Source organism: Diceros bicornis, chromosome 34 (assembly GCF_020826845.1).
Source record: "Diceros bicornis minor isolate mBicDic1 chromosome 34, mDicBic1.mat.cur, whole genome shotgun sequence".
Taxonomy (NCBI): Eukaryota; Metazoa; Chordata; class Mammalia; order Perissodactyla; family Rhinocerotidae; genus Diceros; species Diceros bicornis.
The window spans coordinates 18,293,129-18,361,630 of NC_080773.1; the positions used below are offsets into that span (position 1 = coordinate 18,293,129).

Genomic DNA, 68,502 nt, shown 5'->3' on the forward strand with positions numbered 1-68,502 from the left:
GACTCACATCGAGGGACCAGCACAGGGACCGGCCTAAGGTCAGGTCTAAACATTTGTGGAATGACGAAATAACTGAGTGAATTATTGGGGAAATGAAATCTCTCTCTCAACTCATGGTCTTGGCACCAGCTGGTCCCTTGGCCCGGGATGCAACTCACTAGCAGGCCATTTGGCTCACTCTTACTCGTCCTTCAGATCTCAGCTCAGGTGTCGCCTCCTCCAGGAAGCCCTCCCTGACCCCTAGGCTGGGTTAGTGGCCCCTTTGTGCTCCCACAGCCCTCTGGGGTCCCCCATCTCAGTTCTGCCCGCTCTGGGTCGTCACTGTCTGGGGATGGATCTGACTCCTCCACTGGACTCTGAGTCCTGTGGGGGCAGAACCCGGGGCTGTCTTGGTCATTACTGTGTTCCCAGCACCCAGCCCAGGAGTGGCCTGGAGAGGTGCTGAATGTTTGATGAATGAGGAGGGAAGTGGAGGCTTGGGAGACAGGCAAGGGTGCAGCCTCTCTCCAGTTGGTGCTCAGGAGCTGGGAGAAGCACCCTTGGCACATGCCAGCCTGCATCAGATGCACTGGTGCAGGTGCCCTGCAGCCATCTTGGCCCACAGTCACCCTGGGCTGCAACTGTTTCCCTTTCCTACGACCTGGAGCCCCCAAAGGCAGAGCCTGGGCTGGAGGCACTTCTGGGGCCCACGGCTCAGGAGCTGGAGCAGAATGACTGAGGGCCATGAACGGATGCGGTGGGTTTCAGGGGACGCGGTCTGTGTGTTGTCTGCGTGCAATGGTGTCTCTCCTGATCTGTCACTGGTGTGTGCCTGAGCCACTGCTGTTTGCCAGGCCGGCGTGTCTGTAGTTTGTCTGAGTCTGCTTTTCTGTAATGACCCTGCATTTGAGGGTCTGTGTCCTTCCTTTCCCTCTTGGGCCAGGTGTGCGTGTCTGTGGACTGGGGGGGAGTCTTGCTCTGTGTGTTTAGTGTCTGGGAATGTCTGGGAAAATCTTTTAATCTTCGTCTCTGTGCGTTCGTGTCGGCGATGAGGGTGTGTGTGAGTCTGTGTGGCTGCCGGCAGGCATTTCTCTCTTGCCTGTGGCTTAAGATTCTGCACTATGTGGTCAGCAGACCACTCTCTCCCCAGCTCTTGGGGTGGCCGTGAGCTAGTCTATTCCCTTTCGGGCCTACACCTCCTTCTCAGTTGTTTCCAGAGGCTTCTTTCCAGAACCACCTTCAGATTGTCAGGAAAATCCTTTGAGTATCAGGGGCCTCCAGCTACATCCCAGGAAATGGGGGTGGGGGAAGGCCCAGCGCCTGGCCTGGACAGAGAGGAGGCCAGGAGGGGAGACAAGGTGGAGACAATACAAAAGGAGAGATGGGGGCTGGAGTTGGGGGGAGCCGGGTGTCCCCCAGTGGGCTGGGGTTCCGGGTGTCTTGGTCTCTAGACCTTCAGCTCCCTCTCTGTGTGTGCCCAAGTCCCCACCCCTCGACTCCCATCTCGCAGGCTCTGTCTCTCTTCACTGTCTCTCTAACTGGTGCCTCTGACGTGCTTCTCTCTGACTTGGTCTCTCGTCCACTCTCTCTTCCTGCCTGACTCTCCCTGTTTTTTCTTGAGGAGTCTCTTTGCCCGTCCCAACTCTCCCTCTTTTCTCATTCACATCTCTGCCTGCTTCCATCTCCCTCTGTCACACTGATGCCATTTTAAGTGCTCGTGGGGGAGGAGAGGAGGGAGACAGCGGAAGGGAGAGAGGCGTTACAGAGTTGGCACTGAGCTGGGGTTTGAAGAGTGGGCTGGGGGCTGGGTAGGAGCGGACGTTGCTCATGTGCCATGAGTCCTGGCCAGGGAGGGTGGTGCTGGCGGTGACCACGTTGGTGGTTCCAGACCCTGCCCCTCCGGTGTTTCCTCTCCTCCGGCCAGCGCCGGCTGAGCTGGATCACTACCCTCAGAGCAAGTGCAACACATCGTGAGAGGGGTAGAGAAGGGAAAGTGAATGACTTGTTAGGGAAACTGAGACCCCCTGATGGAGGAGAAATGGGGGGGGGTAGTGAGCAGGGCCAGGCCTTCAGATGCCAGGCCACAGAGCTGGGACTTTGCCCTGGGGACACTGGAGACCATGGATGGGTTTTGAATAGGTCTTGGTGTTAGAAAGATCTCTCTGGGTCGCTGGTGGGGGACTGAGGGCCCAGTGTGACAGAGTGGTGGCCCCACGAGCAGCTGGGAGGTGGGGTCCCTGCCCCACGTGGGACCCCGCCCCCTGACATCACTGTCCCATTATTGCGCTAGGGCTGGCTGACCAATAAGCTGCCACTTGTCATTATAATGGGTCCTAGCGACGGGGTCTGACCTCAGGCTAACAGGGGAGGAGACCCCACCAGTGGGGAGAGTGTGAGGGGAGAGGGAGAGCCTGCCGGGCAGGTGAGTCCCCTGAGGGCAGTGCTCTCCAGCTGGGCCCCGAGGGGCTGAGGCAGGGCCTTCCAGTCCCAATCCCAGCTCCCTCAGCCCTAATTCCACCCCAGGGCCACTGAGCGGTCTGCCCCTTGCTGCTGGGGCCTGTCCCAGGCTCCCACTCTCCTCTACCTGGGCCATACCCTGAGATGGGCTAGGGGGACAGGGCGCAAGAGGGACTGGGGATAGCTCAGGGGAAATGCCCCCACCCAGGATGGGGGTCAGACCTGGTGGGAACAATGTCATAAGGACAAATTTCTGTGGAGGGTGGGGGTGGGGGTGAGGACAGGGGCAGCCAAGGAGACGGGGGGCGGGGGATGGTGCAGGAAGGGAGGCAAAGACGTGTGGCTGAAGGGCAGTGGCTCTTCAGAGGGCGAAGGAGCCCAGGGACCTGGGTTTGAGCCCTGGCTGTGCCTCTGAGCAGACACGTCATTTGTCTGAGCCTCAGTCCCTGTCCGTCTGATGGGGACAGTGATCCCTGACGTGAGGGTCTCTCCCAGGGTTCTTAGACTCTTAGTTAGGGAGGAAGTGTATTTTAGAGGTGAGGGATGAGAAGAGAGTGTGACTGGGAAAAGGGAAGGCCAGGCAGGCTCCAAGGTGAGGAGGACAGGGCCTGAGGAGACACCACTGTGATGGTCTCCAGGAGGTGGGAGGGGACCCTGCCTAGCAAGGCCTGCCACGGTGGGGCTGGGTGTTGAATGAGAAGGACTCCCCCACTGGCTGGACCCAAGAATGTCTTCAAAGTTGGCCTAGGGACAGATAGGCGGGGCTCAGGATCGTCACAGCAGCCCTGAGAGGTGGGCAGGGTTATCGTCCATGCAGATGAGGCAGCTGGGGCTCAGAGAGGGCAGGGACTTGCTCAAAGTCACACAGCTGGGAATATTCAGAATGATAATGATGATGATGATGATGACATAGACCACCTGCTCTGTGCCAGGCACTATTTCAGAGCTTTCTATGTATTAACTCACTTAATTCTCAACAACCTAGGAGGTGGTTTGCTATTATCATAGCTCTTATCCTCAAGACGAGGATAGCGAGGCAGAGAGTGACATAACTTGCCCCAGATCACTCAGCGAGTGTGTGGTAGAGCCAGGATCTGATCCCAGGGGCTGGGGCCCGGTTACCGTCACTTCATGCTGCCCCCAATAAGAGCAGCAGCAAGTGCACAGCTTCTCACTCTGCTCAGGCCCAGGAGCTGGGCCCACGCCCTCTCCTTTGCAGGGCTGGCTACATCATTTGTGCGTCAGTATAGAACAAAAATGCAGGGCCGCTGGTTCAAATATTATTAAGAATTTCAGTCAGGGGCCTGCCCCGTGGCTTAGCGGTTAAGTGCGCGCGCTCCGCTACTGGCGGCCCGAGTTCGGATCCCGGGCGCGCACCGACGCACCCCTTCTCTGGCCATGCTGAGGCAGCGTCTCACATACAGCAACTAGAAGGATGTACAGCTATGACATACAACTATCTACTGGGGCTTTGGGGAAGGAAAAAAAGGAGGAGGATTGGCAATAGATGTTAGCTCAGAGCCGGTCTTCCTCAGCAAAAAGAGGAGGATTAGCATGGATGTTACCTCAGGGCTGATCTTCCTCACACACACACAAAAATTAAACAAAAAGAATTTCAGTCAGTGTAAGCAGATCAGCATTTAATCAAGAGCTGGGCCTTTTTTTTTTTTTTGTGAGGAAGATCAGCCCTGAGCTAACATCTGCCTATCTTCCACTTTTTGCTGAGGAAGACTGGCCCTGGGCTAACATCTGTGCCCATCTTCCTCCACTTTATATGGGACGCCGCCACAGCATGGCCTGACAAGTGGTGCGTCAGTGTGCGTCCAGGATCCAAACCCAGGCCGCCAGCAGCGGAGCACGCGCATTTAACCCCTATGCCATGGGGCCAGCCCTAGAGCTGCGCTTTCTAAATGTGGGTCACAGCTGCCCACGAACCGGGTACTATTCCTAGGTTATCCCGAAGACTCCTCAGCGCCTCAGGAGGCAGGTCAGTCACTATGCCCATTACCCAGAAGAGCAAAGAGGCTCAGAGAGGTGCCTCATTTTGCCCCAGGTCACACAGTAAGTTAGTAGCAGAGCTGGGATGTGAACCTGGGCCTGTCAGACTCCAAAGACCCCAACGCGTGTCAAAAATGTACCCCAGGGGGCCGGCCTGGTGGCATAGTGGTTAAGTTTGGTGTGCTCTGCTTTGGCGGCCTGGGGTTAGCAGGTTTGGATCCCAGGCACGGACCTACACACCACTCATCAAACCATGCTGTGGCAGCGTCCCATATATAAAATAGAGGAAGATTGGCACAGATGTTGCCTCAGGGACGATCTTCCTCACCAAAAAAAAAAAAAAAAAAAAAAGTACCCCAGGTTTTCGAGATGGAGAGGGCTGTGGGGTTCCAGAGCGACCTCCTTTACATCCTTGGTTTCTCTCTTTCCCTGCCCCACGCCAAGGCCCAGGAGGCGTGGACGGCTCCTTTCTCCCCCGGCAGACACCGAGGATCACGCATCCGGTGACTCTCCCCATCCCCAGCGCCCTCTGAACGGCTGGTCACCATGGCTACTTCGAAGTTGCCAGCCGTGCCCGGGGAGGAGGAGACCACCATCCTCATGGCCAAGGAAGAGCTGGAGGCCCTGCGCACGGCCTTCGAGTCGGGCGACATCCCCCAGGCTGCCTCTCGCCTCCGGGAGCTGCTGGCCTCCTCGGAGTGCACCCGCCTGGAGGTGGGCGTCACAGGCGAGTCGGGCGCTGGCAAGTCGTCCCTCATCAACGCCCTGCGCGGCCTGGGGGCTGAGGACCCCGGCGCGGCTCTCACAGGCGTCGTGGAGACCACAATGCACCCCTCGCCCTACCCGCACCCACAGTTCCCCGACGTGACCCTGTGGGACCTGCCAGGGGCCGGCTCTCCGGGCTGCCCGGCCGACAAGTACCTGAAGCAGGTGGACTTCGGCCACTATGACTTCTTCCTGCTGGTGTCCCCCCGCCGCTGCGGGGCCGTGGAGGCCCGCCTGGCCTCCGAGATCCTGCGCCAGGGCAAGAAGTTCTACTTCGTGCGCACCAAGGTGGACGAGGACCTGGCGGCCACCCGCACCCAGCGGCCCTCCGGCTTCAGCGAGGCCAGCGTCCTGCAGGAGATCCGCGACCACTGTGCCGAGCGGCTGCGGGCGGCCGGGGTGACCGACCCCCGCATCTTCCTCGTGTCCAACCTCTCGCCGGTCCGCTACGACTTCCCGCTGCTAGTGTCCACCTGGGAGCACGACCTGCCTGCCCACCGGCGCCACGCCGGCCTGCTGTCGCTGCCCGACATCTCGCTGGAGGCCCTGCAGAAGAAGAAGGACATGCTCCAGGAGCAGGTGCTCAAGACGGCCCTGGTGTCGGGCGTCATCCAAGCCCTGCCCGTGCCAGGGCTGGCGGCCGCCTACGACGACGCCCTGCTCATCCGCTCGCTGCGCGGCTACCACCGCAGCTTCGGCCTGGACGACGACTCGCTGGCCAAGCTGGCCGAGCAGGTGGGCAAACAGGCCGGCGACCTGCGTTCGGTCATCCGCTCCCCGCTGGCCAACGAGGTCTCGCCTGAGACGGTCCTGCGGCTCTACTCACAGTCGTCCGATGGTGCCATGCGGGTGGCCCGTGCCTTTGAGAGGGGCATCCCCGTGTTTGGTACGCTGGTGGCCGGTGGCATCAGCTTCGGCACCGTCTACACCATGCTCCAGGGCTGCCTCAACGAGATGGCCGAGGATGCCCAGCGGGTCCGCATCAAGGCCCTGGAGGAGGACGAGCCCCAGTCTGAGGTCAGCTTGGAGGCGGCGGGTGACAACGGCGTGGAAAAGCGGGGATCCGGGGAAGGAGGTGGCGAGGAAGCCCCGCTCTCCACCCGCCGGAAGCTCGGCCTCCTCCTCAAGTACATTCTCGAAAGCTGGAAGAAGCGTGACTTGTCGGAAGAGAAGTGAAAGTGCAGCCCCCACCCCCGCCCCACCCACAAACCAAGCCTTAACAAAAGCAAACAAAAAAGGCCAGTGTGGTGACAATGAGAGCTGCAGTTTCACGGGTCGGGGCTGTGGAGGGGTCTGAGGGCGTGACAAGAGCGTGCCTCTTGGCAGGGCGGGGGGAGGGGAGTGTGTGGGGGTCTGAGGGAGGCAGGTGGGCCCAAGCGGAAGAGGGATATACCGACCTGGGTAGGGATTGACCTTGGGGAGAGAGGTTCAAGGTACGGATGGTGCGCCAAGAGCTCCTTGGTGGCATCTCTCTCCCTGGTCCCCAAATGACCAAGGGGCGTTTGTGGGGCGACACGACAGCCCAGCCTGGATCCAAGACAGGAGCCAACTGTCAACCTATGTGGGTGGCTCAGTGGAGATTGCGGCCTGCTAAGGTACTTATTTTAGTTGCAATGTCATGCCCCTTTCTGAGAACCTCAGTGTCCCCAAGGCCTCCTCTGGAGGCGGAAGGGGCAGCCAGTCGGTGCCCAGGATCAGCACAATGGTGCCTAGCAACAGGGTTAAACAGAGCGGGGGAGACTGGGCATCGTAGGCTGGCCCTGCTGCCAGTGAGTGATGGTGGGGTGGGTGGCAGGGATGCGGGAGGCCAGATGGCCACTGGGCTGGCCTGCGTGCGGAGCCCGGGGAAGACAGAATGAGAGGGGAAGCGGTGAGAGGGCGGCTGGGCGGTTTCCCTAAGCATCACAGGAGAGAAGAGGCAGAGGGAGCAACTCTGCCACCTAGCACGGGTCATTTCAGAAAGACGGCGGGTGGGTCTGAGTGTGAATGTGTGGCGGTGAGCTTGCTGGTGCTTCTGACTGGGAGGAATCTTGGTAAGTCTCATGATTTCGATGCTGTGAGTCTAAGGTTGGGAGTAGTTTGCTGAGACGGGGCTTACCCGTCTGTCTCTGCATGGCTGTGTGTGTATGTGTGTGTGTGTGGGTGGGTGTGGATGTTGGGATTGTACTGACAGACCGTGGGTCCAACAGTGAGGGTGACTGCCGGGATTTCTGAAAGCTGCGTGAGGCTGCGAGTGACAGCAGGGTATGTGCAACACACTGGGGGAGGGAGGGCATCTGTGTCTGGCCCAGGCGCCCCGTGAAACCAAACTCCTTGGCACTTCCTCTGGCTCTGTGCTTGGCTCATCGGTGGGAACACAAAAGCGAAGGTGACACCCTCATATCTGCCCAGGCCTAAACTCACGTGCTCAGTCAAGGTCACGTGTTTAAAAAATTAAAGAAATACGAGACTGGGGGGTTTGGGCAGGACAGAGCTTGCCCCAAGGGCTTCTGTGGGCTGGGACAAGGGTCAGGGAAGGGTCGGATTTAGGTGAAGGGAAGGGTGAGTTTCCAGGAATTCACAAAAAGGCTCTGGAGGCTGTGTGCAAGGCCGGTGCACAGGAGGCGGCCTCACCCCCAGATGCTCACAAACACTCCCTGTGGATTTTCCAGGATCGGGTGATGGTTCTAGCCTCATTTTGGGGCCTCAAATTGCCCCTGACCCTAGGAAACAGTTCCAGACTCAGAGGGTCCGCTTCTACCTGGAAGGTTAAAGGGGGTGCAGATTCTCCTGGCTGAAGAGCTCTATGCTTTGCAAAAGGCTTCCTCTCTTCCCGGAAGCCCGCCCCGTTGGCTCTGTCAGGACTATTGGGGTTCACATGGATCTTTCTGCACCAAAGGCGGTGCAGGAGATCATGGTAGAGAAGTCCCAGTCCCAGATCCCAGATGCACAAGACAGATGGTCCCTTCCAAATGCATCCTCAGGAACTCAGCCCACATCCCCATACCTGTGGACTCGCAGACATCATCCTAAATGCAGGACTCACTAACCCCGAGGAGCTGGGATGGAAAGGTCAGGCATGAACAGCGCATGCTCTCACGACACTAGGCCTAAAGCTGAGGTGGAATGGGTTACTTTCGTCTCCTCCCTCCAACTGGTCGCCTTGTCCTGTCTCTTCTGCCTCCTCCTCTCCATTCCCCACCCCCCATCTTGACCCCCTCTGCCGGTTCCAGCTCCGGCCTCGCTGTCTCCACCTAGTTCCTCCCCCGGCCCCTTGCCTCATCTCGCAGGCTCCAGTCTCCTTCCCCATAAGGCCACAGAGGGCTCCTTCTAATGTCCACAGCAGACCTCTCCCTTCGCTGCTCAAAACCCTTCCATGACTGCCCACAGATGAAGATTAAGCTCAGCCCGACGTTCCAAGCCCCTCCCAAGCCGGCCTCTGCCTGAACCTCACCAACAGTAAGAACCTGAATCCTCATAAAACAGCAGAGCTGGGAGGCGCTGAGGAGTCACCTCTCCACTTCACAGGGGAGGCAGCTGACGCCCCCACCCCTCACAGAAGGGGGAAATCAAGGCTGCAGAGGGGACGTGACTAGCCCCGTGTCACCCTGCAAGTCCCTGGCATGGCTGAGACCTACCGGGTCTCTCTTCCTGGTGCTAGAACTGCAGCACCCACAGAAGTCTTGGCACATAGTGGGTGCTCAATTGTGCAAGGATCAGGGGGTTTACACGGCAGAGGGATCTGAGGGAGCCGGTCCACATCCTGGCTCTGGTGCAGGCTGTAAGACATTTAGCAAGTGACTTGTACCTCCCTGAGCCTCAGTTTCCTCCTCTGCAAAATGGGGACTTAATGAAATGATGCATGTGGTTAGAACAGTGGCTGGCCCAGAGTAAACCTCAAATAAACATTAAATACTATCAGCGATGGTGAGCGTTCCAGCTCTTAATCACTGTATTGTTGACCACAGTGTTTGGTGCATGGTGCATGCCCAGAAAAAGTTATTTAAGAATTTGAATTGTAGGGCCGGCCCAGTGGCGTAGTGGTTAAGTTTGCACGCTCTGCTTTGGTGGCCCGGGGTTTGCAGATTTGGATCCCGGGCGTGGACCTATGCACCTGCTGTGGCAGGTGTTCCACATATAAAGTAGAGGCAGATGGGCACAGATGTTAGCCCAGGGCCCATCTTCCTCAGCAAAAAGAGGATTGGCAACAGATGTTAGCTCAGGGCTAATCTTCCTCACACACACAAAAAAAGAATTTGAATTCTAGGATCAGAAAACCTCAGCCCCATTCCCAACTCCCCATGCACTAGCTGGAGGCCTTGGGCGGTGACTTATCCTCTCAGTGCCAAATGGAGAGTAAGAATATCTTTTTCTGGGCTGTTACGAGGATTTTGTGAGATACTCCAGTGATGAATATGTGTTGACTAAGATAAAGCATTTAGCATAAGCCTGGCATATTGTTACGCTTCTGTGCTGAGGGGTGCAGAGAAGAGAGGGCAACTCAGAATGAAAATACTTCCTTCTCTGTCCTGCCGAAGGTCATCAAGCCTGAGACGGAGAACCAGGGGTCAGGCAGCCCATGGCCAGCAGAATCTTCCAGTCAAGCCTCAGCCAGGCCAAGGTATCGGAGCTGCTGAGGGACACTAGGGCTCTGAAGGAGGCCTTTGAGGCAGGGAACCTGCCAGCAATAGCCTCCAAGTTGCAGGCGACACTTGATTTGCTGGAGAATGTCAGGCTGGACATTGGCATTACCGGTGGGACAGGTTCAGGCAAGTCGACCTTTGTCAATGCCATCCAGGGGCTGGGAGATGAGGACCCCAACTCGGCCTGCACGGGTGTGGTGGAAATGACTGTGGACCCCATGCCGTACCCAGACCCCAAGTACCCCAACGTCATCATCTGGGACCTGCTGGGCATAGGCACACCCACCTTCTGGGCTGACAGATACCTCAAGCGGGTGCTGCTGGACCATTACAACTTCTTCATCATCATGACGTCAGAGCGCTTCACTGCCAACCACGCCCGGCTGGCCCGCGAGATCCTGCGGCGGGGCAAGCGCTCCTACTTCATCGGCTCCAAGGTGGACGTGGACGTTGCCGCCTCGCGCAGCCGCCGCCCCAGCACCTTCTCCGAGGAGAGTGCGCTCAGCCAGACGCGGGGCGACTGCGGGCAGCGGCTGGCGGGTGAGGCGCAGGCTCTGGGGGGCTGGGGTGGGTAGGTCCTTGACGGATTGCCCCCCCTTCCCCTTCATTTTCCAGCTGAGGCCCAGAGTGGGAAAAGGGGTCACCCAAGGTCACCTTCCATGAGTGAACTAGGCCCTACAGTGACATAGTGCTTACAGCTGCCATTTCTTGAGAATAGGCACTTCTCATTCACAAGTGACAGAGACCAGGCACTTGCATTAAGGGAAAAGAGGGTATGTATCGGCTTGTGTATTGGCCTGGTCGCTGATGGCAGCTAACATTTATTGAGAGCTCACCACGGGCCAGGCACCGTTTCCATGAACTCAGGTCACCACCCAACATCCCTAGGAGGTGGGTACAATGATCACCTTAGCTTATAGATGAGAGAATGGGAGCCCAGAGAGGTTTGGTAACTTGTCCAAGGCCACACAGGTGATGGGTAGCAAGGCTGGGATCTGAACTCAGGCAGCCTGGCTCCAGGGCTGCCACTCTATACACTGTGCAGACCCCTGGCCAGTGCCTGAGCCCAGGTGGCCATCAGGACACCTGGGCCTGCCTGTGTAGAAAGCGACTGAACGGTGCTCCTGTGTCCCGCAGCGGGGGGCCTGAGGGATCCCCAGTTCTTCCTGCTCTCCATGTTTGAGCTGGGCAGTACGACTTCCACCTGCTGGGGGAGGCGACGGTGAAGGATCTGGAGAGCCACAAGCGGCACACGTTCCTGATGGCCCTGCCCAACACCTCGAAGCCCATCCTAGAGAGGAAGGCGGCCTCGCTGCGGCGGCACATCTGGCTGGTGGCCACGGTGGCCCGCGGTGTCAACTTGGGTCCCGTGCTCGGCGTACAGGATGTGGCGTGCGGCCTGTACGCGCTCATGCACTCCCTGGAAGACTACCGCCTCAGCTTCGGCCTGGACAAGGATGCCCTGGCCTAGCTGGCCAAGCAGGCGGGCTGGCCCCGCACAAAACCCTCGAGGTGGTGTGGGGCCTGAAGACCCAGGTCAGCGAGGCGCTGCTGGCGGAGCTGCTGGGCCAGGCCTCCGGGGGCGCCTCTGCTTTCACCCAGGAGCTCCTAGACGTGCCCATCCTGGGCACCCTGGCTGCCTGCAGTACCTCCTTCGCCGCCGTTGACCAGATGCTCAGCACGTCCCTGGGCGTGGCAGTCAAGCATGCCCAGGGCGTGCTGACTCAGGCCCTTCTCCACAACTCTGACCACAAGCTTCCAGAGAAATGCAATCAATAATCCCAGCCCTGAGCCGAGGCCAGCTGGAGGTGGCGGCGGACGGCTGGGCGGATACAGGCTCTACCTGTCCCCAGGTTGGGTGGTGTCGGGGGATGGGAAGAAAGAAACCAAGCGCCAGCTGTCCTGGCCTGAGACTGTGTGCTGTCTCCTTTTTTGTGCTCTGGGTCTCATGCCCTCTCTGGCATTGCCCCCACCTTCCTTACTCTGGCGAACCCCCACATCAACCAGCAGTCCCTTGGGAAGCAGGGAGAGGGGGCAGGACACGGGAGGCAGAAGTTTTGACAAGGTAGCGAAGAGCTCAGTTGTCTAGCTGGAGAGGGCAGTTCGCAGGCTGTCTGTGCAGGTCAGGGCAGTGGGGCACAGGATTCAGAAGCCTTTCCCTAAGAGGCCAGTGGCTGTCACAGCTCTGAAGGGCCCTGAGGATCATTGAGGGAGGTTCCTGCCTGAGGTCCCAGTCAGAGACTCAGACCCACAGCCTGCCCTGGCTCTCGTACCTCCCAGACCTCAGCCCCTCTCTTCAGAGATCTGTGCGGACTCCCCAGTTCTGGCCAGACCTTCTCTTCACTGGCCCCACCACCAGCGGCATGGGGGGTGGGGTTGGTGGGTCATGGACAGATGAGACTCAGCTGATTGGACCGGAACTGACTACTTTACTGGAGGGTAGAGTGGCATGATGTGACAGTCAGGACTAATTTGGGATGGGTGAGGAGGCCAGAGCAATTTGGCGACATACTTTGAGAAACACTAAACTACGATTATGTACTGTACTTAACCATGCAGGTGAGAGTAGGTACTATATTGAACTGTTTGGTGTATTTAACTTAGGGTAGGTACTGGATTTAAAGGTACAGACAATTTTTAAGCAAGAGTAGATGAAGTTTATAGAGGAAGCAAGCCACCATGCTTAATCGACAGTAGGCGTGGTGTGTAAGGTAAGGTATGAGTATCTGAACAAGGGTCGGACCCTTGAAGGGGGAGTACCATATTTAACTAACATCTCTAACTCGGCATGTGTTCTATGTTTTAACCATGTACTGAATTAGGCATTTTATCTAACCAAGCATTCCACCAAAGGTGGGCACTGTCTTCAAGCGAGAGCAGATGACACGAGGGTACTCACTGCATTTGGCCAAAAGAGGGCACGCATTTTCCCATCCATAACACATAGATAGAGGCTTGCTGTCACCCCAGGGAACAGAACACTGTTTCTAAGGGCTTCCTCCTTAGCAGAGACTGGTCTTCATCTGCTCCCGACAACTCTATCACCTACAGCGGATACGCCCCTGCAGGAAGTTCATTCAGGCTCCAGTGGTGGCCCCTAAGGGCTTGGACCCAAATTTGTCCTGCTTCCCAGGACAGCACGTTGGGGAGAGGGCAGAGGAACACCAGACAGGCTCGCCTGACTGTTTTTATTCGAACCACCAGATCTGCCCCAATAAGGAGCTCCCCAGACCCTGCCTCACCTGACAGGAAAGGGCCTGGAGTCAGGGGAGAGGGACCTGCTGCTCTCAACCCTGCAGAGGGAGGTCAGATGGAGCTGGGGCTTCCTGGGGACCCTTCAGACTCCTCCCTCTGCCTGTCCCTGGGGGGCACTGAGGATGGGCTTCCCCGCCCCAGGATGGGGGTGGGATCTCAGTCAACCCCTGACCAACACTCCATGCAGGGTTGGGGGCCTGGCCCTGGACACATGTCTCCAGGCGAGGAAGTTGTGGTCCCTCGTCCATCAGGCCTGCTGCCACTCTCTACCCCACTGAGGGGGAGGACATACGTGATCCTTCGTCATCCACTGGGGACCCAGAAGGGGGTTCCCTGCATGACATTCCTCCCCTCAGCCTCAGGCCAGCAGGCGGCTGTACTCTGCCAGGGCAGAGGACTTCTTCACCCCGTCCCAGATCCGGGCAGCGTAGTGAAACCTGAGAGAGAAGATCAACAGTCAGAGCGGCCCTGGCTGGGGCCCACCATCCCGGCACAAGCCCTGGCCAGGTGGGAAGACTGAGGCCTCATGTACGATCTGAGGTGTGACTGAGCCTCTCAGAGCCCAGTCTCCTCGACTGGGATCCAGGGAAGATGCTAACGCTGATGGGAGGTGGCCCTGATTCTCCTACCTCCCTGGGGTAAGAGAAGGTGAAGGGCCTTCGCTTGGACTAAGACCTCAGACCCCCATCTCCGAGTCCAGACTTCTTCCCACTCCACTCAGTGTTGGCCTTGGTGGGGTCACGGTTCTCTCTCTACCCGCTTCCAGTCTTGTGAGGATCAGATACGTCTAACAGCTGCAGAACCTTTGACCTCCCACATCCTCTCGCCGTCTCCACTGGGCCTGGGTTCAGACCAAGCAGAGAAGCAGAGTTCTAGCCTCCCTCGCCCTGCACTCACGTGAGTGGCTTTCTGGTGCTGGGTTTGCCCTCCCTGCCCCTTCTAGCCACAGCCGACTACAAAAGACCCCGGGGAACCAAGCCAAAGGCTGCCCCAAGCCAAGCTATTTCTCCTTCAAATTTGTTTCTCTTGGAAATTAGAGGAGGCAGACCTGGATCTGTGGCAGACGTGCTGTGGGCTCTGGACACAGCAAGTCATGGAAAGCTAGGGCTAGGGAGTGGTGCCGGGCCCTGTGAGGGCAGGGTGGAGAAAGCCAGCTGGCAGAGGAGGAGAACAAACGGACGGGGACAATCAGGCTGCTATCAGTGAGTGCTGGAGAATGCAGCTCCTGTGGTTCCTGATGGCTTTCCAGTTTCCTCTGCTGGGAGGCTACGCTTTCTGCACTCAGGGCCTTAGAATAAATCTTTAAGCTTAACAGGGCTCACTGGTCCTACTCCTCGCAACCAAGTGACACCTAACCACAGGTGTGTGACCTCGTTACGTGACACTTCCTCTCTTAGCCTCAACTTCCCCACTAGTCAAGTCGGTGGTAAGAAATACATCCCACTAGCTAATCAGGAGGATTCAAAATCACATGAAAGAGCACATTGCCTGACATGGAAGAGGCGCTTACAAGATGGTAGCAACCATCAATGTTCCAGAGAGGAAACAGATCTGGTGAGAAGGGGCTTAATGAGGTCACACAGATCCCTCAGGAGTGCCTTCTGTGTGCACCAGGTTGGGGCACCTCACCTTGACCCCGTCTGCCAAAGCTCTTACCAGTTCTTCTCAGTGAGGATTGTGTGTGACAGCTGTGGCCGGGCCATGGACATGACTTGGCTCCGGAGCTTGCTCACCAAGGACTGGAAACTGGGGTGGCCCCGGTACCCCGGAAGCAGGGAGAAGAGTGGGCTGGAACCAGGTCCTGGAAAGTAGAGGCAGGGAGGATAAGGCGGACAGCCTGCCGAGAGAGGGCCTTCCTCCTGGTGCACCAGCGTCCTGAGCTTCCAGGAGCACCTCCGAGTGTGGCCCTGGCCCAGCTCTTCCTGTACTTCCACGACTCTGAAATGCACTCCTAAGAAAGGGTCCAAGCATCTCAGCGACAGGCCAGAGACTACCCTCAGAGGTGGATCTCCCAGCACAGGGCACCGGTGTGTCAGTCACCCCCTAACCAGGCTGGGCCTGTCTCTCCCTCCAGACCAAGGAAGGACCTGTCTCCCTGTGGACCAGACTCCCTTGAGGGGGAACCACACCTGCTCGGGGTGGGGTTTCACTCTCCGCTTCACTGTCCATGAAGGGCACCAGGAACAAGTTGACCTCAGAGTCCAGGAAGTCCGGGGGGAGCCCAGGGAAGACGTTGCACTGTAACATGGAGAGAGTACCTGGAGGAGAGAACCCATCAGCCTGCAGGTACCATGTGCAGGGCAGGGGGAGGTATGCACATGATGGTCGGGCTAGGGCCAGGAGACCTGTCTGGGGTCTGGGCCGCGGACTGGATCAGAAGTTAGGAGACCACTGGGCAGCTTGGGGGTGGTTCGGGGACCCTCACCCTTGTAGCGCAAGTGGGAGTGGGCCATGAGCTGGTCGATCATCAGGTGCATCTGCCGCAGCTTTCGGGGACAGAAGTCTTCTCGGCGAGCTTTGTTCTGCAGGAAGACTGGGCAGGGGGAAGGGATGGGGCCCTGTCAGGCAGTTTGTGCTCAGCCACGTGCACTCCCCCTTGTCACCCTAAAGATCTGCCCTAACCCCTGAGTTCAGATCATGGTAAATATTTGTGTGACATGTAACTGCACTTTAGCACCAGGCCCTGTGCTGGGCGATGCTGGGACCCAGAGATGAGTCAGATCTGGTTTCTGCCCTCAAGGAGCCCACAGTATGATGGAAAAGACAAAAGAGGAAGATGGCTGTGTGATCAGGAGTATGACAGAAAGAGGCACCAGGGGCTTGGCGGGCCCAGAGGAAGCAGGGAAGACCTGCTGGGGGTGCATAAATGAACCAGATCTTTGCTGAAGAGCAGTGCGTCAGTAGGGCAGAGCAAGGACAGAGCAGGCCAAGGCCTGGCATGTGCAAGGGCCGAAAGAGGGAGCACAGGGTACATGGGCCAGCGGGTTGATTCAACACATCCTGAGCCCCATGCTGGGAGATGCCAGCAACAACAGGCAGACTTGGATCCCCAAGAGGCTTCCATTTTGATCAAGGAGCCAGACCCAGACTCAGGGGTCATGCCCTCACTGGACAGGGTGGGACTGAGGCAGAGGACCCTTAGAGGAAGCAGCTAATCCTTTTTAACTTCCCTCCTTACAATTCTCAAAAGTGCTCCTCCCAGCTCCCCACTTCTCTGGAGCACTCCTGGTTTTCACCCCTCATTCTTCCCCCTGCCCCCACCCCCTGGCCCCTAGAAAGCCTCTCACCCAGGTGGGGGTAGTACTCAGTGCCTTCATCGGAGCCTGAGGAGCTGCTGGACTCGTGGCTGGGGGATGGGGTGGAGGGCTTCACCATCTCTGCCGTCTGGAGGAACCTTGGGGTTTGGGGTGAGAGGTTGGTGCTGTGGCACTGGCACCCCATATCTCACAGCATGGGGGAGGGGGCTCCTTTTGCAGATCTGATGAAAGCAACAGCCACACGCAGAAAAATGCCACACACACAACAGATTTCTCAGACAATTTCAGGGAGTTCAGAGACAATCTTCTCAGACACCAATCCATGGACCCATGTCAACTGTATGCATTCTTTTTTTTTTTTTTTTTGAGGAAGATCAGCCCTGAGCTAACATCCATGCTAATCCTCCTCTTTTTGCTGAGGAAGACCGGCTCTGAGCTAACATCTGTTGCCAATCCTCCTCTTTTTTTTTCCCCCCAAAGCCCCAGGAGATAGCTGTATGTCATAGTTGCACACCCTTCTAGTTGCTGTGTGTGGGACGCGGCCTCAGCGTGGCCGGAGAAGCGGTGCGTCGGTGTGCACCCGGGATCCGAACCTGGGCCGCCAGTAGCGGAGCGCACGCACTTAACCGCTAAGCCACGGGGCCGGCCCAACTGTATGCATTTTTTAATGAGCTTATGCTACTAAAAAGAAAAAAACTTTATTTTTTAGAGCAGTTTTAAGCTCATAGCAAAACTGAACGGAGATTTCCCATAGACCCCCCTGCCCCACACTTGAGGACCCTCCCCCACTATCAATATGCCCCAGCCGAGTGGGACATCTGCTACAACTGATGAACCTGTCACACATCACTGTCACCCACAGCCCATAGTTACCATCTGGGTTCACTCCAAGTGTTGTGTATTCCATGGGTTTTGACAACAACGACATGTATCCACCATACAGAATCACACTGAGTAGTTTCACTGCCCTAAAAATCCTCTGTGCTCCACTCACTCACCCTCTCCACTCCTCGTCTTTTTACAGTCTCCATACTTTTGCCTTTTCCAGAATGCCATATAGTTGGAATCATACAGTACAGTAGCCTTTTCAGATTGGCTTCCTTCATTCAGTAATATGTTTTTAAGGTTCCTCCACGTCTTTTCATGGCCTGATAGCTCATTTCTTTTTAGCACTGAATAGTATCACATTGTCTGGATGTACCAGTTTATTTATCCATGCACCTATCAAAGGACACCTTGGTTGCTTCCTAGTTTGGGCAATTATGAATAAAGCTGCTACAGACATCTGCAGGTTTTTGTGTGGACCTAAGTTTTCAGTTTATGCTATTTTTAAAATTTTTTTATTTATTTATTTTTTCCCCCGAAAGTCCCAGTAGATAGTTGTATGTCATAGCTGCACATCTTTCTAGTTGCTGTATGTGGGACGCGGCCTCAGCATGGCCGGAGAAGCTGTGTGTCAGTGCGCGCCCGGATGTGAACCCGGGCCGCCAGCAGCAGAGCGCGAGCACTCAACCGCTAAGCCACGGGACCAGCCCAAGTTTATGCTATTTTTAAATAATTTTTCCAAATACGTAAAAGTCAAAAAAATTAACCTGTTATCTGAGGAAAGGGATAATAGGATCTGATAAAAGCTATAGACACATTCTCCTCATGCAGACACACAGACAAACATGCTGTCCACAGTTTCAAGGGGCTCACCTGCTCTGAGAAGCCCACCTGTAGGCTCTGGCTTAAAAAGAAGGCTCTGCCACATGCCAGCCCGAGCCCATAACCCCACCCAAACATGCTCCACAGTGCAGTCTGTTTTATCTGTTTTCTTCACACCTGTGTCCCCAGCGCCCAAACAGCGAATGGCGTATATAAATGTTCAACATTATCTGTCATGTGAATGAATTCCAACAGACAATGGTGGTAGGAGGGGAGGTTTCAGAATTAAGTCACCGAGATCTGGTCACGACAGTGGCTCCCCCAGCAAGTCATCGTTAACTTGTCGGCCAGCCCCAAAACTCACCCCGTCCCCAGGGTTACTAACACGAACAGTAAGCTCCCACTGATCAAGTGCTTACTGTGTACTGGAAGCTTTAAATTCTTTAACTCACTTAATCTGTATAAAACAGTCTGCCTATAAGAACTGCGGAGAAAGAAGCCACTCGCCTAATGAGAGCTGGGATTCAAACTCAGGGCTGCCTGACTTTGCAGACATCTGCTTCCTCCAGCTCAGCACTCCCTCCCCGTGAGCTCCTGTTCCTTCCTTCTGCCTGGGCCCTGTGCCCAGGGCTGCTGGCCTCCCCACAACTATTTCCTGGGGCCTGAGGCCAAGAGGAATTCTTGTAGGCACAGGGTTGAGCCAGTCCTGTCTGGTGGCATTTCTGGAACCTCTAGCTGCTTCAGGTAGGACTCCTGCCAGATCCTGACTCCCTCCCTTTTCCTGCCTGCCAGGGTGCCAACAGGATGGTACACATGCCTGGAGAAGATGGACAAGACTCTAAGGACCACACAAGCCAGCTCCTTATGCTGCTCATTCAATAAATTTATATTAAATAGCTACCTTGTACCAGGCACTGTGTGAGGCACTGGGGACTCTGCTTTCCTGGGGCTTATATTCTAATGGGGGAGATAGACCATAAAGAGGTCTACAATATCCTATCAGGGAGTGATAAGTGCGATGAAGAAAACACAGCAGGGCAAGAAGGGGACAGTAACAGGGATGTTATGTTAGATGGTCATGAAGGCCTGAGGTTGACCTGAAGGATACAAGGGAGTCTGAGATCTGTGCGAAGAGCACTTCTGGCTAGTGGATGAGGAGTGCAGAGCCTAAGCTGCACGAGGAACAGCCATGAGGCCACTCCGGCTTTAATGGAGGGAGTGAGGGAAAGTGGTGGGAGAGAAGGTCAGCGAGGTGACTGGAACCAGATTGCACAGGACCTTGTAAGCCACGCTGGGGAAGACTTGAATTTATTCTGGGTGATGTGTAGAGTCAGTGGAGGGTTCTAAGCGTGTACGTGTGTTGAGGGAGGGGTAGGTGGCGGTGACCCACTCCACCTTACATTTTAAAAGGGTCCCTGTGGTTGTTGTGTGGTACCTGTGAGACCTGGGTAAGTGACTCAGTCTCTGGGCCCCCGTCCCTGGCCTGGCTCCCCCTCCCTACCGGCTCCTCACCTGTACAGACTGAGGTCTGTGAACCAGTCCTGGACGACAATCACCACGTGGCAGACCGTGAAGAGGAAGGCAGCAATCTGGAGTGACTGAGGGCAGGCAGGAAGGGACAATAGAGTTGAAGGTCCCCTCTTTCCGGACTGGGGCCCCTGACGCCAGGACTCAGCTGGGGGCACAGCAGGGCCAGGGCCTCAGAGCCTTTAAGCACCTACTGTGTGCCCAGACTGTGCTGGCACTTCCCTTACAGCCCATGCCTAAACCGGGCAAGGTAGGAATGATCCCCTCCGTCTTACACAGGTGGACACTGAGGCTTGAAGCAGAAGGGGCGGGAGATGACTTTTTTGAGGGGCAGAGCCAGGAGTTGAGCCAGATCTGACTCTCAGTGCTGTTCTCTTCCTGCAGCTCCTGGGGCACCCAGGACTCTCAGGAAGCAGAAACTAGGTCAACCCCCATCCAGCTCCCCATCACAGATCCTGCGGGGCAGGGTACCCTTAGCCCTGGGGCTGGCTCAGCCCCTCACCTGCATCTCCACATAGGTGTGAGGCAGGTTGTACTCTGGAGGTAGCTTGCGGTCGTTGTTGATGAGGTGGTCCAAGATGGAGGGACTCAGGATGGGCTGGGGCAAGGAAGAGAAGAGGGAGTCAGGGAAGGCGCTGGGTGTCGGGATCCTAGGGGCCACGGCTACCCTGGTTCCACATATTGAAGGCACATACACTGTCCCCCTTAGGACAAAATAAGGTCAGAAACACAGGCAGTCTCTAATCAGTACAGCGCCGGTCAGCAGGAGAAGGGGAAAGGAAAGTCTCGAGGCAGACTCCCTTTCCCCAGCTCCTTTACAAATCATCACTGCTCCCCAGTGCCCAGGCCGAGAGAGAAGAGCTCTCCTCGTGCTGATAAATTTAACACGCACTTGAGTGAGTCATGTCCCTTCAAGACCCTTTTTGTTGTTCGTTGTTTCAAATGCTTTCAAAACTTTGCTAAGATAATTACTGAGGTCAAAACACAATGACTAGTGTGAAAACTGGCGAGGATTTAATAATCGCATCAGTGGGTGTAAAAGAACCAGTGGTGAGCTCATCACCTTTTCTTAAAGGAATATTCCATGTAAAGACGGGAAGAGCTAAATTAGCCTGATAGTCTATCGACTTCCTACTGCAGTGAGTGGAATTCATTAAGAAAGAGGCTTTCCCAACTGCTCACTTTCTAAAACTCCAAGCACTGCCGTGTTCTGTTCTGTCTTAATTTCTGTTCTGCCCCACATGGGCCTCTGACTTGGCTCACAGCCACTTCTGCCGGTCTCTAGGTCCCGGTGGTCCTTGCACAGGGCCTGGCACACTGGTCTCATGACACATTAGTAGGTTTTCCACTCTCCATGTCACCAATGCCCGCAGTAAGCAGAACACTATTCCACTAACATTCAGGGAGCACCAACTATGGGCCAGGCCCTGACCCACAGAGCCAGGGCCCCTTCCTGCAGAGCTCCAGGCAGGTGGGGGTGGGAGCAGGACATAGGACTCAGACTGATAAATCCGTGCTGCGTGCAACGGAAGGTGGACTTGGGCACTAGCGGGTGCTCAGAAGAGGGGAGGGCTTCGGGAGGAGGCAATACCCCAGCGGAGTCTTCAGCGAGGAGAAGGCATAAAGGCAAGGGGAGGGAGTGTTCTAACGATACCGATACTGACGGCTAAGAGTACTGAGTACTTACTTCCTGTGGGGTGCCGTCCTTAGGACCTGACTTCTGTTAACTCACGGAAACCTCACAAAAACCCCCCGAGGTAGGCAATATTATTTTTCCCACTTATGAAAACCGAGGAAGAGGAATGGAAACGTTAAATAACTTGGCCAAGGCCATACAGTCATAGGGGGTTTCAGACAAAGGGAACAGGATGAGGAAAGCCCAAAGGAGAGAGAGACCATGGCGAGGCCTCGTGGTGAGTGTGGTGGGGCTGGTAATCACACTAGAGAGGGTGGGAGGGAGGGAGTCTGAAGGAGGCAAGCCACACAGCCTGAATGCCAGGCTAAGGAAAAGGGACCTCACCTGAGAGCAAGGGAGAAGCTGAGGAAAGCGGACAAAATGCATGACAGGTCAGTTCTAACGATAGTGACAAGCCTGAATGCTAACCACGTGCCAGGTCCTATGCCAAGCACTCTGCCTAGAACGTTCCACTGAATCCTTGCAACAATCCTATGAGGCTGCGTACAATTATCATCCCCCATTTACAGACGAAGATACTGAAGTTTAGGGGAAATTAAAACTTAAAGTGACCCAGCTGGTAAGAATTAAAGGCAGGATCTGGACACAGACCAACTCCAGGGCCCACACTTTTAACTACTTTGCTAGAAGATTCTTTAGGCTACTGTGTACACAACGGATTGGGGGAGGGGGACAAAATTTAACAAGAAGAGACTAAGGGCCAAAAAAAAAAGACGACTTGCCCAAGGGCACCTAGCTGGAGCCACATGGAGTCCAAGCAGGGTTCTGGCTTAAACACATTCAAGGATGGAGCTGAATACGGCATGCAGGGTAGGGCAAGCAGAGGTTGGCACCTGTGTGTCCAGGAAAACAATCCGCTCTTGAGTAATAAAGAAGTCAATGCCACTGGTCTGGTTGCCCCCTCGCTCCTTCATTTCGGCGCTCTGGGCCCGGAAAACATACGCCCTGTGGAGAAGAGCAGGTAGGGTGCGTTAGCAGTCTGGTTCTCAGCCTCTGATGCCTCCAGAATGTGACCTGTAAAATGAGACAAGGTTCCCTGCCTGCCCATGAGGCCTTCCATCCGAGGGCCCTGCTGTCTGGGGGGGCTATGTTTTATACCCTGTGACTCCACCCCTACCCATAAGTAGATATGTTCACTCATTTAACGAAGTCAACAGACTGAGGTGTTTAAGAGCAGGGACTTCGTCAGACCGCTGGGATTCGAACCCCAGCTCTGCCTCTTCCTGGCTATGTGGCTTTAGGCAAGTTCCTCAATCTCTTTCTCCTCAGTTTCCTCATCCGTAAAATGGGGATAACAATAGTCTCAAACCTCTTAGGGTTACTGTGTGGTTAATATACGTAAAGCCCTTAGAAGAGTGCCTGACACACAGTGATAAATAATTGCTCACTATTAATTACCAAGTGTACCTGTATGATATCCCAGGCACTGGACAAACAGCACTGGCCACTCTCCACACTCACAGGGAGAGGCTGTTTGGTGTCCTGGTTCCTAGCTTTTCCCTTGTGAAGTGAGTCTCCCCCATTTCTACCTGTGATAGATGATGGGGACACGAGAGCAAAGCAGGCAGAGCTTGGCCTTGCCCTAAACCACTGAGCTCCACTGGGTCACTCTGTGACTTGGACAAAGCGATTTTCTCTCTTTCAATCTGTAAAACCAGGACAATAGTACCTGCCTCTCAAAGGGTAACTCCTACCTCCCTGAGATGCTTTGTAGGTCATCTGACACAGAGCAGGCGTCCTCCTACTTAACAAACACTGCACTGAAGACCTAAGTGCCAGATACCAGGATGCTGCAGTGAACCAGAAAGACAAAGTCCCTGCTTTCATGGAGCTTCTGGCCTAGCCCACAAATCAACAGAATCCGTCACTGTGGGCATTAGGAAAAGAGGTGTGTAGGGCTCCAAGTGGGGTAACTGAGTCGGTGGAGCTGGGAGGGGCTGCCCTAAGAGGCAAGTGACAATGCTGAGGGTGAGAGAGAAAAAGGGAGTTAATTAAGCAACTTTAGTTCACTGAAAGGGGAAGTAAGGGGGGATGGAGGATGGAAGTGAAGACTATTCTGGGGAGATGGCGTGAATGATGAGACCAAGACCAGTGCGGTGAGAGCAGAGACAGCAAGGGGGGCAGGGAGCAAGGAGAGGGTACACAGGCCTTTGTGGGGCACAGCAAGGAACTGGGGCTCTGGCCCAGGAGCCTGGAAGCCCCTGAAGAGATTTAAGCAGATGAGTGGCAGGACTGGATCTTGGTTTTGAAAAGCTCCCCCTAGCTGCTGTGTGGTGAGGACTGTGGGGTGGAGAGTGGATAACGACTCACAGGCCCAGCACTCCAGGCCTCCCTCTGCCTCTCTGACCTGACCTCCCACGACTCCCCTTCTTGTCTCTCCACGGCCTCCATTCTGCACACACACCGGGCGAGCTCCCACCGCAGAGGTTCACACTTGCCATCCCTCCGATTGGAATGCTCTTCCTCCACTGAGTCTGCTTCTCCTCAAATGTCCCCTTAGTGAGGCCTGCCTGACCACCCCATTTGAAATTGTAACCCAGCCCCGAAGCCACCACCCTATAATCCCTTCCCATTTTATCTCCTACCATGCCAAATAAAGTATTCATTAATTTTCTTTACTGTCTCCTCCATTACAATGAAGGCCTCATGAGGACAAAGATTTTTGCAGTTTTGTTTATGTTGTATCCCCAGCACCCAGAACAGTGCCTGGTACATAGTAAGCACTCAATAAATACTTGCTGAAGTGAACTAAAGCAGGGACACCAGTTAGGAGGCTCGTGGCATCCTCCCGGACCAGGGAGGTGGGCGTGGAAGAGAAAAGCAGATGAATTATAATTAGGAGGTAAAACTTATGAGATCTCATGACAAGAGGTGGTACCAAACACCACCATGCCACATGCTGACATGGCTCAAAAAGACAAGCGAGGCTAATCGGCTTCTCTGGAGCTCAGGAATCTGAACCGAGAGCCACAGGGAAATTGTGCTAGTTGGGGGTGGAATCTGAGATGGAAAGAATGCTATCCGAGAGAGCCAGAGTGGTTCCAAAGCAGAGCCAATCTGAGTTGAAGTCATGAGTGAGAAGAGAGGGATGGAGCCCACCTGGGAGGCAGAGCAACCTCACAGCCTCGGTTCTAGCGAATGTATGTATTCCCACAACAGTGGTTCCTGCCTGTTCTGGGTCTCCACCAGGCCCCGCGGAGATCTGGTGGGAACCATGGCCCCCTTCTCTAGGAGAAACGCCTGACTGCAGATGTGTGTACAATTCTGCATGTGCTGCTGGAAGGTTCATGGACCCCTGCAGGCCCATCCGTGGAGCTCAGGGTAATATCACTTGCTTTATAAGAAAATGAACCCTTATGTTTCTCCGATAACCCCCAGCAGCTACTAGCCCTTTTCACCCCCCATTTTGAGTCTTCCTTACTCAGACTGTACGTGTCCGCTACTCCCTAATCCCCGCCTTTCTCCCTTTCCTTCCCTCCCTCAGTTTTGGGCCCTAGTTCTTCAGCTCCATCTTCCCCAAATTTTCTCCTGCGACTTCATCCTTCATCTTCACGATTATACACAGTCCTTACTCAAGAATGCAAGACTAAGGCTGGTCCAGAACCCACGCCCCACGTCCAGGTCTCTTTCCTCACTCTATTTCCCAGGCACATCAGCCACATCCTGTGGGCATCTGCTCTGTGCCAGGTTCTCGTTAACGTTTTCTGATCTTATCCCATCCTCCACAAACCCACTCTACAGATGAGGAAATGAGATACTGGGAGGCAAAGTGACTCGCCCAAGGTCAACTAGCTGGCGAGGGGCAGGGCTGAGACTGAGGTAGGACTTAATGAACGTATCATACCAGTTCCTGGCTGTACCATTGTACCATTTCCTGGGACAAGGCAGGAAGCAAAGGAGGGAGGTACAGGACTGGTGACCTTGGAGCTACATAAAGAGCTAGTCTAGGCCCTAGTCATCCTCAGCTGATGAAGACACTGAGGCCAACAGAGGGGAAGCAACTTCCCAAAGCCCTTTGGTAACATCATTTGTTGCAACACCCAGGCCCACCTTTGCCTGTCCCAGGTGGGTGCCCACCTCCCTCCTGGCCTTCCACACCCCGACCTGATGCCCCCCTCACCTCTGGTCCTCCTCAGGAGTGTTGGCTGACAACAATGACATGACCATGGACTTGCCTGTCCCCTGGAGGCCCAGGACACCGACCACCAACACATCGGTCTGATCCAACAGGTACTGTGGGAAGATGCAGGAAGGTGACCCTTAGGAATCTGTCAGTTGCTGGGGTGGGAGTGAGGTGGGGGCCCCAGAGACTTTTGTGGCTCGTCCACCTGCCTTGTCAGATATGAAGAAACACTTCTATGGCCCCAATCCTCTAAACTGGACAAAGGCCTCTGTATGTATGTGTGTGTGTGGTGGTGGTGGTGGGGTATGTGGAATGTTCTGGACACAAAGAACAGCATTTGTAAGAGCTCTAAAGCAGAAAAGAGCCTGGCGTGGTCAAGAAGCTAACAGGAAGTCAGTGGGGCTGGAACACGGTCAGCAAAAGGGAAGCTTGACCTTGGGGAAGAGAAGGTGAGTGGCACAGGAAAGGAAGGACAGATTAAGAATCAGACTGGGTAAGCGAGGGCTACTGGAGCAGACTCCTGGGAGGCTTTGGCTTCAGGCAGCGGGGGAAGCATGAGGAAGGGAGGGGTGTGTGGGAGGGGGATCAGTCTGCCCCGGCTCTTGTCTGTGAGATTTAGTTAGGAGTCCTGGAAATTCCTGAGACCTGCACCTCTGGGCCACCAGCTCTGCTGACTTCCACCACCAGGTGGCATAAGAGACCCTCCTAGAGGAAAACAGACACGGCCTCAACTGTGGCTGCTGCTCCTTACAATCAATCACCTGGAGAGCTTTATTAAAAAAAAAGAAGCCAACCTAGACCTAACTTTAGACATGTTAAAGTAGGGTATCTCGGGCTAGCCCTGTTCAATGTGGTAGACACGGACCACATGTGGCTATTCAAATTTAATTAAACTTAAACAAAATAAAAAATTCAGTTTCCTCCGTTGTACTGGCCGCATATGGGGATACATGGGTAAGTGCTCAATAGTCACACACAGATTAGTGGCTACCATACTAGATGGTGCAAACACAGAACATTCTCGTCACTGCAGAGAGCTCTACCTGACAGTGCTGAAGGGCAGGGCCTGGATACCAGCTCCTTCTCTTTTTTAAAGCTCCCCAGTTGATATCAGTGTGAGGGTGGACAGCAGCAGGGGCCAGGTAATAATGGGCCCGGCATGCTGTCCTAATAAGTCCAAGCTGTTGCAGAAGAGGAGGGCACACACCCAGGAGAACTGCAGCAGGGGCGCGATGTGACAGTCTTGAGGGGTAGAGCAGCAGAAGAGAATAAATGAAGACTGGGAGAGTGGAGGTAGGTATGACAGTCCAGGAATGTGCGGTCTGAACTAGAGCTGCTGGGATGGAGGGGGCACCTCTAGGGAGTGACATTCAAACCAGTAAACACCGGTACTGCATGGGTTTTGACCAATCAGGAGAGGGAATGGAGCAGGGCCCAGGAGGCTGTCCTGCTGTGGGGCGGTGCAGGAGATCCCAGGCATGGGGGCGGGGGGAGCAGAGAGTACCTCTTCGCCAGGCAGTATCAAAGTATTTCAGTACTTTACCAACCAGCACAGCTGAGATGGTGTCGGCCACTGAAATTTGGCCCTGGCTAGGTGAGAACTTTCTGATCCATTGCTGCAAATGCCTGAAAGCCATCTCGTCTGGTGTTGCCTACCAAAAGGCTGCAGGTAGGGGGTGGAGGAGGCGAGAGTGCGGGACCTGGGGAAGCTCAAGCAGGGAGAGACCCCCCAGTACCTCAATGGCACTGTCGCACCAATTCATCTGATCATCCACCAACTTGATGCTGTGCTTCATGCGCTCTGGGGGCAGGAGTTTGGCCTGGCCCACGACAGCTGGAGACAAGGGAGAGCAGGAGACAGCGGACGCGGTGAGGGTCTGGGTGTGAGGGGGTTCTAGCTCCCAACCAGATCCTGCCCGGCCCCAACTCACGGTCCATGGCTGCTGGTGCGGCAGGGCCCATGCCCCGGTTCTGGATCTGGTACACAGGCTGCGTGGGTCTCTGCCCCTCCTTCTCCCCCTTGGATGGCGCAGGGGCTGCAGGAGGCGGCGGGGCGGTGCCTTCGGGGGTTGAGGCATTCGTAGCAGATGCGGGCCCTTTCCCCTCCTCCCGTGGTTTCATGAGGACGATGGGCTTCTCCAGAGGACTTGGGGCAGGAGGGGCCGCAGGGGCTGTTGGAGGTGGTGGCTGCTTTGACTATGGGAGTGAGAAGGCACCCATCAGTGGGAGAGATCTTGCCCTAATTGCTCCCGGCCTCCCCTCCCCTTCTTTTCGGCCTCCCTTCCCCTTCCCTTTGGAAGATTCTTCCCTGCTCACCCGCTCAGCTGGAGGTTTTGAGAGGATGATGGGGGTTTTCTGCATGACCGACGTGCTTGTCTCTTCGCTGGCATCCTGTGGTAAGGGAGGGCAGTTACTCAGGAATGGCTCTCCTGGCTCTCCTGGCCACTCCTGAAGGCCTTTATGTGCCCAGTTCTATTCTAAATGCCTCCATGTATAACTCCCTCAATCCTCCCAACAACCTGATGACACAGATACTATTATTATCTCCATTTTACAAATGAAACTGAGGCACTGAGAGGTTAAGTGGCTTGCCCAAGGTCACACAGCCAATAAGCAATGGAGCCTGCATTTGAACCCAGGCAGACTGGCTCAAGAACCATGCTGTCAACCACTCTGCTCAGCTGCCCAGATGGAAGGAGCTGGGGTTCTGGAGCTAGACAGATCTTGGTTCAAACCTGCCCTGCCTCTTGTTGGTTGTGTGAACTTGGAAAGGAACCCTCCTCATCTAGGTCTGTTTCCTCATCTGGCGAATGGGGACAGGAACTCCTTCCTCACAGGACTATTATGAGGTCCAAAGGAGAAAGAACTCCTACACTGTCCCTGTGGCTCTGACGCTGCAGGTGCCACTATCTGAGAGCTGCTGGAAGCACCAGCTATCCTGACCCTCTCCTCCCCAGCACTCTCCTGCACTAGCCACAACCTGCCCTCTTCATGCCTCTTCGGACTCACCCCTACTCTGCTTAAGAAAGGGGAGAGAGGGCCGGCCCCGTGGCTTAGCGGTTTAGTGCGCGCGCTCCGCTACTGGCGGCCTGGGTTCGGATCCCGGGCACACACTGACGCACCGCTTCTCCGGCCATGCTGAGGCCGCGTCCCACATACAGCAACTAGAAAGACGTGCAACTATGACATACAACTATCTACTCGGGCTTTGGGGGAAAAAAAAAAAAGGAGGGGGATCGGCAATAGATGTTAGCTCAGAGCCGGTCTTCCTCAGCAAAAAGAGGAGGATTAGCATGGATGTTAGCTCAGGGCTGATCTTCCTCACAAAAAAATAAATAAATAAAAAAAGAAAAAAAAAAAAAAGAAAGGAGAGAGACCTGAGCGTGAGTCCTGTGCCTTTTCTGGTTCCTTGACTAACCTCGGGAGAGTCTCGACCCCTCACTGGGTCTGTTTCTTCACCCATATATTGAGGACACTAATTTAAATCCTGCTCACTTCACTGGCCTCTGGAGAAGGACAAACAAAAGGATGACATGACATTGCTTTGGAAAGGACAGTCGTGCGAGAGCTGTAGGAGAGGCTGTGGGCTTCCAGGAGGCCAGGGAGGAGTGGACGATGCCAGGACAGAGGCTGTGGGCAGAGATGACGGACAGGATAGGAGACATATTCACGAGGCACATGGACAGCATCGGCGCCTGACTGGCGCGGGGCGGGGCAGGGGAGGCGTCTAGGATGGGCCCAAAGAGCTGTCATTGATACTGGGAGAAAGAGAAACGGCAGGAAGATGCTGAGGTCAGCAGGGGACATGGAAGTTGTGAGGAGTCCACTGGCCAGTCAGGAGGCGGCCAGAGCTCAGAAGCACAGTCAGAGACAAAGACAAGACATTTGGGAGTTGCTTGTGCAGGGCCTGAAGCTGAAGGTGTAGGAAGATGGTAACATTCCCCAGAGGATGTACGTGGAAGGAAGACAGACTGCGTGATCTCACTTCTGCTGCGACCCAAGGGAAGGAAGAAGCAAGCACTGAGCTCACGGTGAATAAATTCTTCTTCACGTCTGCAGTTTTATGGCTCAGAAACGGGTCCAAACTGTTACCTTCTTCCACCCCACCTAACAGCTCTCACAGGCGGGCGGGGCCCCAGAGAAAGAACCCAGGGCAGGTTCAGGCAGTAAGGGACCTAAGCACAGAGGAGCAAGGCGGAGCCTGGGCCACATGGAGGCTCTCGACTCCCAGGCCAGGACGCTCGCCAGCACGCAGAATGCTGCTGCACGCAGGGCTAAGTTGCACTTGGGTTCAAGTCCTGGCCCCAAAGTTTATTGACTCCATGACTTTTGGTAAGTCCTTTCCCTTCTGAGGCTCATTTTCCTCAGTAGTAAAAATGAGACCTATCCTAGGTCCGACTTCATGGGGCAGCAGTAAGAGTCCAGCAAGATCAAAAGGATGCACAGCCCTTTGCGTAGTGCCAGCGCACTGCATGCTGCTCGATAAATACAAACAGTTGCTGTTATTATTATACGACTCTTTACACACGAGCTTTTGGCATCTCTCAGCTCAAATTCTCCAATGCCAATTTCATTTAGTGAAATTCCAGGTTCCTTCCAAGGCCTGCCAGGTCCTCTGGGATCTGGCTCCACTTACCTCTCAGACCTCATCTTCTATCACTTTCCCTCCTTCCTCATCCACTGCAGCCATACCGGCCTCCTGGCTACTCCATGAACACAACAGACATAGGCCTCAGGGCCTTTGTATTTGCTGTTCTTTCAGTCTAGAAAGCTCTTCACTCAGACTTCGTCACGGTTTGTTCCCTCACCTCCTTCAGGTCTCTACTCAAAAGCTGCCTCTTCAGATAGGTGGTCCCTGACCACTCCATCTAAGACAGCCCCCTTTACGTCAACCCTCTCACTCCACGAGGGCAGCCAGTTTTGTTCACAGACACATCCCCAGCAGCCAGACTCGTGCCTGGCACATGGCAGGTGCTCAACAGAATTTGTGGAACGAGTGGCTGCATGAATGCTGCCCTCGGGCCCCGCCACTCACCCGTCTCTCTCTTTCCCACGGTGCAATGTAGTCCCTCTCCCGACCGCCAGGCCCAGAGAGATTCTGGGGGCCGCCAGAGCCGGGCTCCTTCCACCGTCGCCGCCTCTCTATTCCGTAGAGCCCAGGCTGACTGTGTCCAGACTCAGACATGGTCACCTACACAGAGAAAGACCTTGACTCTGGGGTGAAGAGAGTCTTCACACTCAACTTGCTTCACTCTGGACTATAAGAAGGCACTTTCTTTCAAGAGAGCTCTGTAGCTGTGGCAGTGACTGTCAGCTCCTCCCAAGATCCATTCTTCACTTCTTCCAAAAAAACAAAACCCTCAGTTCTGAGCTGGGTATGTGGCTATCTAGAATACACTTCTCAGCCTAGTTTGCAGTTAGGTGTGGCCATGTGACTAAGCTTCTTCTGGTCAATGGTATGACACCAGAAGTGTGTTTTGGCAGTTTTCAGAAATTTTCCTTCACAGTCGCTGGCACATGCCTTTTGTCCCTTCCTCCTCCTGGGTGGAAGGAATGTGGGTGTGGAGGCTGGAGCTCAAGCAGCCATCTTGGACTGTGAGGCAACTTAATGGAAGGAAAGCATGGTAGAACAAGATACAAGGTTCGGGGGGCCCCTGTTAACCTCAAAATATCTACCTCTGGATGCAGAGAGAAACAAATACACTTCTTTCTCTTATGTGCAGCACAAACTATTCACTACTTTGTCCCAACATAAACATAACTCACATGGGCAGGGTCACATAAAAACGGGACATTCTCCATCCCAAAATGCAGCAAGACATTTCCTTACAAATCAGTAATATGACCCTCAGTCTGACAAGTACTCTTGATTACCCACTACTGGTGTACGTGGGGTGAGGGGCTCCAGCATTCAAGGGCCTATTTTCATCTGGTGTCCCTCTACATTTCAGTGTCTGTGCACCTTCCACTCCTGACGGTCTGCCACCCCTCACACTCCAAGGTCTCACCAGTGTTTAAATTAATCTAAGATGTTATAAAATGTATGGCTACCTATATGACCCACTCCCTACCATTTAAGTCTCTGTTTACAGGTCCCTAGGGAGCTTCCCCATGTCAACCTGCAAAAACAGAAACCAGTTTAAGAGGCAAAGCATTTATTTGGGATCAAAGAACTGTAATTTGGGGAGCACAAATTCATTAGAAACCCAAATAGCGTCCCCCTAGGAAGTAAAAGTCAGGGGCTTTTAAAGGCAAAGAAGAGAAGTTGAATTACAAAGAATTTTAATTGGAGTGGGAGGCAGAGAGCTAGTCTTGGCTAAACATTGACCATCGATTCTATCTTCAGAAAGTCCACAATCCTCAGTCTCTGTGATCAGGATATCGGTTCTCCTGTTGACTTCTCAAACAATTGCTTGTAAAACAACCCCTGTTTTGGCCCAGTCCAAAGGTTTGGCCCAGCCCAAGGTTCAAGACCGCAAGGCAGTTTCTCTGGAAAGGTGGCTCTGACTCATTTAAAAACGGCTCCACTAAAGTCAATTTTGACAACCCACTGTTTACACGTCATTCTAGGGAAGTCTCAGCGCTTAACTGTCTGCCTGCAGGACCATGAGGCCATCTGCTGCAGCTCAGCGGGCAAGCTGGCCAACTGCAGCCTATGGACCAGATATGGTCGGCCTTCCACTTTTGTAGATAAAGTTTTATTGGAACACAGCCCCATCCATCAATTTACAAATTGTCTATGGCAGCCTTGATTCGATGGCAGAGCTGAGTAGTTGAGACAGTGAAAGTACGGCCTGCAGAGACTAAAATAATTGTTCTCTGGCCCTTGACAGCAAGTTTGCTGACCCTTACTTAGCCCTTAAGTGCCTGTTAAATCGTTCAATGACTCCCTCCACCCCGGTACACAGTGACATCAACCGGTCCCTGTAGGAGACTCTGTCCAGAACTGAGTATCTGTTTACAGGATGCAGGAGTAATTTTGCCAGCCAGGCAGGGGCTTGTCCAGCCCCTCACTGCTCTCCCAGACGTCTCCCCGGCCACAAACTGGGCTGGAGACCGCCTTCTGAGACAGAGGAGCAGGCCTGTTTACAGATGCTTATGGAAATGATTCATTCGGCCCTTAAATGACTGTTTACAGCTCCCCCGGAGAGTCCCTTCCGCGCTTGGGACTCCTCCCCCCCTCGCAATTACATCCCTGTTTACACGTTATTCTGGAGACCTCCCGGGCGCTTAAGCGTCTGTTTTGATGCCTGGATGGGGACGCTGCCCCAGCGTTAGGGCCTGTTTACACATCTACGAGGACCCCCTTCGCATGCACACAAGCGTCCTTCCGCACGTTACTCTGGGCACCGCCAAGTATCCGAGTCTACCGCCCCTGCGGGGAGCTCCCGAGAACCTGAGTCCACCCACGTGCGATCTGGGGACCCCTCATGCTGTCGCCAGGCTCCTCTGGGGATTCCCCGAACACTTACAGAGCCCGTCTGCGTACGTGTGGAGGATCTCCCGACTCTCAGGGTGAGCTCCCAGGAGCTAAGAGTCGAATTACCCACTCTTAGGGGGGGGCTTCCTCAGCCCTTAAGCCTCTCTTCACACGCCCCTTTTGGGGATCTCCCAGAATCCAAGCGTCTGTTACTGGGGGAGACTCCCAATTCCGCCCTGCCTATTTACGCCCACCCCGAGGAAGCACCCCCCGCCCCGGGGCCGCAGCGCCCACTCACACACCGTTTTAGGACTCGAGCACTCACATTTACGTGGATTTACACGGATTTACATTTACAGGCCCCCACATGGGGCCTCCCCTAGAACTGAGGAGTCGACCTACATACTCCTCCGGGGCCTCCCCCGTCAGCAGGCACCTGTTTTCAGGCCTCCTACGGGGAACCCCACAACCTGAGTTGCTGTTTACATCTTCGCAGTCCTTGACGGCCCGCTGACAGCCCCCTCTCAGGGTCTCCCAGAAGCGAAGCCCCTAGCCACACATCATTTGTCTCCTCCCCACCCCACTCCCGCCACCCCGGTATTTAACGGGCAGCTCACGCTCCCTACTCAGTGACGCCCACCCGCCGGGCGCCCGAGAGACCGCTTAACGGTCGAGGAGGGGGCGGGGCCCCGAAGCGCGCCCCGCCCCCCGCCGGTGCGCGAGCCTCGCGCGAGCACGCGGGGCCCTTACCTAAGGCGGCTGCTGATAGGCTCCTGGGGCGCGGTGCGTCGCGCGCTCTCTGCGACCGGGGTGGGGTGGGGGCGGAGAAGTCCCACCACAAGCTACCGGCCTCTAAATGGCGTCTGGGGGGGCTGGGAGCGTCGGGAAAAGAGGGAGAGAGCTGGCACCGGTCACTCTGAAACCGGTCTGGGCACCCCGGAAGCGGCACCCAAGGAAGGCCGCCCCGAAGGAGGAAGAGGAGCAGGAGGTATCGCGGGGCCAAGCCGAGATCAGATCCCGCGGGCTGCTGGCCCCGCGCATGCGCCGCGGGATCGGCGCGCGAGCGCCGGGCCGCGCTTGCGTTGGTGGAGCTGGTTGGCCTCAGCACGCATGCGGGTTACGGAGGGAAGGAGGGAGGCGCTGCTGCTCCGCCTCAATGCGCGTGTGCGTCTTTGCATCTAAGCGTGGGCGTGCTAAGAGGGAGCGAGGGTGGCTCCGGAGATTTCAGGTTCGAGTCCCGCCTCGTCAGTGGTGTTGGCGGGATGCAGTGGGGTGGGGCGGTAGGGCAGAATTTTAGTGTCCTGGGCTGAGTAAGTACTGAAAACACAGGAATGAATCAGACCTGGCGTGTGCGCTGGAAGAAATCCTGGTCTGTGGAGGGAGACGGCTAGGGGATCAAATCACATAGGACAGGGCACAGGTCCGGGTGGACCTTGAATGCGGGCAAGGGCATTCCAGGCGGAGGGAACCCGGGGAGAAAGGTCCACTGGCTTGCAGTCAGAGTTCCCCTGGGGTGGGAGGCGAGGCAGTAGAGGTCAGATCCCCGAGCGCCTCCAGTGTCAGGCTTCATCCTGAAGGCAGTGGAGACGCGGACTGGTGAGGTCAGGACCGCGTATTAAATCCCTCGGGGGCCGCGGTGGAGGGGGATGCGCTCAAGGGTGGAAAATTTAAACGCCTGCGCAGTCCAAAGGGCTCGGCCACTTCTAGCTGGGGCCGGCAGTTACCAATGGGAATGAAAGATTGTTCAAGAGAATAGAGAAATAGATATATAATCATAGATATATAGGTGAATGGAGAATTTAGCATTTTTCATTCGAAATCTTATTAAAAATATATTTTTTAAATTTTTGAACAGGGAATACATGTAGCTTCTGACAAAATGGAGTGCACAATAAAAGTAAGTCTTCTGCTCTGGTTCCCATATTCCATTCCTAAAGCACTGGTTCCCAGTCTCCTTCTGGATCTACTGTCAGAGCAAAACGTTGTCCTTAAGGGCTTGAGTCTGGATTCGCATAAAAGGCTGCTGACCTCGGCCAGGTCCCTTAACCTTCTCTGCCTCTGTGTTCCTATTCGTAGAATGGGGATGATCGCACCTTGTGATGTAACTGACAGAGTTAAATGGATGGAAGTGCCTAGGACAGTGCCTGGTGCATAACAGCACTATATGTTGTTATTTTGTGATTTACGATGATAATGATAGCGACTGATTCTGAGCTGCCTCCTCCCCTCCACGCCACATCCCTGCTGCCATTTTCTGAGCACCGGTGCCAGGGGGAACCATTTCTCCACGCTGCCACAAGCTGGGTGGAGAATCTTGTTGTTGATGGATTCTCCAGAAGATTGGGAGTGTTTAGTGGAAATACACGTGACAGGCCATCTTTGTATTATGCCTGTCAGTGTCCCCTATTAGCGTCTTCATCTCAGTTAGATCATGTCTGTTTTTCTTATCTGAATTTCTCCACCGCAGCTCACCCTCCATGCCAGTGTCACATCTGGGCAACCGTCAGAGGTGGAAACGACTTAAAAATGGAAAAGAAAGGACCTGGTGTTGACCATGGGCTCACTGTACCAGGCTCTGTGTTACATACATCACTGCAACCTTCCCCTTTATTTGTTTAACAGATGCAGAAAATGAGTGAAAGAGAAGGGCCTTACTGAAGGCCACATAGCCAGGAAGCAGCAGGGCCTGGATTCAAACCCCAAGCCTGTCTCACTCCAGGGCGAGCCCACGTTTTTTCCCTGGCACCGGGCAGCCTGCCTAGTGGTGAGTCAGTGGTGGAGTTAAGCACCCAAGAGCTGCCTTTTGTCCTAAATTAGTGGCATAATATGCCATTGCGTGGATGTATCATACTTGAACCATTCCCTATTGATAAACATTTAGGCTCTTTCTGAACTTTTGCTCGTAGAAACATGTGCTGCGGTTAAATCCTTGTACATCTGATTGCATGTGTATAAATAGTTTTATCAGTAGAGCCAGAATTGCTGGGTCAAAGAATACGTGCATTGGGAATTTTGAGAACCATTGCCAAATGATCTGTTCATCTCTTAATTCATTTCTCTGTTCATTTCATTCATTCATTCATATATTGAATGAAAGATGGAACTCGAGTCATCTGCCAGGCACAGCTGTAGGCTGGAGATCCGGTAGTGAAATAGAGGCAGATAGTCTAGTGGGGTAGATGATGTCAGGTTAAAGGTGCTTGGAAGAAGAGAACATCAGGATAAGGGAATTGGGGGTGACAGAGGTCACAGAGAGTGACAGGTGGTCAGGGGAGGCTGCTCTGAGGAGGTGACATTTGAGCAGAGGCCTGAAAGAAGGTAAGGAAGTGAGCTGTGTGAAGATGCTGAAGAACAGAAAGTAGAAAGACCCGGAGGTGGAGGTGGAGTGGGCCTGACTGTTTAAGGGTTGTCAAGGTGACCAGAGTGGCTGGAGCAGAGCGAGGGGAAGAGAGATGGGATTATTTAGGGATGGAGAGACAGAAGGGCTAGGTTACTTAGGGCCTGTAGGCCATGCCATTGGATGGCTGTGAGCAAGGACCAGCGTGTTGTGTTGCATGTTTTATAAAGATTTCTCTAGTGAACACCAAAAATTCCTCACACTGGTTGCCTGTGGAGGTGAGGGTTATAAACAGATGTGGATCAGAGCTGTGAGGAAGCTTTTATGTTTTTGAGCTGTGTGATTATTATCTATGCACAAAGAAAGTTAAATGAAAGCAGTGCCAGTTGCTGTGAGAAGAATGGCCTGCAGCTGGGCAGGAGTTGAAGCAGGAGGTGAGGAAGGTGATGTCCCTGCCCGGGCAAGAGATGATGGTGACTCAGGAAGAGGGTTGTGTGAGAGGAAGCATGAGTCAGGGATGAAAAGTGATGCCTTCTACCAAGATGGGGAGGAGGAGCCTTGCTGGGAAATCGACAAGTTTTGAACTTCTTAACTTTGAGATGTGCATTGGACATCAAGTTAGTGGTCCTAGTTAGGGGGAGAAGCCAGGGTTTGTAGATACAGAATTTTTACTGACTTTTAAAAACATACACAAAGGTTAATATTATGGTATAAAGAACTCCCATGTACCCATTGCCCAGTATGATAGTCATCTACATTTTATTTGTCCTGTTTTCCCCTCCCACATATAAGCACATTTTTCCTGGCATTTCTTTCTTCCTTCCTTTCCTTCCTTCCTTCCTTTCCTTCCTTCCTTCCTCCCTTCCTCCCTTCCCTTCCCTTCCCTTCCCTTCCCTCCCCTCCCCTCCCCTCCCCTTCCCTCCCCTTCCCTTCCCTTCCCTCCCCTCCCCTTCCCTCCCCCCCCCTTCCCTTCCCTTCCCTCCCTCCCTTCCTTCTTTTCTTTCTTTGGTTCTTTCTCAGCTGTCCTGTCATTTTATCAATAACAATAAAAGTATGCTAAATTTTGGAGCCGTTAATATATAGATTAAGATATTTAAAGCCCTGAATTTCACTGAAACCATCTAGGCTGAGCGGATAGAGAGAGCAGAGACGAGCCACGGGGCCTCCCACATTTGGGGATCAGGAAAAGGACCAGCATCTTAGAGAGGGGCTGAGAGGGAGCAGGAGCTTCAGGAGAGGTGATGACCTGGCACCAAGGGAACAAAGGGTTCCAAAGAGAAGGTTGACACCAGATATGTTAACCTGAAAATAAGGTGATGAACTAGGGAGCAGAGATTAGGGGCAGTAGCTGGAGGTGGATGTGGGGTCCACCATGAAAAAAGCATGACTTTTGTGTCCCCGGTCTAACTATGTTAATGGAAATTTCTTGATATAATACAGATTCTATAAGGAGAAGTTAAAATCTTTTTTGGTGAGAGGTAACTTAAATGTGGTAAAGTGCACAAAGAGCACAGATCTTAAAGGTACAGATCAATGAATTTTTATAAACATGCATCTTGTGTAACCATTAACCATGTGAAGATAGAGAACATTTTCAACACTCCAGAAATTTCCCTGTGCCCTTTCCTTGTCGGTTCCCCTACTCCATAAGCAACCACTGATCTGATTCCGGTCCTGCTCTTGAACTTCACATAAGTGAAATCTGACAGCAGGTCTTCTGTGTGTCTGGCTTCTTTAGCTCTCTCTGTCTGTGAAAGTCTTCTGTGTTGCATGTAACAGGAGTTTGTTCTGTAAGATCTTTCAAAGGATTTTCTAACAGGTATTTTTCATGCTGGTTATTTTACAATATCTAAAATAAAGACTGAATTTCAATTCCGCGTTTTGCAGTTTGGTGAATACATAGTGAACTTTAAGGATAATGGAGGATCTGAAGTTCCAGCGTTTTTTTGTTATGTTTTGTTTTTAAGCTTATAAACAAGAGAAATTTATTTCTTACAGTTCTGGAGGCTGGAAGTCTGAGAACAGGGTGCCGACAGGGTCAGGTGAGCGGGGTGTTTTTGTTAACTGCCCAGCGTGGGGCCTTCTGCTCGCCGCAAGACATGCTAATAGTCAAGAGGCAAGGTGGTAGGAGAAGAAAAGACTGTTACAGTTTGCTAGCAAGAGGGAAGATGGCCGACTTGTGTTCAAAAGAACCATCTTAAGGGGGCACAAAATCTTACAGCAGTTATATGAGGGAGGGGGTTATGAATGTTGACCTTCTGGTGTTACAGACTGGGAGTCACCACACCAGATCTTTCAGTTTTCACTGATGATGGCTGTCAGCATAGATTCTCTGTTTGGGGGTCATCACATTCCTAAGGAACTCAAAAGAGCAGTTATCATCTTATCGCAGCTGGGAGGTACATGCACAAGCAGGGGTTGTAAAATCTACAGAGCAGTTAGATCTCCTGGAGGGTGCATAGCCAGCTGGGCTAGTTAGTCAGAGGTCATTCAAAGTTACAATAGGGTTTCTTTTCTACAATATGGCTTCCCTCATGTCAACCTTGTCTTGAGCCGGTATCATTTTTAAGATGGGAGAAATTCCAGCATGTTTGTATGCTGATGGGCGTGAACAAGGGAAAATGGACGAGGAGACATGGGAACCGGGTCCTCAAGGACGTGAGGGGGGTGCCGACAGGGTCAAAGTAGAGAGATGGGGTGGAATTGAATTGAAGAAGGACCAGCTCATCCTGGTAAAAGGAAGTTTTACTATTTGACATTCCTCTCCAAATTGTAAAAACCATTCTCCTGGTTTTTATATGTTGGCAGCTGTTTTGCATAGCATAAAAGCTCAAAACAGGTCTTCAGACTGCCCATCTGGTCTTGATGTCCATGATACGTCTTGCTTTATGGACCTTAATAAAGAACTGGATGAACACTGGCGATGTTTGTTCTAAGTGGATGGGGCAGCAGGGGGAGGAGAGTGGTGGGCAGTTAAGATAAAGAATGTTTGAGAAGGAAGAGGAGCCCCACGGCAGGAGCAACTGTGATACTGCTATTTATAGTAAAGATATATTTGGTCTTTGTCCCCCATTTTTGGCACAGAGTTCCTAAAACCCTTGGAATTTCCTGTGATAAGAGCGATAAAGGTGTCTTTTGTTATGTTAATGAGGTGGCCTTTGGAAAGTACCTTGGTAACCTAAGGATGGGGGCTGTTGCCAGGGCACCCAACCAGGTGATTAGAGGGTTGGAACTTTCAGTCCCAACCCCTCTCTACTCCCAACTCTGGGGATGGGGGGAAGGGCTGGAGGTTGAATTAATGGCCAAATAGCCGATGATTTAGTCAATCGTGACTATATAATGAAGCCTCCATAAAAAACCCAGGAGGCTGGGGTTTTGGAGAGTGTCTGGGTTGGTAAAGGGGGAGATGGAGGAAGAGTGGCGCGCTCAGAGAGCACGGAAGCTCAGCGCCCTTTCCCCCTACCTTGCCCTATGGAACTCTTCCTTCTGGCTGTTCCTGAGTTACATGCTTTTATAGGAAACTGATAATCTAGTAAGTAAAATGTTTCTCTGAGCTGCTGTAACAAGTTAATCGAGCTCAAGGAGGGGGTTGTGGGAACCTCTGGTCTAGAGCCAGTCTGCCAGAAGCACGGGTGACAGCCCGCACTTGTGATTGGCATCTGAAGTGCGGGGGGCAGTCTTGTGGAACTGAGCCCTTCGCTTGTGGGATCTGATGCTGTCTCCAGGTAACTAGTGTCAGAATTGATTGAATGGTAGAACACCCAGCTGGTGCCCGAGAATTGCTTGCTGTGGGGAAGACACCCACAAATCAGAACTGGGTACAGAATAGTTAGCAGCCAGGGGTTCTCAGTGCTTTTCCCGTAGACATCTTTGCACGAGTGTTTTTGCCACGTAACTAATTGGCCATAAGGCAATTTTGCCGTAAACGATAAAATCACAAAAAATAAAAGAGACACATTAATTCAAAAGGACTTAACGAAGCGTGAAAAAATGAATAACAAAATTAAAAAGACTTGATTGTGAAATACGAAATATTTGAGTCCATTTAAAATGTGTGTCTGTAGATTCACGGCAGTACTGCCCGAAGAACGGATTTTATTTTGTGTGTGTGGATTGTACCTCACTAAGCATTTGTCTTCGTTCTATGAGAGACATGGGTTCAATTCTGCCCGCTCAAAGAAGAGGCCCTCGGCCCTCTTTTTCTGCTTCAATACAGTGTGTTTCAAAATAAGAAACCAATTCTTGGGGCAGATCATTGTCATTGTCAGCCCAATAAAGCCATCAATAAAGTGTCGCTAACTGGAAGAAATGCCAACTATTTTTTTTGGTTTTGGGGTTTTTTTTTTTTTGGAGGAAGATTGGCCTTGAGCTAACATCTGTTGCCAATCTTCCTGTTTTTCTTTTTTCTCCTCAAAGCCCCAGAACATAGTTGTGTATCCTAGTTGTAGGTTCTTCTAGTTCTTCTGTGTGGGAAGCCACCTCAGCATGGCTTGACGAGCAGTCGGTAGGTCCGTGCCCGGGATCCGAACCAGCGAACCCCAGGCCGCAGAAGCGGAATGCGAGAACTTAACTGCTGTGCCACGGGGCAGGCCCCTATGCCAACTATTTTAACACTACCACCACCGTATCTACAGGTCACTGTGTAGACCATTATGAGGGCTAGCTAAGATTTATAGCATATAAAAATGGGAGTAACTGTGAGAACTTTGTCAATGGAGAAGTGAAACCAATCTGGAAAAAAAATAAAAACTGTCAGCCAGTTTTTTTTTTTTTTTTATCTTTTATGGTGGTTGATTCGTCAATGGAGAAATGAAGCCCCCCCGCCCCCCCCAAAAAAAACCCAAACTGGTAACCAGTTATTTCTTTATCTTTTACAGCAAAATTGCCATACAGCCAGTTAGTTCAACTGCACAAATGGTTACAACAAAGACAAGGCAGAAGACACGGCAACCAGGACAGGGAGGGGGATGAGTGGGGTAGGAGTGGGGCCAGAGCCTGAAGAGCCCCCCCAGGTGAGGCCTGTGGGTGTATTAAGACAGTGGAACACTCCTCTGCAATGAAAAAGAATGAGCATCTGGATGGACCTCACAGCCACTGCAGAGCCCAAGAAGCAAATACACACCGGCGCGAGCTGCAGGGACTCGTTCAAAGTTCAAAGTCGGGCAAACGGAATCAAGATAGAGGTCAGGATGGTGGTTACTGGGAACAGAGGAGGGTATTGGCTGCGAGGGACATGAGAGCTTTTAGGGGCCTGGAAACTTCTCACTTGACCTAAGTGGTGGCTACTTGGTAAATGCGCTTGTAAAAATTCATTGAGACTGCACTTAAAATTTGTGTACTTTATGTAAAACAGAGCTCAATAAAAGAAAAAATAAGCTAGGCTTAGAAGCTAGGTTTGACCGAATGGTAGGTGGGAGCCATGGAGGGGTTTTGAGCAAGGGAAGGGCCCAGTCAGGTCTGGGTGTCAGAATGGTCCTCAGGGTCTATGGGAGTGTGGTGCATGGAAGGGAAGAGGCCAGAGCCTGGCCCTGCCTCTGCTCCCCTCTGGCCCTCTAACCCTGGTAAGCCCCCACCCCTCTCTCGACCTCTCGTGGGAGTAGATGCAAAACAGAAATAGGAGAGGGAAGTAGCCAAAATCACTGTGAGACTGAGCCCCTCCAGGACAGAGCCCTCTGACTCATGCCTGTGGTCCCAGCCCCTGGCGCAGGGCCTTCAGGAAGTGCTGAGTCTGTGAGATGGGGTGCAGAAACTACCAGGAGGGGGCATCAGGACCCGCGCCCCACAGAGGATGTGGGCGGGGAGGAGGGGCAGACCTGAGGTATTTCAGAACAGACCTCTCACATGTTCTCTTGGTTTCGTAGTCAAACGCCCCTCTAACCACTCTCTGCCTTGTCTCAGCGGAAACCCACATGTGGAAGGTGAGGAGCTTCGGGCCACCCCGGGTATTCAGTGTGTTCATTCAGTGATAGTCACTGAGGCCCTGCATGTGACACTGCACACACAACAGAGGACGAGAACGAAGACTCAGTGTCATGATCTCCAAGCATGTGAAAGGGCCAGCTGGCTGAGTGTGGGGCTCAAATCCCAGCTCCCCCACCTCTTTGCTGTGGCTTTGGCCAGGTTTCTTAATCTCTCTGTGCCTCAGTTTCCTCATCTGTAAAATGAGACCAACAGTACCCACGTTGCCTCCTTTTGTAGAGATTTTGTGAGGTCATTTATATGAAGGGCTTAACATGGCGCTTTGTGCAATAAATATTATTGTGAGAGAGACAGGTTTATGGGGCTGTGGGAGCGTCAGGGAGGGCTTCCTGGAGGAGGAGACATCTATCTAAGCCAAGGCCTAGAGGAGGAGGAGGAAAGAGTTTGCCAGCTGAAGAGGGGTGGGATGAGGAAAGAGTGGTCCCAGAGGAATGAGTTTCAGGGACGTGGCAACACTTCGGGGAAGGCGTCCTGCAGGGGAGGGAGTTGGCAGTGTCTTCAGAGGTCCGGTCGAGTTCCCGTCTCCCTTACTCCCCAGGTGGGTTGGTGTGCAGAGGAAGAGCAGTCTGGGCAGTGGGTGGTGCAGGCCCCAGATTAGCTCTCAGGGCTGAGGGGCGAGGCTGGCTGCGGATTTGGAGGGAAATCCAAAGATAGCTCAGCAGAGGAGGATGACTCCCAGCCTGGGCTTCCCCGCGAATCTGCGGAAGCAGGATGAATCAGCCTCTCGGAGTGGAGCAGGCTCTGTGGGAAGTGAGACCCAGGTTCAAGGCCAGTCTGCCTCTGACTCACCTCTGGCAGCACAGAGAGGGAGGGCTCAGCAGTGGGGTGGGCTGGGTGTGAATCCGGGCCCTGCAGCTTGGGGCCCAGCTCCTCTTGAAACCTCAGTTTCTGTATCTGTCCGGTGGGGGGGTTGTGGTGATAAATAAAAAGGGAGCACAAACGGGGTGTACGTGGGACCTCTGGAAGCCCCCTTCCCATTTCTCTCCTGAAAGCCCCCTTCCCATTTCTCTCCTGAAAGACCCCTTCCCTTTTCCTGTCTGAGGCCTAGCAGATGTGAAGTGGGTACATGGGATGGTTTGGGTTTCCTGTTAGTCTCCTAATGGGTGAATTGTCACCTGGGTTCTGGTGAGATGTGAGTAGACGGGAAAGAGCAGCCACGCACTGTGTCTGAAAGTCAATAGCAATAATAAAAATGATTAAATATCTTGTGTATTTGGTTCTTAATAAATGCCCAACCCTCTGTGTCACTCCCTGTTTTAATCTTCACAGCAGTTCCATGGGGAGGTGGCCCCATTTTACAGGTGAGGTAAAATGTTCAGAGAGGTGAAGCCACTTGCCCTAAGCCACACAGCCTGTGGATGGCAGAGCTAGAATTTGGACCCCGATCTGCCTGAATTCAAAGCCCTTGCTCTTAGCTTCAGATCCGGGGTGAGGGGACAGTCATCGAGGACTCCTTAGCCTACAGGCCTGGGAGGGCACTTAGGGGAGGCCCCTGTTTTACAGATGGGGAAACTGAGGTTCAAGCAGGGCAAGGGCCTTCCACTGGATGACCTGCCTGTTTGGAGTGTGGATATGTTTAGAAAGAAACAGCAACTTCTGGCTTTAACATTTATTACAAAGTATAAGAGCAGAGTTTGGTGAGCTGCACCCTCCTCCACCTCCTGCCCACCAGGTGTTCTCTGCAGCTCTGGAAAAATGGTGTCCTCCTTGCTCTTCCGCCAGGGGGCGCCGCCTCCTGCCTCGTCCCAGCCTCAGGCCTGGTCCTGCAGCTCTGCCATCCAGCCGTAACTGAGGCACCCCAGGATCCTAGACTCTTGGTGCCCAGTCCCCTCCTCCTCTGGGTCCCAGGAGTCCCAACCCCCAGGCACCTCTTCTAACTGAAAGCTGGAGGTCGCCTATAGCAGCATAGTGAGGATGTTTTTGTCGAGGGTATGTGGGGTAGTGGGGACCGTTTTCCCATTTGGGGTCCCGGGGGGTGGCTACGGCGTCCCTTCTTCAGCCATGTCCCCACCAGCAGCCATCAGCAAGTCAGCCTACTCCAACGTGAGGCCCCCTTCGCTCCTCTCACTTGAGGTGCCTTATTCATGGGGCTGGGGCACTAGTAGCAGGGAGAATGTCCTTGACCTCAATCCTGGGGAAAGTCCTGGTTCTTCCTCCATGGGTCCTGGGGAGACAAACAGATGGATGGACAGGCAGGCCATAGGGAGAGGGAGAGTGGGGACACCGGGGTGGAGACAGGTAGAAACCCGTGGACAGAGGAGGAAGGAAGAGGGTAGGTGTGTGGGCACTAAGAGACCGGCGTGCAGACAGGCATTTGGACAGAGCTCAGAGACAGGCAGAGAGAGACCGAGACCAAGCAGAGAAGAGGAAGAGGGAGAGAGGTATTGAGGGTCAGCGAAGCGGAGGAAGAACGTTTCCCCCCCTGCTACTCTGGCCCGACCTTGGAGTCCTTTCCTCCAGACAGCCAGAGCGGACGAGAAAGGGTGGCCTTGTCTCCAGGCCCCACCCACCCCATTAGCCACATGGGGTGCTGGCTACAGGCGCCCTTCCTCCAGAATGCTTTCCTTCCCAAGTCCCAGCCCTCTTACCAGCTACGTGGCCTCCTGGCTGGCTTCTGGAAGCTGCCGCGGCCCCAGGGCAGTGCTAAGCAGCTCGGTCAGCGTGTCCAGCTTCCCTGCCAGTGCGTCGATCCGCTTCTCCAGGGCCTGGTGTGAGCTGCTCAGACCCAGCTGCAGGTCACACAGGATCATGTGCATCTGGGCAGAGAAAGAGTCGGAGGTATCAGGGCCTGGGGTGCACCCCTCCCTGTCCCGTGGAGTAAGGCGGTGGAACCAACATTGACTAAATCCTTACAGGCCCTCGAGGATGATCTTCAATGATAAGTTATCATTTACTGACCACCTGCCACAACCTAGCTACTTGGCCAGGTGCGTTTCATGTATGATTTAAAACCCTAAAAGCCGTGGGGAGTGAGAATCCTGTTCCCATGTTTACAGCTGAGGAAACTGTGGCCTGGAGCAGTTAATGGACACGCCCAAGGCAACACTAGAACAGGGCCTAGAACACAGTATGTGCTCACGAAATATCTGTGGAGTCGAGGAATGCCTGACTTCACGCTCCACACAGCCCTTCCACGGCCTTCTCCAACTAGGAGTCACGGCCTCACCCTTGACGGTGTGTGAGCTTTCTCTGGGAATTCTTCAGTTCTGTGGTTTTGGCTCCGTAATCTTTGGAAATGATCACCTGCCAATTCTGGCAGATCTAGAGACCTGCCGTGCAGTCTAGGGGCCTGTATGGGTGACTGTGTTTACCATGGCATTGGTGCCAAGGGCCACTGTTTGAGTTGTCGCGGACTAATGAGAAAAAGCAAAGGCACTGTGAGTCGAGCCAAGGGGGCGTGACGTCACCATCTGAGAACTGGCGGCATCAGTGGTCCCAGCAGGAGGTGGGCAAGCTGAGTCACACCTGGGCCAGGCAAGCCTGTGGCCCTGGGCCCCCCCCCACAATAGCAGCAGAGATTGAGTTTTATTGAAATAATATCACCCGTCTCCAGGTCAGGGTGATTAATTTGCATTTTATTGGTTTTGCCATTTATGTTTGAACTTGGTTGGCAAATTTGCTTTGGTTTTATTGTTGTATAAGCGTCATGGTTGGAAGGAATTTTATGTCTGTCCACACGTAAGTAACTTGACAATAAAAGTAATTTAAAACCAAACACTGGACTTCTTTGTACGATTTCTTTTTTTAAGTTTATATGGGATCTGCACCTTACATAAGTTTAAGAAACAATTGCATCGTTCATTCACACATTCATTTATTCAACCACAAACCTGTAATGAATGCCTGTGTGTGCCAGGCCCCTGCCTGGTTCCAGGGCCCAATTTCCCTGCCAGTGGCCCCAACCTCCCTCTTCTTCCAGACCACCCCCCATGGGATCGCAGTACCTTGGAGATGTCCACCATGGAGTTCACTTGTTCCTGGAGCTTTCGGTGTTTCAGCCGCACCTGGCGGAACCTGTGGGAAGACGTGGGGGTCACTTCTACAGGCGTGTTCCCCAGAAGTGGTATGAGCTTGAGGGCCGGATGAGGGAAGGAGAGACCCACGGAGGAGACACAGTACAAAGAGGAAAAGTGGCCAGGGAGTTGGAGGGGTGGGAGGGTGCGGCTGCACCCATGAGCCCACCTCCCTGCTGGAGATCCAGGTACCTAGGGGCACACACACACTGAGTCACTGTGAGGTCCGGGCGGACATCTGGTCAGTGAGACCATATGTGGGAGTCTTGACCTGGGCACACACGCACACGTGAAGTGCAGAGGGGAGGAGACGTGGACACAGGTGCACGTGGGTGTGCCCACACACCCACACACACAGAGCGGCCCTCACCTGTTGATGGCAGCCAGCAGCCTGCGCTGGTGCCTGCGGGCAGCTCCCGAATCCTTCCTGCGTGTGTGTTTATAGAACATCCAGGCTTCTTGCAGCACCCGGGCAGCCGACTCCTTCATCTGGTGGTGGGGGGTGTGGCACAGAGTCAGTGGACATAGACCCCTAGGGTCTGGGAAGAGGGGGGTGGGCCTGGACTCCTGGGTCTTGAAAGAGGGGTGTGCTCTGGGTGCTGGCCGCCCGCCCTCACCTCCTTGGCATACTGGATATCCATCATGAAGTTGTGCACGTGCTTCTCTGCCTTATTAAACTCCAGCTTCCGGGCCACCACGGCCACCAGCAGGGCTGTGCAGCAGACCCCCTGTGGGCACAGCAGGCGCTATGACATGAGGGCTGTGGGGCTCCGGGGGCCAGCCCCGTGCCACCACCTCTCTCTCTCCTTGAACCCCCACAACAGCCACAGAAGGCAGGCACACCTCCCCTAGTTGATGGACAAGGAAACAGGCTCAGGGGGGAGCACGAGGGTCCCAGGGCCTAGAGGGGTGGTGCTGGGATCGGAAATCACGAGTCTGAGACCCAATCCTGTGCGTAGTATTTACACCATCAGACTGTCCTCTTGTGTTAAGAGTATGATTGGAGGAGAGGGAGAAGGGCTGGTCTGGGCGAGGGGCAGACCTCAGGCTCCCCCCTGCTCACACCCAGTCGGCCATCAGGTCACCGAGAGTGTCCCTCCCCCTCCTCCCCACCCCGACAAGCTCTGCCCATCCTCTCCCTCCTGGACTATCTCCAGCCTCCCACTCACCCCACCTGCACCCACCCGGCAATAGCTGATGTGTTTCAGCTCTTGACCACTCAGAACAATTTACTGGCAACAAACATTGGTCCGGGAATGCTTGGGTTCCGAGTCCAGCTCTGAGCAAGTTATTTAATCTCTCAGTGCCTCAGTTTCTTGTCTGTAAAATGGGCATGCTCTCACAGTGTTACTCTGTGGAGTCCATAAGTTAACACCTGGGAAGTGTTGAGAGCAGAGACTGGCAGTGTGCCAAGAGAAGTTAGCTATTGTCATTCCAATGCACTGTGGAACCTCGGCCAGGAGTGGGCTGTGAGCGCTAGTGCAAATCATCACATCTCTCTAAGTCTCAGTTTCTCCTTTTGTCAAATGAAGGAGGAGGCCCCAGGCAGCCCTCAGGGTCGGTGACCCTTTGGGAGTGTTTCCCTGGCTGAGTCTCTGCACCTTTTTCCTAGTCACAAGGACGCACCACTTGCGGGGGGCGGGGGTGTCACATTTCCCCACCTCCACATCCATCCCCTGTGGACCCAGGGCTTGGGCATGCAACATGTCCTTCCTGGGACATCAGGACTGGAGCTGGCAGCTTGAGTCCCTGAGGATGAGGGGAGCCAGATCTCATGGGGAGGTGAAGGCCAAGGCATTCGGTACTGGGTCCTGGAGCTGGATAGGGGCTGGGTGGTGGGAACTGGACGCCTGGGTCTATGAAGGGAAGCGAGTGGATGTCTGGATTCAGGAGGAGGCTGACTGGAGAGGAGGATTGAATCTGGGGCTGGGGAGCCTCTGCCTCATCCTTGAGGGCACAGCAGCTAGGGAGGGGTGGCCAGATGCCTGGGACCAGTTACAATAACAGCCTCCCCAACCCCATGCCTGCCCCATTTACTGAGCATTCACTTTACGTGTTTTAATCCATTGAGTCTTCTCAGGAGCCCCGTGAGGAGTACACTAGTATCAGCATCTCATTTTACACATGAGCAAACAGGCCCAGAGAGATTACATGGCTTGTTCCCAGCTAGGAGCAGAAGCAGGACTTGAACCCAGGCAGCCTGGCCATAGGCATGCTCTTGATGACGAGACTCTACAGCCTGATGGAGGCTGGGAGACTGGATTCCTGGGTCCTAGAGGAGCCTAGAGCTGGGAAACCAGGTGCTTGAGTCTGAGTGCTTGGCGGAGCTTGGTGCTTGGCCGAGTGGCCAGGATGCCTGAGCCTTGATGTGGCCGGGGGCTGATTCCTGGATTCTGGGAGGAAATGCGGCTGGGAAGTCAGGGGTCTGTGTCCTTGAGGAGGATGAGGGCTGGGGTCCTAGGTTCCAGAGAGAGCAAGGACTTAGGGGATGGATTCCTGGGTTTGAAAAGAAAACGGGGCTGAGTGTCTACGTCCTGGAGAGGGAATGAGGCTGTGGGGTTCAGACACTCAAGTCTCTCGGGGATGTCCTTGAGTGCCTTTGTCAGCTGCATGGTTTCCTGGGGCCCAGGGGATAAGCAGTTTGGGATAGGGGTAGGGTCCCTGAGTGGGCTGTACTCACCATGACCCCAGTGCAGAGGCAGATAATCTTGCCCCACATGGTGCTGGGCACCACATCCCCGTAGCCGATGGTCAGGAATGTGATGGGGATCAGCCACAGTGTGTCTGAGAGGTGCCCGGTGGCATTAACGCCCTGCCTATGGGGAAGGGCGGGTTAGTTCTGAAACCCCACCCCAGGGGTTCCCGTGACGTTTGATACCCTCCTTCCTAACACACACCCACAGTCCCAAGAAGCACTCAGAGAAAAAGCCAGTAAATTCTGGGCTTTGGGGAGCCTGCCTGGCCTCCTCTCTGCTGTGTGACCTGGGCAAGATGCTCAACCACTCTGGGCTGTGGGATTTGAACCTGGCTCTGGCCAATTCCGAAGCCTGTTTGGTTTCAGCGAGGCTACCAGGGCTGCTGCATTTGGAGCGTGTGGTTGAGGGGTTGAGAGGGCGCAGAAACCCAGCCCGAACTCCACTTGTCAGACCCTGGCAGGGGGCTGCATCCATGCAGAGGAAGGGGCACCTTTTTCTAATTTCCGCAAAGATGCTGTATGGCCTAGAGGTGGCCCTATGAGGACTAAAGTGGTGGCACCCTAAAAAGCCTTGGCGGGACTCTGCCCTCCTTTCCCCTCACTTCACAGAAGGGGACATTTATGTCCAGCCATGGAGGGGACTGACAATCGGGATTTAATTTTGGCACGCAGACCCTTTGCATCAGGGTGGCTTTATTCATGAGGCCCAGACACCTCAGATCCACTAAATTAGTGTCTGGAGGTGTAGCCTCAATCTGCACTGTGAACAAGCCCCGCCTCCTCATCCCCAGGTGCAGTCAAGTTTGAGGACTTCCGCTTCCCCATCATCCTCCCATTTTTCAGATGAGAAACATGGTGGGAGGAACATTCATTGATCCTGATTCTGACCGATTTCCCAATTTGGAGAACGGATCCTACAAGATGAATGAATTTAAAATCACGAAAGATTACAATTGCCAGGGGGACTTTAAAGATGGTGGAATTTGACACCCATTTTGCAGATGAGGAAAGAGAGGCTCAGAGACGAGAGGTCTCCACCTCCCCTCGAGAATCCTTTGCCAGATGTTCTAACCAGAGGTTCTCCAACTTGAGCCGGCACCAGAAGCCCCCCAACCCATCCCCAGGTAGGTCTGGGTGGGGCCAGAGAATTTGGGTTGACAACAAGTTCCCAGGTGATGCGGCTGGTCCTGGAACCACACTTTGAGAACCAGTGGCTAAGATTACCCCCAATTTCTTTACCTGTGTGAGAGAGATTGAAGTCCTGAAAGGGTACAGGCCCAGAATCAGGTCAGTGTCCAGCAGGCAGCCCTGATTCCCTTCCAGAGCAGCCCCAAATCACCCCCATTCCGGGGTCACCGAGAGCACCCACAGTGCATCTGTGCTAACTGGGAAAAGTGCCCCCTTCCTCCAAGGCAGATGCAACCCTTGGCCAGGCCCCAGCTCCTGGGTTTGGAGACTAGTGCCTGGAAACTGAAGCAGGAGAGGTTTGGAAGCAGGAAGGGAAGGGCTTCCTAGGGTCTGTGTGTGTTCGGGGAGACTGGAGGCTGCAGGTGGAGGAAGGGCTGGGTCTGGCCTGTTGGTTCCTCCCCGCCCCCCCCCACCCCAGTGGATAAGAGCGTGGACAAATCTTAGCCAGGAGGAGGGTGGAGTGTGTGAGCTTTCTCCACTGCCAACCTGCACCACCGTACACGGCGGCCGTGGCTGTCTGCGGCTCCTCCAGATGCTCCAGGTACCCGCCCCCCATCCCCCAGCACCCTCACCTTTCCGCCACCGACAGCACCCAGGCGGTGGTAAGCCAGAGGCCGAGCGTGAGGCAGAGCAGCAGGCGGCCGGGGTGCGTGTTCATGTACAGCTTGGCCACGAACCAGTGGCGGAAGCGGACCTGGTTGAGGGCGCCGATGCTGCGGTAGGACGCGTTGAGCAGGACGCCGCTGCGCAGGAGCACCGCGCGGGGCACCAGGTAGAGGCGCAGCAGCATGGCCAGCGACAGCAGCGCCTCCCCCTGGCTCAGGAAGCCGGGCCAGGACTGCGTCGCCGTCGCCGTCGCGGTCGGCGGCGCCCCGGCACGCTGCGCGCACGGCAGGCCCCGCACCGGCGCCGGGTGCAGCCCGCACACCGCCAGCTCCAGCACGATCTGCGCCACCTGCCGCCCCCTCAGCGCCACGCGCCAGTCCCGGAGCCCGTTGTCCGTCATGAAGAGCTGCGGGGAGGGGACAGACGCGGGGAGCGGGGGGTCACACGAAGGTCTGGCCGCCAGCCTGCTTGAGGAGATAAGGGGGGCGCGCCCATGGGACCGGGAGGGAGGCAGATAGCGCAGGGGCCAGGGGCCAGGGGCTGGGGAGGGTGGGGAAGGAGCAGGACAGGACCTGGGGAAGACATCTCTCCACCTTCTCCCCTCCCTCTTCCCCTGCATTCCACGTCCCCGGAGCCATCTCCTACTCCTGTCTCTGGGGACACACGTCGGCATGGTAACCGGCATACCATTAGCAGTGACAGTAGCTAACATTTCCAGAGCACTTTGGACCGATGGGCACTGCTCTATCCCCTTTACATGTTGTGACTCAGTGAATGCCCACAGCACAGTGAGATGGAGAGCAATAGTACCCCCATTTCATAGATGTGGAAACTGAGGCCCAGGTCTCTCGGGTGGGCAGTGGCACAGCCCAGGACACTTAACTGCTCGAATGACTGCTGTAAAGGATAATAACCCCCATTTGATATGTGAAGGTATGGGGGGAAGAGGGATGGGATGAGAGGGGGAGGGGTGGAGGGTGAATGTCCCAGTGAGACAGGAGACTGGAGGGGGGATATGGGTGGGAAGGGCTACTGAGTCTGGGGGGTTGTGGCAAAGCGGTGGGGGGCTCCGGAGTGGGGAAGGACCTACGGGACCATAGCCGGGATCTCAGGTTCTTTGGGCCTGGAATATAGGTGCAGACTCAAGGATGGAGGACAGAGATCTGGAAGGCTGGGCCTGGAGTGAGGCGGCCTGGGGGCAGATGGACAGAGGCCTGGGGGCAGGAACTTGCAGCATCCGTGAGTGTGCAAGGGGAGAGCAGGGCTGCAGGTGGAGGAAGGACCCGGGCCGCGTGGTGCATCCCATCCCGGCGGGTGAGGGTGTGGACACGTCTCAGGGTGGAGGAACCTCATTACTCAGCCCAGGAGCAGGAGGAGGGTGGAAAGTGTGAGCTGACTCCACGCCAGGGCGTGGCAGGGGCTGGGGGGAACAAGGAAGGGGCTCAGGGTGGGGCCTGCCTTACCTGGACCTCTTTGGCGTGAAAGGCTATGATAAGGCAAAGGAGAAAGAAGGTGGAGATGCTGATCATGCATTTAACCAGGAACAGGTAGAGCGCCCACTGTTGGGAGGGATAGAAAAAGGCGTGAGATGCCAGCTCTCCGCCAGGTCAGTCCCCTCCACCTTCCCCAAACCGCCATCCCTTCTTAATTCCCAATTTCCCAGCTGCCTTCCCCCACCCCCACCGCCAACCCAGTTCCTCTGATATCTCAGTTCTGGGAGAGTCTCAAGACCATCATCTGGTCCCCAGAGAAGAGTGCCCTCTTCCTTCCCAACTGGACAACCAACCCTGTCCTGGATGCCAGCATCCACCCTCCTCCTCAGCTCTTCCCTTAGGACCCACACCCCTGAGAGGAGACCTTGAAACTCACATTCCTTCTTAATTCCTGTCCCCTTCCCCATCAGAAATAGTTCCTCAGTTGTGTGTATGTGTATGGGGGCTGTGTGTCTAGAAACAGACATCTGGCCTCTACAGAGTGCCCCCTCCCCTCCCCTTCCCACCCAGCTGGTCCTGCCCTAGAAAGCAACTTCAAGCCCCTCCCCATTCCTGAGGAGCCTAGAAAGTATCACTCAATCCTCAAGGAATGAATGGACACCCTCCCCTGCTCTCATCCAGGGGGCTAAGGGGCTGAGACCCCAGCCCCCTCCGAGAAAGGCTCCCCAGTCCTGCCACCGGTGTGTCCTCCCCGCCCCCATCCCCAACCTCCTGCCCTGTCTCCTGGCTCTAAGCCCAGAGCAGATCTGGCCGGAAGCACATGGTCTCCAGAAACCACGGAGAAGTTTTTTTTCCCTCTCTTTGTGTGGCAATACCTTGCAGGAATCTAGAATTCTGGAGGGAGGGATGTAGAGGGGACTGGGACTGCTGGATTCCCTAGGAGGTGGTAGGGGTGGGGGTCCCTTCCTGGGGGGTGTTGTCAGGGGGAAGGGGGCCACCTGGTCTGCCAGGCAGAGCTCAGCACCTGTTTCTCCTAAGACGGCAGCCAGCTCCCCTGGCCCGGCCAGGGCCCCGCCTGTGTGCAGGGGAAGAGGGCCAGTTTCCTGTCCCAGGGGGCCTGCCCCCCCACCCCTCCCCAAACAATGGTGCTGTTGTCCCTAGCCCTCCCCCACCCCTTCATCCTTCTATGGCTCCCCATTCCCAGTCTCTTTCTTCAGTTTGTCCCAAAGTCTGCCCTACTAGACACAACCCCCCTCCCCACACTGCAGTCCACTTCTTGGGTGGTCCTCTGCTTTGCCAATTCCTCTTTCCCCCAATCCTGGACCCCTTTCTCTGTGGCTGTACCTCTCTCTCCTCCTGCATCTTTATCTCACTGCGTATGTCTGTCTCTCTGTCTCTCTCAGTCTCTGCCTCTCTGCAGCTCTCCCCCGCCCCCATATCTCTGTCTTGTTCCCCTGCCCTCCCTGGGGTTTCACACCAGCCTCTCCTCCAGCCCTCCTCCCAGGCGAACAGGTGTCTGGGCCCCTGCAAAATGAGTTCGTCAGATTGAGATGGAGGTGGGGGGGGCGACATGGATGTTATCAAGGCAGTCATGGAAAGGGGGCTGAGGAGGACCCCTAGGGTCATGTATTTCAACCCTCACCCCCAGTTTACAGATGGGGAAACTGAGGCTCAGAGAATGGCAGCAGGTTTCTCAGAGTCCCAGTGCTGCAGGCAGCAGCCTGGTAGAGGGAGGGGAGAAATGAGAGGTGAGGAGGTGGAGGGAGGGGGTAGGATAGGAAAACCCCACTGTCCCTTCCCATTTGCCAGGGCTCCCCTGTCCTCGCCTCTGCTGCTAGGCGGGGTGCTGAAGTGTGGGAGCGGCGGGCAGGTCCCGGCCATGCTTCCTGTTGGCATGGGCTTCAGCAGCCCCACCCCCTCAGTGCCCGCTGTCCTCGCCTCGGCCGCCCGGCCAGAGGAGGCCAGCCTGCCCTGATCTTGCATGTGGCTCTTGGTCACTTCAGAGGTGCCCGTCTCCCCTACCCCCAAATCCAAGCCTGAGCCTTCGTCTCCCAGGAATCCTCCCAACCCCATCCTCAAATCTGCGCCTCCCAACCAGCCCAGTTCCACAACCCTTACCCCAGACAGGTCTCCAACCCCTCCTTTCCTGTTGAGCAATTCTGTTCCATCCTCAAGCCACCGATTCCGACCCGCGGCCTCCATCTGTCCCATCACTGCCCTGACCAGGGCTGGAATGTGTCAGGAGCCTGCTCAAACCTGTCCTGGCCCCACCTGTCCTCCCCACTCATACTAGCCTCCAAGTCAGCCCTTTCCCCCAAAGACGCTCTAAGCCTCCTTCTGCAGACCCAGAAGCCTGGGCCCCCAGCCGCTCCTCCCCTGGGACCCAGGAGTCCAGGCCCCAGCACCTCCTCCCTCAGACCCAGGAGTGCATCCCCCAGCCTCTCCTCCCTCAGACCCAGGGGTCCAGGCCCCTAGCCCCTCCTCCCTCAGACCCAGGGGTCCGGGCCCCCCTCCCCTCCTCCCTCAGACCCAGGGGTCCGGGCCCCCAGCCCCTCCTCCCTCAGACCCAGGGGTCCGGGCCCCCCTCCCCTCCTCCCTCAGACCCAGGGGTCCAGGCCCCCAGCCCCTCCTCCCTCAGACTCAGGGGTCCAGGCCCCAGCCCCTCCTCCCTCAGACCCAGAAGTCCAGACTCCCAGACCCTCCTCCCTCAGACCCAGGGGTCCAGGCCCCCAGCCCCTCCTCCCTCAGACCCAGGGGTCCAGGCCCCCAGCCCCTCCTCCCTCAGACCCAGGGGTCCAGGCTGGCTACTATAAACCTACCTCTTCATTATTTCCCAGACTAAACAGCATGTAGATTCTGGAGAAGCTGAGCTTCTTAATGATGGAGATGGGAGGGCAGGGGGTTGTTTTCCATATTCCACCCCCACCCCAGCCAGTTCCTTCTGGTCTCTGCCCTTTGCTGCAGAGGTACTGGGTAAACTTTAGATAAGGACCAAGGAGCCGCCGCCTACTGGAAGAAGTCAGTCTTTCTTCCCACCCTCCCTTCACTGAAGTTGGGGTTACCTCCCCCACAACCTGCTCTTGGGAGACTCAAGAATCTGATCAGCCACCCTTTGGCCTCCAGGGGTCCTGGACCTCCAGCTGTCTAATTGCAACACCTTCAACGACTGACACACTGTGACACCTCTGTCCTTCCTTTTGCAAAGAGGGCCTCCAGCATTTACCTCCCCAGGTCCCAGCAGTCCAGCCTCCAGCCTCCTCCACACTCAGGATCCAGGAGTCCAGGCCCCCAGCCCCTCCTCCCTCAGACCCAGGAGTCCAGGCCCCCAGCCCCTCCTCCCTCAGACCCAGGAGTCCAGACCCCCAGCCCCTCCTCCCTCAGACCCAGGAGTTCAGGCCCCAGCCCCTCCTCCCTCAGACCCAGGGGTCCAGGCCCCCAGCCCCTCCTCCCTCAGACCCAGGGGTCCAGACCCCCAGCCCCTCCTCTCTCAGACCCAGGGGTCCAGGCCCCCAGCCCCTCCTCCCTCAGACCCAGGGGTCCAGGCCCCCAGCCCCTCCTCCCTCAGACCCAGGGGTCCAGGCCCCCAGCCCCTCCTCCCTCAGACCCAGGGGTCCAGACCCCCAGCCCCTCCTCCCTCAGACCCAGGGGTCCAGACCCCCAGCCCCTCCTCCCTCAGACCCAGGGGTCCAGGCCCCCAGCCCCTCCTCCCTCAGACCCAGGGGTCCAGACCCCCAGCCCCTCCTCCCTCAGACCCAGGGGTCCAGACCCCCAGCCCCTCCTCCCTCAGACCCAGGAGTCTCAGCCCCCAGCCTCCTGTGGCCCAGGATAAGGGCTCCACTCACCGAGCACCCCCCGAACCACAGCATCTCCGCGTGTAGTACCATGAGTCCGATGCCGAGTCCCGCCAGTACCAGTGCCCAGCCGGCCAGCCACTTCTCCTGCTCTAGCAGGCGCTTTCGCCGCCGCAGGGCCCCCAGGCCCGGCACCAGCTCCCCGCCCATGGCCCCGGGGGGCTTGGGGCTCAGCCAGCTTCCTGCCCAGAGTCCCCCACCTCGCAGCAGGCAAAGGCCAGCCACTGTGGCTTGCAGGTCATCGGCCTGCTCTGCACGCTGGCTCTGGGACTCTTGGTTTGAGGCACAGCGGAGCCTGTGCCCTCTGGGGGGTGGTGACCGCTGGGCAGGGCGGGGAGGGGCAGGGGAGGCCTCTGGGCAGAGGGGAGGCTCCCCAACCCCCCTTCTCAGACTAAGGAGGGGCTGGGGTGTGTCTTGGGGCAGAGCAAGGAAGAGGCGTGCATCCACGTGGATAAAGACACACACTGACACACAATAGGCTTTATCACACACAACGGTCCGAACCGAGTAATACACACCTACACTCAGCCACACCCAGACACCACAAGACACTGGGCAACATACCCTCACACACAGCCTGGCTGGGGTCAGATCCTAACACACGCGGGCACACAACACAACCTACACTGAGTGACTCACAACTCCCCACAAGCTCTGAAACCCACAGCCACACCCAGACACCACACACATGGTGTGACACACGCCGGCACTCGGGGAGGCAGACAGCGCCCCGTGGCACACGCGGCCACCCAAATAATGTCCACACACAGGCACAAACATTACCATCAAAATTGGCACAACATTCTCTGACACAAATAGCCACACCCGGACGCCACACATCCATAGCTACACAAACACAACATATTCCAAGTATTCCACAAACACACAATATGTATCGACATAGCGATCCTCAAATGCCACACACAACTTTTCCAGGTAAACAATGCGCTCACAGTGTCACAAACATTACACACCCCCAGAATGATACCCCACACGTGCAGACACACAATATTTAGGGACACACCTACGGCAGTCCCCAGTCAGCCAGCACATAGCACATCATGGTGTGTGGCGACCCAAACACATATGCTTATAGAATATCTCACAACACACATGGATTGACCCTGACACACAGTATACCCGAGTGCACAATGCTATTCAAATATCTAGTCAGAGGACAATATGAATGGGCATGTATAGAGACCTACAGTGCACAGTGACACACGCACAAACCCACACAGCCAGTGCCCAAAGGAAGACATTCTGATATATTTTGATGCATCACACAGGACACAGCCCAGAACGGGGCCCCAGGGCAGGGGGTGGGGGGGGCTGCATGGACCCCGCTTCCCAATGCAACGCCGGCAGACTAAGAGAGGCACCATCGCCTCCCACTGCCAAGCCACATCCAAACACCACACACCACACCCACACACGGCCCAGCACACGATATACTCCAACAGTGTGGCCACACAAACCCAACAACATAAACAGAGTAATCCACAGACACACAACACAGTGACAATATTTCCCAGCACCACCTGTCACAAACACCACGTATCACATGAAATGGCAGATGTGACCCACTGACGCGGCTGGCACTTAGGCCTGCAACATCACCACACACCACACCCCGCGGACACCCTCCGACACAATATAATTCACAGCTGCACAAATACGACACACTCTGAATGTGGGCACCCGGCTGTGCTCTTGCCAGGGAAAGGAGAGGCCCCCAGCATGGACAGACACCTCAACGTGAGACCCAGGGCCACATCACTGAAGGACACACAACTTTACACACACAACTCCCAGCAAGAGACACACACACACTGACATAGAGAATGATGCACAGTGACTCCCAGAGTGACACAAGGTAGAATGTGACCGCATGCAGCAGCACAGAAGTAACACACGATCTGTACACTGTGCATTTGGGCACAGATCCAAGCCTTGCAGTAATACATGGGGACACACTGGTGCCACACAGCATCACACACTGGTCTCGACACAGCCAGTGGTCCCCTGCATGTCACTCTCAGGGGAACACACAGACATAACCCCTCTCCCGTCCCGTGTCGTATGTCATGCAGGAACATGGACTCGCCAGCCGCAGGGAAATGAGACACTCACGCACAGACATGCTGGCAACACACCATCACAACCCACGCAGACACACCCAGAGACACCAAACCACACACACAGACACGCCCAGTGACAAAAACACAACCCGTGCTGGTGCCCCGCCCCGTGGCACACATGTGATTCCCACTCGGGCTGAGACGCGGCGGGAGAGAGATGGAGACACACCCGGGCACACCCAGACACCATGCGTGTGTCCGCTGGGAGAAAACACCGCCGCTGGCGCTCTGAGGCTGCCACCTGGGTGCCCCTGCCACCCGCGGGCCTTGAGGCCTGGCACCCGTCTCTGCGCCACTCTCCTCCCTCTCCGGTTCTCCCGCCTCACCTCGGACTCCTCCCTCAGTCTCTGCTCTGGAAGCCTCTGGGTTCGTCTTGATCTCTGTCTCTGTCTGTCTTTCTCTGTCTCGGTTTTTCTCTCCCTTATGCCTTTGTCTCTTTCTATTTCTCTGTCTCTTCCTCTCTTAGCCGCCGTGTCTCTGTCTCTCTTACCATCTCTGTCTCTGTCTCCATCTCTGTATCCCTCAGTTTTTCTATTTCATTCTCTCCCTGTCACTGTCTCTCTGCCTCCGTGTCTCTCTCTCTCTTACCATCTCTGTCTCTGTCTCCATCTCTGTATCCCTCAGTTTTTCTATTTCATTCTCTCCCTGTCACTGTCTCTCTGCCTCCATGTCCCTCTCTGTGTTCATCCTCGTCTGTGTCTCTGTCTTCCTGTCTCTCTGTCTCTTGCGCTCTGACTCTCTCTGTCTCCATCTCTGTCTGTGCTCTCTTTCCTGTCTCCTTCTCTCTTGGTCTCTAGTGCTCTGTGTCTCTGTCTCTTGCTGACTCTGGGTCTCTCTCTGTCTCTGTTCGTGTCTCTGTTTCTTTGTCTCACTGTCTCCCTGCTTCCAGATCTCCCTTTGAGCCTCTCTTTGTCTCTCTGTCTGTCTCTCTGGGCCTCTCTATGCTTATCTCTGCCTCAGTTTCTCTCTCCTGTTCACTGGCACAGCTGAGGACAGCCTTACCCCTTCCAGTTCCACCCCAGCCCGTTCAGCCGCCAAGGGCCAGAGACACAGAGACCGCGGCCCCCTGAGAGAGTCAGAGGCCACGGAATGGAACCGAGACCTCCAGCCCCTCCACTGCTTCTGTGCCTCAGTACAGGCACCTGTGAAAAACTGACCCGGGGGAGAGAAAGACAGTCAGAGAGACCTTGAGTGGTGCAGCTGGAGGAGAGGGAGAGAAAAAGCGAGTTTAAAAACTCAAAGAGACGGAGAGAGAAGAGACCCAGAGGTGAAGAGAAAGCAGAAGCTAGAATCAAGGCATGGAAGTTAGAGCAGAGAGAAATTTTGTCTCCAAAGAGACCACAACTAAAAGAGAAGAGCGGAGCAAAGGCTGGGCGTGGGAGATGCAGGGTGGGCATCGAGGGGTCCCAGTGGGAAAGCACCTGCCTGCAAAGTGAAGTTGTGGGCTGTGGAGGTCAGGGGTAGGACACATGGCTCCAGAGCCAGCTCCCTCCAGCCCAGGGAGGGGCTGAGCCTAGGGATGGGGGTGACTCAGGGCCCTAGAGCTTCCTGTGACTCAGCCTTGGTCTAAACTCTGGAGGGGGGAGCAGAGGGGAAAGGGGTCTCTGTAAAAGAGAGGGAGGGGGAACACCAGAGGACCTCTGTGCCTAGGTCAGCCTGAGAGAGGGACCACTGCAGGGGAAATCAGGGTGGGGGGGGCTGGGGGCCCGGACTCCTGGGTCTGAGGGAGGAGGGGCTGGGGGCCTGGACCACTGGGTCTGAGGGAGGAGGGGCTGGGAGCCCGGACTCCTGGGTCTGAGGGAGGAGGGGCTGGGGGCCTGGACCACTGGGTCTGAGGGAGGAGGGGCTGGGAGCCCGGACTCCTGGGTCTGAGGGAGGAGGGGCTGGGGGCCTGGACCACTGGGTCTGAGGGAGGAGGGGCTGGGAGCCCGGACTCCTGGGTCTGAGGGAGGAGGGGCTGGGGGCCTGGGCCACTGGGTCTGAGGGAGGAGGAGCCGGGGTCCAGGACTCCTGAGTCCGAGGTAGGAGGGGCTGGATCCCATACTCCTCGTCCAGGAAGGCTAGAAGAACTGATTCCAGAATCTCTGGGACTTCCCCTTGGTCTCTTCCCAGCTGCCCCACCTTTGTCCCAGACCCATCTCCGGGCCTGGAAAGGACCCAGGTTCCCTGGGGTCCAGCCGGAAGGGGCCAAGGACAAAGGGTTGTTTAACTGGGCAGGGTGGCGGAGGGGAGTGAAGAAGAGGGTGTCTCAGGCGGAAAGGTCACTCGTCGCCCAGGGCTTGTGCAGGGACGGGCGGGGCTGAGCCGGGGGGGTGGGGGGGGGTGGGGGGGGAGTCAGCCCGAAAGTCAGAGGCCTGTGGCAGCGAGTTCTCTGCCACGGTCTTTTAATTTAGGCTGTGGAAGGCCTCAGGACATTGGGATACTGCCGCCTGGTGGTGGCCCTTGGAACTGCAGGTGTTCTGCTTGTCTAGCTTAGTTTGCTGTCAGCCTATTTGAGCATCTACTGAGGGCCAGGTAATGCTCTAAGTAATAACAAAACAGACAAAATCCTTGCCCTTGTGGAGCGTCCAGGCTAAAGGCAGTCTCGTGATTCCGTCAATCTCTCTCACTTTCCGTCTGTCTCTGTGAGTGGTTGCTTCTCTCTCTATCTCACTGGCCTTGCTTCTTAGTTTCTTTTCCTGTCTTTGTCTCCAAGTGCATGCCTTTTGTCTTTCCCTTTTGTCTTTCTCTCTGTTTTTGTTTATTTTCTCCTTTGTATCTCTGTGTTCTGCACCGATTAAAAATTATATATATTATTATGTTAAATTATATATAAATCTCAGAATCTGGGAGTCCAGAGACCTTGGTTCAAGCCTTGACATGACTTTATTTTTGTGATATAAAACTCATACAGCCTGGTCTAGAGACAGCTCTGAGTTCATGGGTAGCTCTGCTACCCCTGTAAACTGGGGATGATGAGACCCATGCCACAGGGTGGCTTGAGGATTAGGTGAGGTGGAATAGCCTCCTTAACACAGGACCCGGGATATGTTAAGCCCTTGGGGGACATTGTCTCCCAAGCTGGCTGCCAATGATTCCTCTCCTCTCTGTGCTGGCATATGGCTTCTCCCACTGAGAGCTAGACTCCATGCCCCTTCCCCTTCAAGTTGACTGGTTTGCGATTTGCTCTGACTAATAGAATGTGGCAGAAATGATGCCAGGCCAGTTCCAGATCCAGTTCTTAGGAGAACTAGAAGCTTCTGCTTTTGTTCCCTTAGAACTCTAACACTGCCATGCTGTGAGGAAGCTCAGGCTAGTCACAGGGAGAGGCCATGCAGAGGAGAATCAAGTCACCCTGGCCAAAAGCCCCTGTCCAGCCCCAGCTGAATGCAGCCACATGAGTGACCTCTGGAGAGACCAGAGGAAGTGTCCAATCAACCCTCAGAACCATAAGAAATAATACACTTTTTGTTTTAAGATACTGAATTTTGGAGTGCTTTGTTACACAACAACAACAATATATATTATACTCTTCTGTTCACCTTTATGTTGGAAGTTTTTCATAATAAAAAGTATACATATGAATATGTATATACAGTGTATGAATATGTATATATGTATAGATAATGGCATGATGGACTATATCATGGAAATTGCACTTTATATATTGCAGCTAATATCTTTTTTTTTTTTTTTGGTGAGGAAGATTGGCCCTGGGCTAACATCTGTGCCAGTCTTCCTTTATTTTGTATGTGGAATGTCACCACAGCATGGCTTGATGAGCAGTGTGTAGGTTCATGCCTGAGATCCAAACGCGTGAACCCCGGGCAGCCGAAGGAGAGGTCACGAACCTAACCACTATGCCACCGGGCCAACCCTGCAGCTAATATCATTTTGCTTCTATCTTTTTGCCTCTGAGTCTTTCCTGGTTCTTTCAATCTCTGCTTGTCTTTCATATTTTCCTGTCTTTCTTTCTCTATCTTTTTCTCTCTGTGTGTCTACTCCTGTCTTGCCAAAACTCCTCCATTTACTTTGCCCCACCACATTGGTCTCCTTGCTGATCCTCAAACATGCCAAGCTCTTTCCTGCCCCAGGTCTTGGTGCCTGCTTTTCCCTCTGCCTGAATGCTTTTACCTCCAACCTCCTCATGGGTCGTTCTCTCACCTCATCCAATTCTCTGATCAAAATATTCTCTTCCTTGACCACCTCTTCAAAAATGGTCCCCTCCGGGCGCATGAATAACCCTGTATCCTATTTCATTGCTTTGTCTTTATCATGGCACTTAGGACTATCTAAATGATCCTGTTTTCTTATCTTTCTAATTGTTTAGGACAGGGATCTCACCATCCCCAGCCTTCAGAACAGTACCTGGCACATAGGGGATGCTCAATGGATATTTGTTGAAGGAATGTTCTTATTCAATAGTACTCACTGGCTCTCCTTCGACTCTACCCCCCTACTCTGTTCCACGCTGTCCCGGAGGTGGGAAGGATGTCGTTTCCTCATTTTCCTGTCCTTTGTCCCCCCATTAGTTGAGTTGCTGTCTGTGGTACTGAGACCCGATGCTATGGATCTGTCCTTGGTGCTGACCTAGGCTCCCACGTCCATGAAGCGGGGGAGGGCAGAGGAATCTTAGGAAAGGGGCGATGTTGTGTGTACGATCCAGGCATTGGATCATCCGGGTCATTGAGAGAAAGCAGACATCTGAGTTCCAAAGGGAGGGAGTGCCTGGGTCACTGTGAGTTCAGCAGGTATTTGTTCTATCTATCTACCTATCTACCTACCTACCTACCTATCATCTATCTATTCATGCATACATACATTCGTATATATATACTTTTTATTATGGAAAACTTCAAACATACAGAAGTGAACAGAAGAGTATAATAAACTTCCATGTACCCATTTAACAAGTACCAACTCATGGCTAATTGCATTTCATCCATGCCTCCACCACTTACTCACTTCCTATATTATTTTAATGCAAATCCCAGGCATGATATAATTTCATTATATGTCGTATTTTTGATTGTTTCTGTTGGGGTATGAATTACACGTTGTAAAGTTCACAAATCTTAAGCATACAGATTGATGCAGTTCTACCTATGTATAGACATGTGTGGCCACCACCTCGAGTGAGCCATAGAGCATCTCCATAGCATCTCCATCATCAGAAGAGGTTCTCTTGTACCTTCTCCCAGTTGATACACCAGAGATAGCCAGTATTCTGACCTCTATCACCAAAGATTAAAAAGCCACAATATGGGAGTCCGAAGACCTGGGCTCTAGCCTTGACTTTGCTGTTGGCATTATTTTTTTTGTATGAAATACACAATACATGCAGAAAGTGCATAAAATATAAAAGTATATTTGGGACAAATAATTACCTAGTGGACACCCATGAAATCACCACACACACTCAGAGGGAATATTGTCACTCCCCAGAATCTTCCTGTGTGCTCCTTTATGACCATAACCCCCACCCCAACCTCCAGAGGAAACCACTATCCTCACTCGTACGGAACTTGACCTCTCCTAACCTACAGCCCTCACACGCTCTGTTTTCTAAGTCCCTCCTTTTCCATCCAGCCTTTCAGCACTAAGTGGCCCCTGCCCTGGAGACCATGAATGAGAGACCCCATCACTAACCTCTCCCTGGTCTCCCAGCCTCCTGTCTCACTTCCCCTGGTCTGTCCCCTGCATGGTCACAGAGAGAGCGTCCCATCACCTGGCTTCCACCACGCCTCTCCCCTGCTCTAAGCCCTTCCGTGGATCCCCGTTGGCTGCAGGGGAAAGTTCAGGAAACTTTATCCTTACCTGGTGTTTTAAGCCCCTCAGGGGCACTGCCACCCTCTTCATCCTCATCTTCCTTTCTCGAACTTTATACACAGACCAAGCCTTTGTGTATATGGTCCTTCCTACCTGGAATACCCTTCCTCCTTTCCTTTGCCACTTCCTACTTGTCATTTAGGTGTCTTCTCAGAAATTCATTCATCTCAGAAGCCTTCCCGATCTTCCTCTTTAGAGTTCCCTCAGATCCTCGTTCTTCATGGTTTACCAAACGTGCGCCTCCGGGTTATCACTGTCTATTTTCAGGCCAGCAGGGCAGGGTTGGGTCTGACTCATTACTGGGTCCCTAGCATCACCCAGCTCAGAAGAATAGGTAAGAAATGTTTGCTGACTGCAGCTCTCTCTGTCTCTTACTTGTCCCTGCCTCTGTCCTGCCTCTGCCATTTAATAAATGTTTCTTGAGGGCCGGCCCCGTGGCTTAGCTGTTAAGTGCGTGTGCTCCGCTGCTGGCGGCCCGGGTTCGGATCCCGGGCGCGCACCGACGCACCGCTTCTCCCGCCATGCTGAGGCCACGTCCCACATACAGCAACTAGAAGGATGTGCACCTATGACATACAACTATCTACTGGGGCTTTGGGGGGAAAAATAAATAAATAAAATAAAATAAAATGTTTCTTGAGATCTTGTTGTGGGCTGGCCCCCCTGCCTGAAATGCTGTTCCCCACTCTGTCTACCTGGGGAACCTCTACTCATACTTCAGGACCCAGCACAGGCTCCGTCCTCTGTGAAGTCACCCCTGATGCCCCAACCCCCAATCAGAGGTTTATTCTCTACCAGTCAGCCCTTCCAGCTGAAGCATTCCCCTCATTTACTGCCCTGATCTCTCTGGGAGCTTTGTCCATCGGGGTTCTAGTGCGTGTCCCCCATCAGATCAAGAGCTCCTTAAGGGTAGGGTTCTCCAGGATCATCCAGCACAGAAGAATAAATTACAAATGTCTGTTGAATCTCTACTGAGATTACTTCTGCCTCTGTGTCTCTGTCTTTGCATAGGCTAGTCCCTCTGCCTGGAATGCTGTTCCCTGCTCTGCCCATACGGCATGCTTTAAGACCTGTCACCAGGTTCTCCTCCCTCTGGCACCAGCCCCAATGTATCCCTCCCCCAACCTGGCTCCTCTCATCCCTGCACATCTCTCTATCATAGGCTTGTGGCTGTCTGAGCATGGATCTGCCTCTCCCATTAGACTGGGAGCTCCTCCAGGCCTGGGACTCACCTCCATGGCCCGGTGCCCAGAGCATGGCCAGGAACAGAGGAGGATCTCAGTGCCTGATGGAGACCGATGTGTATAAATCCAAGTTTGGTAATGCTATTTCCCTACCACCTTTCAGCTTCGTTTCCAAGATCTGGGTCTGAAGTGGTCCTCTGTGTGTAGATGGAAACCTGGAGGATTAAGGGCTCTCCTTACTCCTCCCACCACATTTAAGCCCCTCCCCAGGATGGCAGAATGTCTTCTTCTCCACTGTGTGCTGCACACAGCGTTACTTTTGACCAGGGAACTCATTACACAGAGAACGAAGTGTGGCAACCTGCTCATGCCCGTGGGTTTCCCTGGTCTTACCTCATACCCCATCTCCTAGAAGAAGCTCACCTGACACAACAATGGAATGACTCAGTTATTGTTGCCAGCTGGGAGTCAACACCTGCAAGGCTGGGTCTCTGTCTTATAGGATGTGGCTATGCATCTTTGAGTGCTGTCTCCCCCCTAGTCTGAATAGAGGGGTCTGGGTATTGGGGGGTGGCAGGGCTGCCCTCACTATCACACCTCATACCCACTTGCAGAATTTTTGCTTCCCCTCCCCATGGCTTTGAGCTCTGCTGGCTTGGAGGTCTTGGTTCCCGAGGAACGAATGCTCCCACTAGAGGACCCAGCAGTAGTTCCAGTGAATTGGGAGGTGGGACAGCCTCCTGGCCATTCTGGTCTCCTCCCGCCACTGAACCAACAGGCAAAGAAGAGGCTTACTCTACGTGCTGGGGTGACTGATCTCAATTACCAAGGGGAAACTGAGTTCCTGCTGCACAGCGGGGCCAAGGAAGGCCGTGTCTAGAACCCAAGGCATTATCTGGAACACTTCTAGAGCTTCCATGTCCAATAGTAAAAGCAACAACAACAACAACAACAAAGGCAGGACCACTAAGGATTTAGACCTTTCAGGAAGGAGGGTTTGGGTCACCTCACTAGAAAAGAACACCAGCCAGCTGAGGGCAAAGGAAACATGGAATGAGCAATGGAAGAAGGAAATTAAACATATCAACTATGGCCTTGACCATCACAGAAATATGATCTGTAGTAGAGATGCATATTTTCTTCTTCATTTGTTTTTTTTCCTTCCTTCCCTCCTTCCTTCTTTCTTTCCTTCCTTCCTTCCTTTTTATCTTTTCATGTATCTACCTATCCACCTACCAATTTGTTAATCTTTCCTCTTCTTTCCCTTTGTTATTTTATATAAGGATTCTTGGTGTCAGTGGTCCTGATGTTTGTAAATCAAAATTTTGTCAATAGCATCCATCCTACTTCTCCATTGCTTTTCCCCTCCCATCAAAACCAGATATTTCTTGTGCACTGCAGTTAGGAGACAGCAATAATTAGCTGTTGAATGAGTAGTAAGAAATGGCTAAACATCCAAAGAGATGACCGCAGGTCAAGATGACAAATAGAAGGGATAGGCAAAATGAATGATATGCAAATTTAAGTCCATTCAGTCAGAATGTAGATAATAAAAATAGTAACCATCATTTGGATAATTCACAACCAATCAACAGAATAGAGGCTATATTTTCTGGATCTATCCATTCAGTCAATCCTTTTCTTTTAACACATTACCTAACATGCAAGAGTTCATGTGATAAGATGGTTAACTGAAGTCTTTACTCCTTTGCTTATTAGTTGTAACCAAACAGATAAATTTAAGAAAGGGGTAGGTTTCATATGCCACTTCTGCACCAAGAAAGCTTTTTAAAAAAATGTTAAACCTTTTATTGAAAATATGTACATATAGAAAGAACACAAATCATAAGCAAACAGTTCAATGAGTTCTCAGATCAAGAACTACAAGGACCAGACCCCTAGGGTCCCCCTTGTCTTCTTTTCTGGTCACTAACCCCAAGGATAATCACTATCTTGACTTCTAATTGCATACATTAGTTTTGCCTACTTTTAGACTTTATATAAATGGAATCGTACGGAATGGTCTCTTGTGTGTCTTTATCCTTTTGCTCAACGTTATGCCTGTGAGATTCATCCATGCTATTGCGTGGAGATGCGGATGGTTCATTCCTGTGCTGTATAGTACTTCTCTATGTGAATAGGCCATTCTACTATTGATAAGTATTTGGGTTGCTTCCAGCTTGTGGCTATTATGAACTGTCCTGCTAGAAACATTCCAGGACATGTCTTTTGGAGGAAACATGTAAACTAATTTCTTTTGGGGAGATATACCCATAAGTTCTGTGCCCTGATGAAGGGCCCTGTGCAAACTGAAGTGCTCTTAGTTTGAACTGAATCAAACTCAACACGTCCAACACCCAACTGTTGATTCTCACTCCCTTCCGTCTGTCCCTCTATTTGGTAAATGGCATCACCATTCACCCCGTTCCTCAGGCTAAAACCTCGGAGTCGTCTTGTCTTTTCTTTCCCTCACACCTCTCAACCCATATATCAACGAGTCCTGTCAGCTCTACCAACAAAATCTATCCCTCATCCAACCCTCACACTTTCTCGGTGCCCACCCCATCGTCACTCGCTAGGACTGGTGCAGTAGCTGCCTCACAGGTCTCAGCTTCCATTCTTGCCACAAGGATCCTTTTAAAATGTAAAGCATGGACACAAGAGGACATGCTGAGGGACTCCACTTATATGAAGGTCAAAAATAGGCAAAATATTTTTGCCTATTTAGTCAGAGCAATGGCTTCCTCCAAGATGGGAAAGTGCCTGTGAGGGGCTCTGAGGGAGGCTTTGGGGACAGGGGCTGAAAATGTTCTGTATCTTGGTCTGGGTGGAGGTTACTCAGGTGTATACATAAGAAAAATTGCACTTTATGCATTTAACTGTATATATTTTGTATCTCAATGAAAAGGTTATAACATATGTATATAATCATATATTATATTATATACTACATAATATACCTAAAATATAATATTATATAGTATTATATATACACATATGTGTGTATATATATACACACACATATATACATATATATACACACACGTACATGTACACATATGTATATAATCATGGCAGCTCCCTGCTATAGATCCTCCATGGATTCTGTATCAGTCTGGCATCAACTAGAACAACAGAACTAGTAGGAAATATATATTAAGAGATTTATTGCAAGGAATTGGCTTAAGTGATTGCAGAGGCTTGCCAGGCAAGTTGGAAATCCATAGGGCGGGCTGTCAGGAAGGGCAGGCAGGAACTCTAGGTTGTGGGGTGAAGCTGCTGTCCACAGGCGGATTTCTTTTTCAGGGAAGCCACGGCTCTGCTCTTAAGGCCTTTCAACTGATTGAATCAGGCCCAGCCTGAAGATCTAGGATAACCTCCCTTACTTAAAGTCAACTGTTCATGGACTTTAATCACATCTACAGAATAACTTTTGCAGCAACCCTGAGATTCGCGTTTGAATGAATAACTGGGACTGTAGCCTAGCCAAGCTGACACTCAGATTGACCATCCCAGCTTTA

General features: G+C 53.8%; 4 protein-coding genes across 8 annotated transcripts; 2 read left to right on the forward strand and 2 right to left on the reverse strand.

Annotated features, from left to right (window-relative positions):
* Window positions 1-4,980: 4,980 nt before the first annotated feature.
* On the forward strand, window positions 4,981-6,375 carry LOC131397868 (interferon-inducible GTPase 5). The gene has a single exon (XM_058530978.1). It carries the CDS (start codon window positions 4,981-4,983, stop codon window positions 6,373-6,375), a length of 1,395 nt encoding a protein of 464 aa, XP_058386961.1.
* A 3,382-nt stretch (window positions 6,376-9,757) lies between these two features.
* LOC131397583 (interferon-inducible GTPase 5-like) lies at window positions 9,758-11,600 on the forward strand. Its single transcript, XM_058530695.1, has 3 exons — window positions 9,758-10,361; window positions 11,006-11,286; window positions 11,334-11,600. The coding sequence occupies exons 1-3, from the start codon at window positions 9,758-9,760 to the stop codon at window positions 11,598-11,600; spliced, it is 1,152 nt and encodes a 383-aa protein (XP_058386678.1).
* Window positions 11,601-12,995: 1,395 nt separating this feature from the next.
* SMG9 (SMG9 nonsense mediated mRNA decay factor) lies at window positions 12,996-33,767 on the reverse strand. Of its 5 annotated transcripts, none has more exons than XM_058529491.1 (15): window positions 33,497-33,767; window positions 31,398-31,445; window positions 30,362-30,517; window positions 27,643-27,717; window positions 27,258-27,522; window positions 27,063-27,160; window positions 25,324-25,436; window positions 22,037-22,148; window positions 20,010-20,105; window positions 19,493-19,578; window positions 16,364-16,470; window positions 15,502-15,609; window positions 15,206-15,334; window positions 14,733-14,877; window positions 12,996-13,513 (listed from the first exon to the last, which is right to left on the reverse strand). In XM_058529491.1, the coding sequence occupies exons 2-15, from the start codon at window positions 31,398-31,400 to the stop codon at window positions 13,435-13,437; spliced, it is 1,572 nt and encodes a 523-aa protein (XP_058385474.1). In that variant the 5' UTR covers window positions 31,401-31,445; window positions 33,497-33,767; the 3' UTR covers window positions 12,996-13,434. The 5 variants fall into 5 exon arrangements, with proteins under 5 accessions (XP_058385474.1, XP_058385475.1, XP_058385476.1 ...); XM_058529492.1 differs by lacking the exon at window positions 33,497-33,767 and adding an exon at window positions 33,072-33,276; XM_058529493.1 differs by lacking the exon at window positions 31,398-31,445.
* A 9,898-nt stretch (window positions 33,768-43,665) lies between these two features.
* On the reverse strand, window positions 43,666-55,998 carry KCNN4 (potassium calcium-activated channel subfamily N member 4). The gene is made up of 9 exons (XM_058529496.1): window positions 55,840-55,998; window positions 52,028-52,123; window positions 50,531-50,970; window positions 48,756-48,891; window positions 46,693-46,803; window positions 46,446-46,564; window positions 46,007-46,076; window positions 44,651-44,818; window positions 43,666-44,226 (listed from the first exon to the last, which is right to left on the reverse strand). Exons 1-8 carry the CDS (start codon window positions 55,996-55,998, stop codon window positions 44,654-44,656), a joined length of 1,296 nt encoding a protein of 431 aa, XP_058385479.1. The 3' UTR covers window positions 43,666-44,226; window positions 44,651-44,653.
* Between the last annotated feature and the right edge of the window lie 12,504 nt (window positions 55,999-68,502).

Bases quoted from the DNA above. Each gene is read 5' to 3' on its own strand.
- LOC131397583 (XM_058530695.1), top strand. From the start codon at position 9,758: ATGGCCAGCAGAATCTTCCAGTCAAGCCTCAGCCAGGCCAAGGTATCG. The intron at 10,362-11,005 runs GTGAGGCGCAGG...TCCATGTTTGAG, and splicing joins CTGCGGGCAGCGGCTGGCGG to CTGGGCAGTACGACTTCCAC. The intron at 11,287-11,333 runs GCCTAGCTGGCC...AAAACCCTCGAG, and splicing joins GCCTGGACAAGGATGCCCTG to GTGGTGTGGGGCCTGAAGAC.
- SMG9 (XM_058529491.1), bottom strand. The intron at 27,718-30,361 runs GTGAGTGGCGGG...CCCTTACCACAG, and splicing joins CGTGGGAAAGAGAGAGACGG to GATGCCAGCGAAGAGACAAG. The intron at 15,610-16,363 runs GTGAGAGGCTTT...CCCCCTGCCCAG, and splicing joins TGAGTACTACCCCCACCTGG to TCTTCCTGCAGAACAAAGCT.
- KCNN4 (XM_058529496.1), bottom strand. From the start codon at position 55,998: ATGGGCGGGGAGCTGGTGCCGGGCCTGGGGGCCCTGCGGCGGCGAAAG. The intron at 50,971-52,027 runs GTAAGGCAGGCC...CCCTCCCCGCAG, and splicing joins TTCACGCCAAAGAGGTCCAG to CTCTTCATGACGGACAACGG. The intron at 46,804-48,755 runs GTGAGTACAGCC...CTGTGCCCACAG, and splicing joins GCCTCTGCACTGGGGTCATG to GGGGTCTGCTGCACAGCCCT.
- LOC131397868 (XM_058530978.1), top strand. From the start codon at position 4,981: ATGGCTACTTCGAAGTTGCCAGCCGTGCCCGGGGAGGAGGAGACCACC.